This window comes from Amblyomma americanum, chromosome 8 (genome assembly GCF_052857255.1).
Source record: "Amblyomma americanum isolate KBUSLIRL-KWMA chromosome 8, ASM5285725v1, whole genome shotgun sequence".
Lineage (NCBI taxonomy): Eukaryota > Metazoa > Arthropoda > Arachnida > Ixodida > Ixodidae > Amblyomma > Amblyomma americanum.
In genome coordinates this window covers 40,972,119-41,044,207 of record NC_135504.1, presented here as the reverse complement: position 1 = coordinate 41,044,207, position 72,089 = coordinate 40,972,119, and the positions used below count along the sequence as shown (strand labels likewise).

Genomic DNA, 72,089 nt, shown 5'->3' with positions numbered 1-72,089 from the left:
GAAAGGATGTTGGGTCCTAGTATCCTTGTATATAGTACTAGTTGAGCACGTGATGCGAAAGGGTGTTGGGTCCTAGTATCCTTGTATATAGTACTAGTTGAGCACGTGATGCGAAGGGGCGTTGGGTCCTAGTATCCTTGTATATAGTACTAGTTGAGCACGTGATGCGAAAGAGTGTTGGGTCCTAGTATCCTTGTATATAGTACTAGTTGAGCACGTGATGCGAAAGGGTGTTGGGTCCTAGTATCCTTGTATATAGTACTAGTTGAGCACGTGATGCGAAAGGGTGTTGGGTCCTAGTATCCTTGTATATAGTACTAGTTGAGCACGTAATGCGAAAGGGTGTTGGGTCCTAGTATCCTTGTATATAGTACTAGTTGAGCACGTGACGCGAAAGGATGTTGGGTACTAGTATCCTTGTATATAGTACTAGTTGAGCACGTGATGCGAAAGGGTGTTGGGTCCTAGTATCCTTGTATATAGTACTAGTTGAGCACGTGATGCGAAGGGGCGTTGGGTCCTAGTATCCTTGTATATAGTACTAGTTGAGCACGTGATGCGAAAGGGTGTTGGGTCCTAGTATCCTTGTATATAGTACTAGTTGAGCACGTGATGCGAAAGGGTGTTGGGTCCTAGTATCCTTGTATATAGTACTAGTTGAGCACGTGATGCGAAAGGGTGTTGGGTCCTAGTATCCTTGTATATAGTACTAGTTGAGCACGTAATGCGAAAGGGTGTTGGGTCCTACTATCCTTGTATATAGTACTAGTTGAGCACGTAATGGGAAAGGGTGTTGGGTCCTAGTAACCTTGTATATGGTACTAGTTGAGCACGTAATGCGAAAGGGTGTTGGGTCCTAGTATCCTTGTATATAGTACTAGTTGAGCATGTAATGCGAAAGGGTGTTGGGTCCTAGTATCCTTGTATATAGTACTAGTTGAGCACGTAATGCGAAAGGGTGTTGGGTCCTAGTATCCTTGTATATAGTACTAGTTGAGCACGTAATGCGAAAGGGTGTTGGGTCCTAGTATCATTGTATATAGTACTAGTTGAGCACGTAATGCGAAAGGGTGTTGGGTCCTAGTATCCTTGTATATAGTACTAGTTGAGCACGTAATGCGAAAGGGTGTTGGGTCCTAGTATCCTTGTATATAGTACTAGTTGAGCACGTAATGCGAAAGGGTGTTGGGTCCTAGTATCCTTGTACGTAGTTTTAGTGCGTGTGTCATTTCGATGTAACAAATACGACCCCAATTACTACGGCAACGATAGAGTGGTTAAAGCACCGGCAGAAGAAGCTACTCTTTTTGCGCCGGCACCCGTTCGGATTCCGCTTGGGGCTGTAAGTATGGTAAAATATTTTTATTTTTGTTGTTATCATTCATACCAGAAATGTTGCGAATGCTCCTCATAGTCTCGGCCTCACCTTCATCCTTCGTCTTCAGGTTCGCATGGTGTGCGCTCGAGTATCACGAGAATGGAAGCCCAGACCAATCCGCCTTTTTCACGACGCGACTGCGCATGCGCGTATCCCCTGGCGGCGGTGTCGCGAAACATATTGGTAGTGTAAACAAACCGCTTCCTGCGCAGAGTCAGCGTTGGCGGGGTGCGTTGCTGCAGCTGTCGGGCGTTCAGCGCGACGCATTTGGCGATGCCTACGACATGTGTTGCATACGGCTGCAATGCCCAATATGAAAAGGGAAGCAAACTTGGATTTTTTCGCTTTCCGAACGCTTCCCGGGACCACAGTCGACGCGAAGCGTGGATAAAAGCAGTTCGCCGGCTCGACGATCATGGCCGCCCTTGGGCACCGTCAAGCGGTTCAAGACTGTGGTAATCACTTTGAGACAGGTACGGACGAGGTACTGTGTTTAAATGCGTGTGCAGTCATCACGAATTGTTTTGTTCATGGACAGGGAGGCCTCGGATGTCACCGCGGCACCCAGACTTCGTTCCGACGCTTTTTTCTTTCTTATGCAAGAAGGTAAAACGGGCAAGTGCTGTGATCCGCTTTCAACGCGCGATGGAGCGGACAAAGAAAAAGAAGCTACGAGAGCAAGGTGCGTTTCGTGTGTTCGCATCCATGAGGAGCTGTGCGTGGTATCACCCGCATGACTTTATGTGCGCCTCTCGCCCTCGTCTTTATGGACGCGCATGCTTGTTTAACCTATGTAGCGGTGTGCTGTGAGAAAATACAGTGAAATGATAGCAGAGCTTCTTTGTTGCGAGTACGCTTGTGCTTTTATAGCTCGTGTAGCTATTCGGCAGCGCTTGAACACAACGATTGCTTGTGAAAACTGTGGCCGTTTGCATGAAAATTTCGCATCGCTAGCTGAGCCGGCCACAGCTCGGGCACGCCTGCACATATCGCAAGCATGACAGCCAATGCACCTATTCGTGCAGCCCGTTGTGCTTGCCTGCCCTTTTGTTTTCATGGCATGCGCACCCGTGCCTCAGCAGGCGCGGCGGCCACGCATTGAGCCGTGCCATCGATTAAGCGTTCAGCAGAATCGTTATGCTATAAACCTGTCCAGATATGACACGCATATCCGCGTAATGCAGTCGAGATAGTATTAAAAAAAACTGTTAGGATAGTGCTGTTACCGTGGTCTCACTCAAAGCTTATTTCTTCAGTTAAGTACTAAGATTGTCACATTAAAGCTGCCGTGAGCAGTTTACTACTGCGTAAACATGTCCCAAATATTGCATGACGCGTTGTGTGCCGACTGTCTTCCACGCTCAGTTGATTAGACTTGTGCCTGGGTTTTGTGCTGTCGCATTCACTACTTGGTATCACAGCACTAGTGCCGCGGTAGGATGCATCTGCTGCATGGGTTTCTTGGTACACGCTTCTTCCGTGACATCTTTATTCTTTCGCTGTTGTGTCCCCTCATAGCACCTTCATTATTATCAATCCAGGCCTTCATTTTTTTAGGTAGCACACCATCTGGCACTCTTGCTTCTGCAGTACAGGGCGGTGGAGGTAGGTTTAGTTGTATTAGCTTTGCAGCTGTGTTAAGCTCAGTATTGTTCATGACTTGTTATTTCTCCAGATGCCGACATGGACATCGATGGTGACAGTGAAGGAGACTTGCATGGTTTGTGCTCTGTAACCAAAGTGACATTGCCTAGTTGGCAGCTTTATTAACACGTTGGGCTTTTCTTTTTTAGGTACTCAGAGCCAACAGTCTTCTGATTATGCGGCAGCTGGCGCTTCTTCAAACAGAAGTTAGTGGTTTCTAATTTGTAAAGGGTGCAGTGGTGTGCTTTGTGTAGTTCATATAAGCTGCATTTGGTAAACTATTGCTTGCAGGCCAAAACGAGTGTGATGCTGTGCATGGCCTGCTGCTTTTGCAGACGACAGCAACAGAGACAAGCGACATCAATGACATACAGGCGTCAGAAGAAAGGTGCCCTCAAAGTAGCGCAACACTACTTCAAGAAAACCTAGCTCTTAAAAAGGAAGTACAAAAATGGAAAGTTAAATATAAAAAACTGGAAAGGCGGACACTCTCTGTTGACAACATTGACCCAACTTCATTCAAGTTCTATACTGGTCTTGCAAATAGAGGACTGTTTGATGCCTTGTACAATCATGTTCTGAATAATGCAAACATAATGCAGTACTGGGACTGTGCAGGAAAAAAAAAATGGAAGGAAATAGAAGTGAACATGGAGACAAACAGCTGACAAAAAAGAGGAGCTTTTTATGGTGCTATACCGACTGCGCACGGGAACATGTACAAAAGAAATAGCCAGAAACTTTGGAGTTTCCGAGTCCACAGTGAGTAGGACATTTTGCACACGGGTGAACTTTCTAGACAAGGAACTGACCTCACTGAACAGCTTTCCCACACTGGAGCAGATAAAACGAAATATGCCAGAGGCATTCAGGCCGTTTCCTGAGACCAGGATTGTGCTGGATTGCACTGAAGTCAGAATTCAGAAGCCGTCTCGCCTCGGTGCCCAAAAGCAGACGTTTTCTTCTTACAAGCACTACAACACATTTAAAGCACTAACAGGAGTTACGCCAGACGGCTATGTATCATTCATCCCTGACCTCAGGGGAGGTCACGTAAGCGACACAGAAATTGTTGTTACAAGCGGTTTGCTTGAACTCTTGCAGCCAGGAGATGGAGTGATGGCTGACAAGGGCTTTCGCTTAGAAAGCAGCCTTCCTGCAGGTGTAACACTTTACATGCCTCCCTTCAAAAGAGCACCTCAGTTTTCTGTTGAAGAGGTGAGAACAAGAAAGGTTGCGAGTGCCCGCATTCATGTAGAAAGAGTTATAAGGCGAATCAAGGAGTTTCATTTCTTTGATAAGCCCATCCCGATAAACATGCTGGACATAGCAAGTAGTCTGTTTAGGGTTTGTGCATTGCTGTGTAACTTCCAGCCGCCTATTATGGAAGTGCGCCAATAACTACTACTTCTTTCAAGTCACATTTGGCTCGTGGGCACCTCCACTATATACATAGGGCCCTTAAATCTATGGTAAAACCTACTTTGCACCTGAAAATGCCTTTTAGGGAATGCTAGTTTCCCAGTGCGCAAAGCTGAAGACAGCAGAAAATATTTGATATGTTAATATGCTTATTGTAAAGGAAAGTTTTAGTTTGGTAGTTAAAAAATCTCTCTTGAACACTTATTGTTTTTGACACAGATTAATTTGAGGATAAACTAAGCCAAGGTTTAATGTTCCAAAGCAACACATCGATGATGAGTGACACTGGTGGGGGTCCTTTAAGGAGGGCTGGCATTGCACGCACAGCATGAGTGTTTTAATACGTAGTGTCCATCGATATAGACCCGCCATTTTTTACAAATTAGCCCGAAAAGTGCTCTGCTTGCTATTCATCCTTTGCAGGTCTTTTGTGGTAAACGCTTTGTGACATCTTGCCTTGTGCAGTGGCTGCATAACTGAGTGTTTTTTTCACTTTTGTAATCTGTGAAATCCATGTAATGTGTTGGGAATCTGATTCTAAGAGGCCGGATTTGAAACAATGTGAGCTATTCAGCAATGTCTCAACCATGACACTGCTTGCTTTCTCTACAGAACTGCCCGGTTACTCTATGTTCCACAGCCATTTCTACCATTGTATTATACCATTTTTGCTGTATAATGCTCTACTACAATTGTTGTACCTAGTTGTTTTGAACAGGCTTTTTATTTTCTCGTTTTGCATGGTAGTAGCCACTCTCAAGAGTTCATCAAGCCTTCTGTTAATAATAGTAGACTATGAATTGCACTGTGTATTATTTTTTTCCTTGTTAAGTGCTTTCGCTCGTCCCTGCAATAGGAATATCCAGAACAGTGCACCTGACAAATGTTTCCTGTTAATATTGCTGTCATATGTTGTGTGAACTGTATTATGTGCTACACCTATAGATGTTGCGTATTATGCTGTCATTCCTTGCGCATTTTCATTCTAACCTACAACGTAAGAGTATCTGTGATAATTTTGCACGTAAGGAACATTCTCTGTTAATATTGCATATTGTGTGCGCATTGCAGTATGTGCTGCACCTGCATTGTGTTGTATATTACGGGGTGGAATCGAAAAGTTATGCTACTCGCATATAAAGAAAACAACAGGATTTTGAAAAGACATTTATTTCCCAACAGAATGTGCCCATACACTAATTCACTGTACCGATTTGCCTAAAGAAAGCTTGCAAAAAAAGCGTGTTGCTGCTCATCAACCCACCAAGGTTTGAAATGTGTTCAAGTCATCGAACCTTGTCTTCTGGAAGGAATTATTCAGGTTCGAAAATAAAAAAAAACGACTGGTGGCCAGATCGGGGCTGTAAGGTGGGTGGCCGGGCTCTTGGAAAGCACACTTTCACGGGAGGGCCCTTGAAATTCTAATGGCGATTCGCTGCCACCACTGAGTTGATCCCCATCAAGTTGAGCATTCATTTAAAAGTGCCGAGGGACACTGGACGATCTACCATTGGCTCCAAGGGCATTGAAGCTGCCCAGGTGATGGGTGTTGTTGCATTATATAAAGGACATTCACTGTCATATACTCATTGTTATACTGTTAATTTGTGTTGCAGAAAAGCTTTATCACATTCCAGTATTCAAGTTCAGAATTGTGAGAGGGCGCCATGTTTAACTAACTGATGCAGACTAAGAGAGGATCCAGAAGGCTTGATACTGAAACCATGCTTTGCTAGAGAGATGACCACAACAAAGGGCATTAAGAGATTACTGTCAGATGTTTCCTCATCTGTGCCTGTATGTTGCTATTGTGCATATTCACACCTGCGTCAAGCAGTAGTCATAACAGTGCCTCTGAGAGATGTCAAGTGCTTGTTTAATACAACAAAAGTGCGGAATGGTTCAGTCGCTTTAACCCTTTCACACGCTATGTACACAATTGTGTACAAACACAAGTTTTTCTGGCAGTGTGCTGCACCTAGCATTGATGTCCTCGTTTCGGGTGAATTGCGCTTCTTTCTTGACTAAAATAAGGTGATTTATTGTGCGAAAAAGAAAATGGAGTTAGTAACATTTCGTGCAACAGTTAGGGGGTAACATGTCGCCCGCCATTTTTATGCACACTCATTATGCCCCGAGTAGAAGAATCAGTTTTTTTAGCACATTTTCAAATGTAATGTACATTTTTGAAGTAGAAGTTGATTTCACGCTGCTTCAGGTGTTTTCCAGATAGGCCACGAAGTTTGGATGTCACGATTTCGGAATTATGACACTTCACACAAAATATTGCACGTCCCTATAAAAAATTAACTGCTAATATTTGGCACCGCAAAACCAACCAGCAGTCTTTCTTATCACCTGTAAATGCTATTTACGTGGAAAAATATGTTTTTGAGGGAAACAGAATGGCGTGTGAAAGGGTTATACTCCAATAAAGCAAGCAGTTAATTCATATTCAATTAAGTGCATTCACTTTGCAGTGCAGGGTACAGATACTCGATAAACAATTTTTGTGCTGCCTGAAGGAACTCATTAAATCCTGCGGCATCATATTCTATGGTTACTGTTGCTACTTCGTCTTTGTTGCAGTAGACAATGAAGTCGCACTCGGGAATATTCAGAATACCCATTGTGACGTTCATCTGAGTTTGGTATATCAGCTTTGGCTTCTTTTCATTCAAGTCTTTAAATGAATTTTTCAATTGCAATGGGCACTTCACTTCAAGTACTCGAACAGTACCCATACAACATTCACAGTTAAATGTGACTATACCATCAGGTGATGCCCCAACTATAGGCACTTCCCTGAATATGGTGAGTCCCACATCTGCAATAGATGCAGTATGGCCACTTTTCTCAAGGTTAGATATATAAAAAGCCTTGGCCTCCGCTTCTTTGCGAAGTCCCTCGTTCATGGCAGAGCTCTTGAATGTTGCTGACTGTAGGACTAGGTTGACAATCCCACGTAGGTTGTGAGGCCGTGGTTCTTTGTCCAAGCTTCGTGTACGCGTTAGGCATGCACGGGCTCTACTCGCAGTGACCATGCCTCGCCTGTAGACCATCCACTGTGATGAGAGGGACTGCAGTTTTGTTTTCTCCTCGATTTGAGAAATGTCCTCTCCTGTGTAGGCTTGCTTAATGTAAGCCAGAAATTCGGGCCCTGTAAGTTGGCAGTGCTCCTTAATTAGGTCCATGAGGGCTGGGACACCCTGGTGTGCTGCAGGAAAAAGAAACAAACAAGAGATGATGCAAAATGTGCACTGTACAGCAACAGAAAAATATGGATATTCTATGCGTACACACTGCTGTTTTACGCAGAGCTCATGTGCAGCCATTCTTAAATGTAAAGACCCTCAGGAGTTTTCTTTTAAGTCATGTAATCGGATGGTTAAACCTTCGCAAGAACTCCAATGTATTGGAGGTGCAAGGACACAAGTCTTCTCGGCTTCAAGAGATTTGAACCCTTGGCAAAACACGACGAGCCATACAGAGTGGCTCACAAGCAATTCCCTAGGGCCGCTTCCTTCTGACAAAGGCTTCCCATATAGGCATTGCTAGCAAAATGGTGCGTTACTACAGATAACGTTATCTGCTACTTGCTGCCCCAGTGGTTTTAAAATTTTGCATGAACAAGTAATGAGACTAGCATCTGCAGCAGGCTATTCACTTCAGTTGCTTACTCAATGCTATATGTGATACTGCAACCAGACCTTGCTCTCACTGAAAAGCAAAAGGCAGAAAAGTGCATGTCTGTCATGCTATCGATTCCTGGAATCTAGACAGCTGCATTTACCATGTTCACCTTACTTTTGGGAGGTGGAGATCGAGGTAGTGCTGCATACAAAAAAATGTACGGAAAACTTCTCTCTCACATAGGTAATATATTGCAAGAAGTTTAATGAGCAGACAAAGGAAGGGAAACAAGGGGCTCTTCATGGTAGCTATATGAAAGAAGCCATCAGTCACTGAAGCAAAGGAGTGCATACCAAAATTTTTCTATGTATATTTTAATTTCTGTTGTCACAAGAAGTTATACTGAAGTGGCATATTTGTGTATAACTGTGCATAGAATAAAAGTCTCAACTTGTCTGGTTGTCACATTTTTGCTTCCATGGCGTGTAACCACGCGTGCCTGAATGCTGGGCTACAGGTCACCACATATGAATATAAACGTACCTGATGTGACCTCTGCTGTGGGCTGCTCGTTTTCATTTGCTTCGAGGGAAACTGAAGGCTGAAACAAATATCACCATAAATAAGGAACCCTGCTTTCTTAAAAGAAAAAAGCTAATAAGTCATGTAAATAATGGATGTTCCACTCTGCCAACCATGAAAATGATTTTCACTGCAGATTCAATCATCAACTACATCAGACTGTTAAAAGCTGGTCATGAAATAATTCACCACATGACACGTTGCAGCTTTAAGTGATGATCTGCACGAATATTTGCAAAACCATAGGAAAGAAAACCTGTTCGGTTGCTTCTTTGTTGTATCGGAGCCACAGTGCACGAGGAAAGGCATTTTGCAGCTTCCGTCTGAAGCAGCCAGCATCAGATGGCATTCCATTGGGGCAAGGGTCGTATGACTTCTTGCGCTTGAAGCCTTGCCTTCCATTAGGATCAGTTGTCTTGAAAGTGATGTCACTGAGGGGCTTGGCCACTTCCACCTTTTTGGCTACAAGAAAATGGCGTGATCAGCACGTTTTTGTTGCACTCTGGTGACTTCTATGACTGATTACCTGAAGACGGCACAATCCAAGCACAGGGCAAATCTGTACATGTCGGCTCTGGTTCAGCAGCAGCACCAACTACAGCCAGCAGCAAACCTACTACGTGCTGGCAAGTTCCGCTTAAGCTGCAAATACATTAAGGCAGCACATTAGTCTTGAAAATACTGCTTCAGCACAAATATAATTTATAGCCTACATCAAGCACTGTTTATGGATACCATTCCTGACCGCACAAGTATACTAATGCAACAACTTATACGTTTGGTTTATAAGGTGCAAGTGTAACTGTGAGGGCGTTAATATGCTGTTTGAGGTATCCACGAAACCGCAGACACTAGCATGAGTGACAGAAATTTCATTTTAAGGTTGAACACTATAGTCGATGAATGTAACAAGCTTCTGCAAACGTTTGGCCTTCGAGCATTTTTGCTCGGTAGTGAACTCCAAATGCCTCGGGACATGCTCAGATCTCTACCAGAAACCGTCTTTTGTTGCATGCATACAAACCACGCACTCATTAAACATAACTAGCCACATAACTTATTTAGCCACAGCTATGAATCAAGCGAAAATGCAGTAGATGCAGCTGCCACTTGTGGCGGTCAGCGGGAGTGGCCTGTCAGCTACTGTAATGTCGGGAAGTTCACTTATGAACCCTTGTAGTAACCACAGCGTTTGGTTGGCATCGAGGTCAAAGCTCTTGAAAATGATGAGCACGTGGTGAACAGTACAGCTCCGGTGTACTGAACACTGGCATGAACTTGAAACCTTTGATATTTGAGCTGATGACCCAATTTTCCGCATTAACTGCTATCACCCTCTTTCCTTTCGTTTTAGTTCTCCCTCTGTCATCAATGAAGAAGACTTTTTTTTCATAGTTTACTCTCGCCCCTTCTGGTTCCTCTTTCAGCGATGTGGCAAAAAAAAAGTTTTTTCGTGGTTCATGCATCATCCATCGTGCCTATCGGTGTGTCATTCTGTTCTTTGTTTGTGCGCAATGCTTTCCTGCTGTGAAGACATCGCTTACCTACGCTCACTCGCCGTGGTGGCTTTGGCGTCCGGTCGCTGATCTCAAGATCGCGGTTTCGATGCAGACCACGACAGCCGCATTTCAGTGGAGGCAAAATACAAAAGCACTCGTGTGCTGTGTATGTCAGTGCACGTGAAGTAATTCCAGCTCGCATATATTAATACGGAGCCCTCCACTGCAGCGTCCCGCACAGCCCTTGTGTCAGACGTTTAAGTCCACGTATCAATATCGTGGCGTGCGCTCATCGCAGGCAACTGTTTTTGCAGAAATAAGCAAAGGTGCACTGCGGCGGTAGCCGAGCTGTATACTGCGCCTCACGCTTCCATTTCGTTACCAAAAATGGGTTTAGGTCTGTATCCCAGTAGGGCAAAAACTGCATGAATCGGGCATATTTAAGTTATCTCCAAAAGTTTTGCAGCGCGCACATCCGTACGGACGGGCGGACTGTTGAAAGGAAGAAAAATAGCGGACACTCGAGGGAAAAATGTGGCCATTTCATCAGTTCCTATATTAAAACACTGCAATCTGGAATCGCACAGCAGCAAGCACATACGGGGCTGCACATTCAGTATCGCGACGACTGTATGCAGATCGGCCTCCATGCAACTAGGCTCGGCACGATTTGATAAAGCTAAACAGCACTACCGCCAACAAATGCGAAATGATGCAAATTATGTAGATTGCAAATTAAGCAGAAGCAAATTCCTAGTCGGCAATAACCATACGATACCAGGAAAATTCACTTACCCGGCCGGACAATGGCAGTGAGCCTCGGTGATGTCCCCAGTCGTTTTCTCTGCTGCGGCGTGCACGATGTAGTATCCACCTTTCATGGACGGCAGGCATATACAGCGAAAAACACCAACCTCACTGACCGGGGATATTTCATTGAACATTATGTTCCGAATGTAGCCTTCATCTCTGAAGCGGCGGCCCTTGCTCAGCTGGCGATCGCATCGCATGCCGCATGATCGGATATACTGAAGAATTTGCTCTTCGATGGGCACAGCAGCCTGCCTCGGACTTCGCACCCAGCCATCAGTCAACCCTAGAAATCCTCCAGGTACCAGGTGCTGGCCAGGACACGCCATCATCGACTGATTCAAACAAAACGTGCTCCAGAACGGCACTCAGTCCGGCAGTGATGGGCGCGCAGTACCCTACCAATGAGCTTTCAGCTTTCTACGCGATGTGGCAGCACAGGAAAATGAAAAAGGCGGATTCATACCTAAACTTGCTGCTATTGCTTTCCATACGTTATATCAGCTCAAATGTATCATAGGATCTGTACCTGTGTTAGCGCCGAAACGAAAACAAAACTAGACAAGAATTTGAATAATGAATTTATAAGTGTCTAGCGGAAATCCGACATGTGACAGCAACCTTCTATTTTTGAATAAAAAGGTAGCGAAAAAGGTTTTATTGAACCTTCTATTCTATTATTTGTCTTATTGAACCTTCTATGACGAAATCACGCTGAGATAAAGGCTGTAAGCGGCCTGGTCAGCATCTTGAAGGCGTGCAAAATAACAGCGGCCGCATCAAAAGAAGCTGGCCTCAAGAGCTACGGCGACAGAGTGCTGCAGCAGCCCGGAAGCATCAACAAACAAAAGTGGCCCGATCAGAAATTCCGAAAGCTGGATTGAATTTGGAGCTCGCTGAGTTCCAACCAGAACACAACAGTGCTGCCACGACTTGGAGGAAACCTTCCAGTCTTCGTGACTCTCCTTCGTGCTGGCCGCTGATTTCGGAAGTACGTTTCTGATAAGCCGCCAACACTTTTGCGGAGAGGTTGGGTTTCCCATTCCTGAAAATGAAAGAAACAGAAGAAATCACGCTCCGCGCGCATTATAATGGCATTTTCGGGCGCAACTCTTAGCTCCCTCACTGAAAAGCTCCTGTAATGAAGTCCGCGAGAAGACACTGATCGCTCCTGCAAGCTTTGACTAACAAGCTAGCAATTAAGTAGGCAAAGCCACATTATTATTTTGGTTATTGTCCTGCTTTTCCTACATCAAGTACAACGCTGCGAAAGGCACGGAAGTAGTCAGCATGACAAAATAAAGGGATACGTGTTATGTATAGCTTGTTTTGTGGGCGAGTTATGTAAGGCACAAGAAAGAGACAGCGCGTTGTCAGCAAAAAGCGTGGATGTAATCAAGCTCATTATGAAGCTATCATTCGGCAAGCCTGCAAGCAAAGCATTTATCTTCTTTCGCTCAGCATAAAGAAAAAACTAGAAATCGGCTTTTAGGAAAAGTAATGGCGCACTGATTGTCTCACACATCTCGGTGGACACCAGAACCTTGCTGTAAGTAATAATAATAATAATAATAATAATTGGTTTTGGGGGAAAGGAAATGGCGCAGTATCTGTCTCATATATCGTTGGACACCTGAACCGCGCCGTAAGGGAAGGGATAAAGGAGGGAGTGAAAGAAGAAAGGAAGAAGAGGTGCCGTAGTGGAGGGCTCCGGAATAATTTCGACCACCTGGGGATCTTTAACGTGCACTGACATCGCACAGCACACGGGCGCCTTAGCGTTTTTCCTTCATAAAAACGCAGCCGCCGCGGTCGGGTTCGAACCCGTGAACTCCGGATCAGTAGTCGAGCGCCCTAACCACTGAGCCACCGCGGCGGGGCCCTTGCTGTAAGGGAATGCATAAAGGAGGGAGTGAAAGAAGCAAGTAAGGAAGAGGTGCCGTAGTGGAGGTCTCGGGAATAGTTTCGACCACCTGGGGATCTTCATAGCCTGCACTGACATCGCACAGCACACGGGCGCCTCAGTGTTTTGCTTCCTTCGAAACCCGGCCTCTGTGTTCGGGTTCGAACCCGGGTACTCCGGATCAGTAGCCGAGCGCCCTAGACACTGAGCCACCGCAGCGGGCAACCATAACGACTGCATCAGGCCTCTTCTCACTCCCACGCATTAAACTTTAAGCATAAATATTGCATTACTTTTTTATCACAGATGTAGGCGGCGAAAGCAATCAATTTGGTTTTTGAGGAGTGGAAATGTGCGGTCTCTCACTTCTCGGTGGACACCTCAACCGCGCCGTGGGGATGGAGAGGAAGATGGTGTTGAAAGAAGGAAAAGAAGACTAGGTTTGACAGTGTTGGGCCTGATGTATGAAACGGCATAGATGCATCCACACTTTCTCTTCTTGATCCAGTTCGTTGCTTCGGAGTTGTGACTGTTTGACGGTGGTTAGGTATTAATCATCTGTGAAAAGTTTGCACTCTTATATTTAACGGTTAACCGGAGATTGGGTAGGCGACGACTTTTTCACGGAAAATTAGAAAATTGGTAATTGGTTTTGGGGGAAAGGAAATGGCGCAGTATATGTCTCACATCTCGGCGGACACTTGAACCGCGCCGCGAGGGAAAGGATAAAGGTTGAAGTGCAAAAAGAAAGGAACAAAGACGTGCCGTAGTGGAGGGCTCCGGAATAATTTCGACCACTTGGGGATTTTTAACGTGCACTGACATCGCACTGCACACAGGCTCCTTTGCGTTTCGCCTAAATCGAAGCGCTGCCGCCGCGGTCGGATGCGAACCCGGGAACTCCGGATCAGCAGCCAAGCGCCCTAGCCACTGAGCCACCATGGCGGGTCTTTCACGGAGTTTGCAAGGCTCTGAACGGGGGCTGATTAGAGAATAATTTGGCAGAGGACAGAAGCAGAAAAAAAGCTAACGCATCAGCTCCGCTCTCACGGTGCTACTCCAACGTCTTCATTCCCAGCTACCTGATGTCTTCGTTGGTAGATGTAAGGTGGGTAGAGGCGCGGGGGGGGGGGGGGTAGTTGGGTGTAAAGGGCTATAAAAATGTAGCAAGATTTGGCGGTATGTACTGGAAAAACTTGTCAGATGCGAGCGCCTTAAGGAGTTACCGAGAAACGAACAATTTGGGTAAGAGGTGAGCTAGGAGCCTCTTATAGGCTATGCGCATGCCCTAGAATTCTTTCGATTGTCATTGGTCATTTACTGTTCAGCGGAGTCTCGGCCCCGTTGATATTTATTTCACCTTCATGTAAATGTACTGGACGCGGCCGCAATCAAACCAGCACACCGTTGTTCAGCAGCGAGACGCGATTGCGGAAGGAAAACAAGTGGCCCGGTGCCTCGCAAAGTGCATAGAGCTTAATCGGGGGGCCACCAGAAGGCGCCAGCAAACAACCGGCTATAGGGTGCCTCGATGCCAGCCCCGGGTGGAGACAACTTAAGCGACGCCGCCATATTGAATCACAACTGGCCTCTCCCATGTACCGAGAAATGCTCGACTGGTAGCCCAGTGTAGCTCTTGCTGCAAAAGGCCGTTCAAGTTAAAGCACTTTGAAGCGTGCCGAGAGCATGAACGGCGACGTTACAAACGCTAGCGCCGCTGATCCCGTGTGATTCAATATGGCGGTGCCGTTGAAGTTGCCTCCACCTTGGCGGCGCTGGCATCGAGGCACCCTAACCGGCTAGAAGAGGATGCGACTCTAAATTGTGCCACCTTGCAGGGTGGAGCTTCGAGTATGGTCCATTCATACTCCTGCAGCCAGCTCGCTGAGAACTTCGGACTCTAACGAGCGTCAGTCAAATCGTGTGGCGTACTTCACCGCGCCGAGTTCCATGGTCTCACGCAGGGTATCCGGCAGGGCGACCCGGAATGTCTCGGGCAGGAATAGCACTAGGAGGGCGGCCAGTGTGTAAATCGCTGCCAGCAAGCCCATGGCCACCGACTTGTGTGTGTAGCGTTTCTGGTGTTGGGAGCAGGAAAAAGCATAGTGAATATCAGCGTCACACCATTATCAGCCCTGTTGGCCCGAAAGACGCGGGTTTGATCTCGGCCGCTGCGGACGAATTTCGATGGAGGTGAAATTCTAGAGGCCCGTGTGCTGTGCGATGTCAGTGCACGTTAAAGAACCCCAAGTGGTCGAAATTTCCGGAGCCCTCCACTACGACGTCCCACATAGCCTGAGACGCTTTGGGACGTTAAGCCCCCATAAACCAAACCAAACCATTATCAGCCATCCATTCTATATCAGCAAAAGAATTACCGCGATAATCGGTTCTCTCAGGAAGAAAGGTCGTTATAGAGCTTTGTTACCGCACCTCCCACCTGCAGCTTCGAGCGCCCTACAGCGGCAAATTAGTCCACTTCTTTGTCATACTTCAGTGTTTTTTCTTACACGGTGACTGTCATCTCCCTTTAGGCATTCAAGAGAGGGCCAGGCGATTGCCTCCGCTGACTCCATCCCACTTGTTTACTTGTTTATTCGCTTGTGCCTAAATATTAGCATTTAAGCAATGCAGACATAAAAAGCTCATGAACGCATAAATGACTATCGCGCTGAAAAGAACGAAATAAAGTAAACCATGCTTGAAATGCTTTGTTTGAAGCGACTATGACCAATGTGATGGCGTCTCCAAATTAGACCCGGGTCGTTTCCGAAATGTTGCCCATCCCACCACTGAAATATGACCTTCAATGATTTGAACCAAAATTTATTTTCAGGATAATTTCAATGTCCTCGAACGATGGCAGTCTCTAAACTTGACCCGGGCCAGCCCCGAAATTTGACCTCGGCCGATTTGGACCAACCATAACAGAGCGTCGAACCATATTGAGCGTGCAACCATAAGTTAGCGTGCCCGACACGATGACGACCTCCAAATCTGGTCCGGGCCATTGCCAAAATGCTTTCGCTCGACCTTTGGTATAACCGTGATTAAACCCTGCCTAACTTTCTTTTTCGCACTGCACAGTCGATTAATTAGTTTAGACTGACAAGCTAGCTTTTTAAATATTAACTTCTTGTTCGCAGCAAGGTACCGTCCGAGCAATTTTTTATTCAAGCTCTAAAAGATAGCGCGACAAATCCAAATCCACAACAGTGGTGCTACTTGAGCGCAACCGATGCAAATTCGCTTATCGTATATTCCGCGCCCAATGCAAACACAAAACTCATCGGAGACTCGTTTACCTGGAACGCCTCGTATATTTCCAAATGAAATAAAACCGTCATCCGCTCTCTGTTCCTTGGCAGCGGGCGCTTTTCGGGGCGCAAGACGCGTGCATCTCCCGACGGAGAAAAGAAAAAAAAAGGGGGGGGGGGGTATTTTTTTTGCGCCCGCGCACCGGCGCATCGCCGCCGCCGAAGCCGCGACGCTCGCCAGCGCCATCTCTCGCTCGCAGCAAGCAAGCCGTGGGTCACGTGAGGCGAGCTCGCGCTGTGACTGGCACGTTTTTTGTGGGGCGGGGCTCCGTCGCCGCCGCTCGACGGAAACGTAGAGCAGAGCCGGCCGCCCGATTTGGGGGGGGGGGGGGACCGGTCCAGAATCATCCCCCTCCGTCGGCTCTGGCGGCGACAGAGCAAGCGAAAAACCGGCTGTGAGAATGTGACCTAATTGGCTAATTGGTTGGTTTTTGGTGGAAAGGAAATGGCGCAGTATCTGTCTCATATATCGTTGGACACCTGAACCGCGCCGTAAGGGAAGGGATAAAGGAGGGAGTGAAAGAAGAGGGGAACAAATAGGTCCGTAGTGGAGGGCTCCGGAATAATTTCGACCACCTGGGGATCTTTAACGTGCACTGACATCGCACAGCACACGGGCGCCTTTGCGTTTTTTCTCCATAAAAGCGCAGCCGCCGCGGTCGGGTTCGAACCCGGGAACTCCGGATCAGTAGTCGAGCGCCCTAACCACTGAGCCACCGCGGCGGGGCGTGACCTAACGCGGACTAAGTAGAAATGTCGAAATGCTTCCCAATGCTGTTTCTTACAGCGGCGTCAGCGACACTGCGTTTGTATCTACAGGCCTTAGTGGGACCAAAGACAAAGCGTTTTCTCTCTCTCTCTCTCTCTCTCTCTCTCTCTCTCGTCATTTCTTCGTTCTGAAAGTCAGCGCGCCTTCGAACACAGAGGCAAGCTTGCGAGGGAAACGTGCCTCTAGCATTGTGTTTTTTGTAATACCGGCGTACACTTCGCTGCTATGCACGAGCGCTCCGTATGGCCACTCTCGCTGAGCCCTCTCATTGGATACCGCGAGCGCTGCCGTAACCCATGAACGGGGAGAGGAGGCACACCTGAGAGTTGGGAAGCCGCTCGAGACCACAATCATTTCTGCACTCTCCCCCCTCAACGGCGCCGTTGCCTGAAGCGAGGCTTTTCGAAGACTCTTTCGAACTGTCGAACCCGACCGCTGCGCGGCTTTTTGATGCAGGCGAAACGCAAAAAAAATGCCCTTGTGCTGTGCGATGTCAGTGCATGTTCCCGGGTTCGAACTCGACCGCGGCGGCTGCGTTTTTATGGAGGAAAAACGCTAAGGCGCCCGTGTGCTGTGCGATGTCAGTGCACGTTAAAGATCCCCAGGTGGTCGAAGTTATTCCGGAGCCCTCCACTACGGCACCTCTCTCTTCCTTTGTTCTTTCACTCCCTCCTTTACCCTTCCCTTACGGCGTGGTTCAGGTGTCCAACGATATATGAGACAGATACTGCGCCATTTCCTTTCCCCCCCAAAAACCAATTATTATTATTATGTTAAAAACCACCGGTGGTCAAAATTATTCCGGAGCCCTCCACTGCGGCACCTCTTTCTTCCTTTCTTATTTCACTCCCACGTTCATCCATTCCCTCAAAGCGCGGTTCAGGTGTCCACAGAGATGGGAGAGAGTTACTGCATTTCCTTTCCTCATAAAAAAATCTAACTCTATTCCTGGGTTTGGAAGACGATTAAAATGTCTTGCTGCGTTTGTTGGTCATAGTGATGGTGGTGGTGGTAGTGGTTTTATTAAAAATAATAGTAAAAAGGAAGGAAAAAATTTTTGTTAGCCCGGCAACTGCCATCGATACTGAAGCACCTGAGCTGGGGCAGCGGAAATAAAGGATAGCAGGCAGAATGGAGAAATGAAATGAAAGAGGTGAGGGGACAGGAAGAGAGGATAGGGGGAGAAGTAGTATATACAATAAAATTGTTTTTAGTGTTATGAGACGACACTATTGAGGCGAGAGAATGAAGCTTCCACCAATAGTTTTTTTTTCGTAAAGTGAACAAAATGTAAAAATGCTTGCTGTGAAATATTCTAACATTGAGCAATGCTTCGTCGGCGGCAAGAACGCAATGTAAACGACTTATTTTACGCCAACTAAACAAATTTGCGAATGAAACTTCAGTCGCTCTTGGTGAATATTTCTCAAGCACAAATTTCTAGAAGCAGAACTGGCAGACCCATCAATGCTATCGGCTTTCACATAAGACATTCACAATGGTGTTCTGTACTTAGAGAAAAGGCATTAGAGAACGGACAGCCCGCATTGGACTTAATGTTCGATTTAGAGTCGACCTGACAAAGCCCATTCATAAGGATCGCTTAATTCAAGTGCATAGTGAACTGGAAGGGTGGAAAGACAGTGTAGACACGATACCGCAAGCCAGGATTGTGAACTACGTTTTCATTTTCACTAAGCGTTGATTCGCCTGTCAGCAGCAGTCTGCACCAAAATATAATAAAGATACTCTTTTCAAATACTATCTTATGGGGCGCAGGTTGGCGGGAATGTATGTCAACATTTTTCTCAAATAATTCGCGGTTAAAATTTTTTGCCAAAACTACGGCAATTAAGTCATTCCGGTTATTTTGCGCTCTTTATCACACTACGCTAGTCCTGAAAGTCGGCGCCGTTCTGTCATTTCAAACTCGTCCTGTAGAGTTCAAAGGTCGTTTTAAATCCGAAGACGTTTTATATCCGAAATAGCGAAATCAACCTCATTTCTGTTCTGAATTCTTTTCTTTTTTCACAAGGTACCGACGCAGGAACGCTGTGCCCAAAAAACTACCGGAACCTCTCTTTACATACAGGATAAACCTGAACCATAGAATTTTCTCGTTGTGTGACGTCAGCACATTTCCCAGAACCCGCAGCGCCGAGTTGCAGCTGTTCAGCTTGCAGCTTCAACGTCTCTCTACAGCTGTGCGACTTTTTTAAAAATTCGTTTGTTAGCTTACTTCTTAAAACAATTGTGCAGTTTTCTGGCGTCCGCCAACACTGGTAATGCTATGCCGGAAAAGCCATAATTTGGCGCCAAAGAGGCGATTTTTGAAAATTTTTTAAAATGTTCGCTAACACACCTGATATATTTCACATCGGGGGAAGGAGGTGAGTGGAACTGCTCCAGTAGCATGACTTTGAAAAAGTGATCAAAAAATTGACGGACGATTTAGCGTTGTTAGACCATATACGAATCAGATGCGCTGGCACTTGGGCTTTCATTTTGGTTTCCTTTGCGGCTCGAGGGTCGGTTTTCAAGGTCAAGCAGGCTTCAGACAAAGGCGAAATTTGGGAGTTGGGACCTTTATAATAGCGCACTAAAACAGGAGGCGGCTCTTAAGCTCCGCCTTAAAGGCATGACGCCATAGTGTTAATGGGTTAACGCCCATATATGCGGAGTTGGTAATTCTCTACTTTACATTTGTAGATCGCTGGGAGTCATCATACCACTCCTGGTGAAGTGGTGCTGATATTAAGCGATGCGTCACTGCCCTGCTTTGGCAGGTGCTGCCACCGATGTGGCTTGAGAGACACATGTCCCGAGCAACCTCTCGCGACAAATTATTAATTCAATTGCCGACTTCCACGGTGGGCAGTCTGGCGACAAATCTGGGGGGCAGGTTGTGATGTCGTCACAAAGTCACGTGACCTAGGTGGCCCACCTGCCACATAGGAGACCCACCAAGATGGGCCATTTACGTCCCTTCAGGGTGAAGCAGGTTACAAAGATCAGCGAAATAGCTGAATGCGGATTCCAGTGCTTAACGCAACTAAACAGAAAGGAAATATCCGGTTTTTATTGTTTAGTTTCTCGCATTGCTTTACTAGAATCAGGAACTTTAAATATAGGGTCGCCTCTCCTTCACACCCCCCTGCCCCCAACCACTAAAGCTGAAGGATTAGAAATGACTAGTTTGCTTGTTTCTGTCGCATGGTCTGTAAAGTAAATACAGTTATCTTCTTTTTGTTTCACTCACACGTGACACATCACAGCAGCGACAGCCACGTGTTTGGCCTGTCTGGTATCCAAATATAGGAAGTCGCATTTGCCAGGTCTTCCGACGTGGTTGGCTCCCAGGCGCTCGCACATTCAGACTGCTGCCCCTCATAGCGGAATTTATTTAGGGTGCAACTGCGCCTCACCCGAGAATGCGCCTGTTCACAGCAAGGAGCAGTCATGTCCATCATTCTTGGGCAAAATTTTTTAATATTGTAAAACTTTAAGGTAGTGTTGTGAAAATATTGAAGGTAATGGTCAATTCCAGTTAATCAATAAAATGGGTTAAAGTGCCACTGAAGAACGGTCTGCACCTGAGCCACTTCATTGCAATCTATGAAGCGGAGTCGACGGACAGCCAGACTGCGCATATAGATAGCAGGAAACTTACAGCTCTATTTTGTGTGCATGATAAGAACTGCAAGCAACAGCTCTGGTGCGCCAAACATGTAAAGGTTAGAGTCGAGAAAAACAGGATGTGGGAGGTAGAAAACAACTCTGTTTTCTTTCCGGCAACATAAAGGAGGGCGGAGCAAAGAGAGGCGGTATCCTGATGTAGTCGTTTTCACTGTCGTACATTCCGTGCAGCCGTGGAGGTAATCCCATATATATGCATACAATTTCGATTTCCTACAGGCTGCCGTTTTCGACCATGCCGTGTTTTTCAACGCGACGTATAGCATCTTTCTAGCATATTCTAAAATCTAAAAACATAGTTTTCAGCAGCCATATGCTGTTTATTCTCATGGTATAAATTTCCTAGTTTGGATGATCAATTCCACCGAGATTACCACGTAATCTATCGATGCACTCCAAGAATCCCAACTAAATGTGCGCCAATGGAAAACGCCCTTGTCGTTAAAAAATGCATGGTTCACAACGCGTTCACAGGCTACGACTTGCAGGCATTGCTCACAGACTCCCACGAAAGCTCAGAAACACAGATAATTTAGTATAAGCCCACTGCGGCACAGAAAGCATTGACATACAAAAAGAGACTTCTGAAAGTGCGCAATGCCTATACGCTGTTCTTGCTGGCGAGTCGCGTTTCGTGTGCAATGCTCATGCAGTTGTGTTCCTGGGAAGCTGCTTCCACTCTGATTTCGCAGAACGAAACCCCAACTATTTTACACTGCCACAGAAAGCCAACGGGGAACGCTTTTGACGATAGCAAAAACATAATAACAAGAAAATGCAAGCCTGTCGACGGGATATCTGCGGATGTAGTGACTGGGATAGAGATGTGTTGCAATCTATTTAAACAACTGCGTTCATAAACTGTTTCCCGTTCAAGAATGGTTTTGTAAAGAATTGCTGGGCACGGTTTTGGCCGACGCAAACACGATCGTCAAGTTTCTCAGTGACCAGTGAGCTACGGATGTCCACTCAAAGTTCCACTGTATAGACAATCCTTCCTGCCTTAAAAGATGTGTGCACAATAGGGCTCAACCCGTGTCAACATCTGCATTATCTGCTCTTTGCAGTTTCTTCGAAAGATACCTGAATTTTTTTTTTAATTGACTCCACTTATCATCCAAACTTCGCCTCCTATCTTATCGCCACTAGGCCATCACCGTGAAGTGGCAGCAACAACTGCACTTGAATGTTCCTCAGCCTCCACTTCTTATCTCGCACTTCTGCTGCTCTTCACACAAGAGCCCTCTAATCTAGGCTCTCATGGTCTGAGACAAGAAGCGTGCCGAAGGCCCTACACAGCCAATGTTTGCATTGCAGCGCAGTACAGCTTGCATTCCCTGCACGCACACATGTAGTTGAAAATTTTGCGTTCTCATTAGTGCACCTATTTTCAAATTATGCTTCGTATACATTCCCGTGTTCTCCTCTGGCTTTGTCTGAAGCGGTGAGATCCAATGAAGGCCTTCGACGAATCCTGATAAATTCTGTCGTCTCCATTGTGCAACACGTCTTTTCTCTGATATACGGAAGATAGTTTCGCCGCTTGTGAAGCGCGCAAAAGATGGAAAAAGCAAAAAAAAGTGAGATGTTACCGCACAGACTCCACAATAAACACAAAAACGTCCGTCATCGGAACACCGGATGTATAAAGCTCAACGTGGAGTTCTCAGAAATAAAGTTCCTCATATTACTTATGCCCTGGTAGCTGTCAAATGTAAACGAAGTTATCCTAAAGCCCCTAAAGGTTGTTCTTGTTATATTTTTTTTTTCATTTTTCTTCCTTTGCAAGAGCCATTCACCTAATCTACCCCGTACGAACCATAAGGCTCGGCGTTTTCTTGTTATTTTCAGTATATGGCTGTGTGTGCGCGGGTTGCACAGTACCCATAACATTCGTTTTGATTTTTATGTATGCGCGCCGCTTTGTCTAGCCCGTTTACATTAACCGATGCGAACATCATAGGATCCCCGCTGCCGAGTGCACCTCTGAACGCGGCAAAGGTTTTAGGCGCCTCCGGACAGGCGGCGCGCATCCGGCCCACTTAGCAAAGCATCACTTTCAGATCGCCGTTCTGTGGTCACACGTTCATGCAGGGGATCACGCAATCCTGCCACAAAGTGCATGAGCGAGGGCAAAAAAACATGCAGTGTTCTTGACGAATAAAAAAGCTCCAATGTTACGTCAATGCGAAGTCAGGGAAGTCAGTTTATGTACTTTAGTTAGTTTAGTTGGCTTATTTCCCGGTCCATCACGCACGTGGTCGTTGGCCGTTTTCATTTAATGCACGTTAAAGATCCCCAGGTGGTCGACATTATTCCGGAGCCCTCCACTAGGGCACATCTTTCTTATTTCGCTCTCTCCTTTATCCCTTCCCTTACGGCGCGGTTCAGGTGTCCAACGATATATGAGACAGATACTGCGCCATTTCCTTCCCCCAAAACCAATTATTATTATTATTATTATTATTATTATTATTATTATTATTATTATTATTATTATTATTATTATTATTATTATTATTATTATTATTATTATTATTATTATTATTTCTTTATTTATTTCATGCACAGGCTGTGTAGCCTTGGCGATGAGCCAGCGGAGTGCGTTGTGGTGTCGCTGACCGAGCGGCTGTTCAGCAAGGCGGAAATTTGGGCGAGTTAGTAAGTATTCGTCATTCTTGCTCGCAGCGCAATAAGAACGGAACACGAGACGAAAGCCTAACACAAACAAGCGCTTCTTCGTGTTAGTCTTTCGTCTCGTGTCCCGTTCTTGTTGAGCTGTGAGCAAAAATGATGAAAAAAAGGCTGCAGTTGTTGTGTGGTGTTAGTGCTCGCACTTCAATCTTGTACTTTTTTTGGTGACGGTGCATGCGCCCTGCTCAACACGTAGTTGCAGACGCCTGAGAGGACGGCCAGTGGTCTGAACGAGCCATGCCAACCATGCCTTAGCATGCCCAAAAACCAAACCGAAACAGATGGAACGTCCACGTGCCAGGCTGTTTACGGAGATTGCACTGTTGTCACTAAAAGCAGATGTAAACTCCACAAATTATCGAAACAAATGAAAGACCAGTTAGGTACTTCCTACATGTCAAAGACATCGATTGCTTCGACTCACATGGAGCTATCGTACCTTCATCATCACTTGAATATCCTGCCTGCTGCGCATGCGTGATGATGGCCATGTTCTTCTTATATAGTCCGTCCTGAGCTTCGAAATCAACTGCTGTAGGTCAGCGTTCGTGAGTCCTATGTGTCTTTCTTTCCTGTGTCCTCGTCCCTTAGTACGCTGTACGCTTCCGTCAACCGCGAATGGAAACAGAGTTGCAGGGCGTTCTTTGAGCCCAGCTGTTCGCACCTCACTGTTGGGGCGAATAGCATTTTAGCACATCACGGGCCAACTTGAAGGCCTTCTGACTACTCGATGATTCTCACTGGTTGAACTACGAGCGCCCCCATTCAATTTGGCGGCATTAATGAAAGAAGTATAACTGGCGAAAACAGGTTCGTGGGGCACACCCATTATCATAACAACGCAGTAGCGGGTTTTTGCAAAGGCGAAGTGGCTCCAGGACCTCCAGGACCCAAGAAGCGAGAAACAGCTTATAAAGTGAAGTCTCCAGCTTGTAGTCAGCCAAAGCTTTACGATGCCATTGCACACTAGGTCAAGGAGGGAGCTTGATCGATTAAGAGATTTCGCTTGAATTTTACGTTTACCAGTTGGCTGCTGTCCTGGGTATCAGCAAAAAGGAGAAGCGCAGAGAAACGAAAGCTCTAGAGGAGTGTGACTGTCAACGCTCAGTGGGTACGAATAACAACAGAGCACAGCGCAGCACGCATCAATTACTGCGGCGATGTAGTCCAGGTGTAGAACGGATCAGACCGCGAATTTCCTGGCGTGGGCACACCAGACATTACAATGCATTACAATTTTTTTTTGTCGCATAGAGGATCGCAAAGAGGATACTTTCACCGAGAATGGAGCTTTGACAAGCTATAGTAGGGAGAAAAATGAAGTACTGTACATGTAAACTTAAGCTTCTGTGGTTCATATATAACGGGCACATATTAAGTACATATATCATCACGACCGTTTGTTTTAACAAGCAAACTACGAAGGCGTCAGTATTTTTGTGTTCAATGTCTCTCATCGCCATTCGCTTCCAAACGGTAATCAAGGAGACTTTTTTTTTCTTTTATTTGACGTCACGAATTTGTATCGAGTGGCCAGAATCATCCCAGCAATGAATTCGTCTTTTACACGCTAACAAACGTCAAAGCAGCCACGAAGAACTAAATGATTGATTTTTACCAGCGTCAAAAACTGCTTGAAGTTGTCTTTCGTTTCCTTTCATGACCTTCATGGGGTATGTAAAGGTATGTAAAGAATGAGAGCATTCTTCATGATCAGGTATTATCCTGGCACACTGTGATAAACCGCAAGCCGAGCGCTGGTGTCTTCAGCCACACTCGGCCTACATGTTTTATTGCGGCACAAAAAGCACCGGTCTGTGCTCTCAGCTCACACTGAAGAGTCCCAGTAAGAAAGCCTGACTGAAGGATTGAGATCACAGTTCGCTAAATTCGGACAAGAGCACAGGCAGTGCACCCACGAGAACACCCATCGGTCTTCGTCACTGGCCGCCTTGTTGCTTGCCATCCTCGACAGTAGCTTTATCGCAGACCATCAACTTCTTTGCGGATGGGTCGGACCTCGCATTCCTGTGCATGAAAGGAGAAACAGAGAAAATGTCAGGCAGCTCCTGCACATTGTTCCTATTCATATGGTGGCCACTTGTTGCTCTCACATTCATACACTACTTGAACACAGTGGGCCGAAAGAGCGGCGTACAGCTCATGCGAGCTTTCGAGGAGGTTAGGAACGTGAACATGAGATTTTTTTTTATTTACCGCTGGTTATTACGCGATGATGTCTCGAGCGACTTTCTTCATCAAAATTCGCTACTTTAGAGGTGTTTTGTCTTTGTCTGCGGTTGAGTGTTCATCATCTCTGGAAAGCTTGCGTTGTTAGATGACCGGGCTTGCCTAAAATTTTTAATATGGTGAGGGATTAGAGGGGGGGGGGGGGGGGGGGGTTGTAGCGAAGTTTTAAAGGCTATGTTCGAAGACGAGGCTGCTGCGTACGTAAGTGAAGCTACAAGACGGAACGAAAGGCGACTGAGGAAAATTGTGGCTGAAGTCAGGGAGGAAACATCGTTAGTCATATCCAATATGTTCGAGTTATCTAGATTATCTCAAACGTATGATAGCCTCGTTCATTGGTAAGCGGGTTAGTGAATAGCTCATGGAATATGTTCACGCAGAAAACTTGTAGCACGTCTTTTATTCCTTTAAACCGACCTCTAACAGAGTTCTTCCCTACTGAAAATTGTATATATGTTTGAACGGGTCAGCAAATAGGATTATGGCACATTTGGTTTGGGTTTATAGGATGGATGTCCCAAAGCGGCTCAGTCTATGAGGGACGCCGTAGTGGAGGGCTCCGCATAATTTCGACCTCCTGGGGTTCTTAACGGGCACTAACAATGCCCTCCACTAAGGAGTCACTCAAAGGCTGAATCGCTTTGGAAGCTTCATCCTATAATGTTAAACGAAATGTGTCATAATCCTATTTGTCTCCTATTCAAACCTGTACACATTTTTCAATAGGGTTCGCAAGCAAGGTCTCAGCTAAGAATACACAATATACCAACAATGGGAGTTAGATAGGCAGGCCTAGGAAGACAACCCAAGCCGAGTAACGCGCACCCTAGAATGTTTTCGCCTTTCTTTGGTCGTTTAAGGTTTCCTGAAGTCTCAGACCGCGGCAGTGTTACTGTTTAGCCACCATCAACATGCATAAAAATGTGTAGTCATTTAAATCGGTTCAGCAGCCAGGCGCCGCAGTGCAAAGCTACCAAGCTGCAGAGAACATCCGGTACAACGCAGACGCGGGAGGATACGCCTGTAGTGGCGCCACCTGTTGGACGAAAAAGCAAGCTTCCCGTGCTCCACCTCGCTAATAGCTCCTGAGGCCCCGACATGGTGCCAGGAGAGGGCGGCAGCATCCAACTGGCTAGAAGCATGTGTACTATTGTGGCCCCTCGTAGAAAGCGCCAACTCATTACTTTCTCCCTGCTAGACCTGGCTGAAAGAAAGATGCAGCCTTCATTGACCGTGACATAATTGGTGCTGCGTACTTGCTCTTGCTGAGCTCCATGGTCTCACGCAAAGTGTCCGGCAAGGCGACCCGAAACGTCTCCGGCAGTAGCAGTACCAAGATGGCGGCCAGCATGTAGATTGCCGCCAACACGACCATGGGCACCGACTCATGAGTGTACCGCTTCTGGTATTGGAAGCAGACAGATGAGACAGCAAATGTTAACGTCATCATCATTATCCCCTCTGTTCTTTAGGGGCAAAGCATAACACGATAATAGATTATGAGCATAAATAAAAGCTCTCTGATAGCATTCTCACCTTGTCTTGCGCCTGAAAATTTTTAATCGCGCTTGATTTGCCCTAAAGTGACGTATTAATTTATTTCTTTGCAGCACTTCAGCCCTGTTTTCTCTTTTTCTTGGCATGAGCTTTCTCGCGGCACTTAATCTTGAAGTTGGAACCAAGTAATTCACGCCGCTAACCCCGGCAAACTTTTTAATCACTTTATATTCACTGATCACTCAATTCTGGCCTGTAAGCAGTGTAGTCAGAAAAAGAAAAACGACAAACACTTTACAGTCTTTTGAGAATAAAGAAAGGAAATAGAAGAAATCAACATAGAAATGGTTTGCTTGCGGCTAAACCGGCAGTCAGCAACCAAGTCCAGTAGCTTTTAAGCTTGGATCAGGAAACAGAGTTGTAAGAGTCACCATCTGGGCAGTTAGTTTTCATATAGGTCATGGTGCTAGCGCTTGTGGGCGCTGGCAGTGACGAAGACGAATGATGACGACGCAGAAAGCTAGTCCACGTCCGTTTGCGCCATGCCCATCAGGAAACGCACTTGCGCGTGGGTGCCTGAGACCATCCGTGGTTGCGGTTAGCTTTTTATCATGCAATTCGTATAGACTAATCTATAGGCAATTCAAATCTTATAGACAATCTATAGAGCATCTATAGATTTAGGTCACACACGTTTAGCAGATATTTATTATAGAATCTATAGGCTACGAGTGGACAAAAAGAAATAAGTATAGCAAGGCAATGTCCATAAGAAGTCCATCGACAATCTGTATGGCATCCTATAATTGCACTGACGCTGACGTCAACTATATCCAAACCTTGCATGCTCTTTGTAATAATAGATTATTTGGCACTTCATGCCCTTGTGCGTGTTTGCTACGCAGCAAAAAATGCCCCTATTACCTAGTTAATATGATTTTAAAATACAACATGCTTCTTCCCTCCACACTAATCACACTTGTAGCGTCGTGCCAACGGGACACTGTGATCACAGTGTGAAAATGAACTACTTTGTCCACAAGACTGTTTTGACGTTCCATAAGTTTGCTTGCGGAATGGCTGGTTGTGGAGACACCTGTGCTTAATATTTTGATCTTTCCTATCTTATAAAAGCTCCGTTTTAGTAAAGGCTTCCTATTTATCATTAGAGCGATGTAGTCTATCAATTAGGTCGAACTTAAGAGTGTCATCAGTATCCGTTCAACGCTCACTCGTCTCTCGTTGCGCTGCTGCTTTAGCATTACGTGTCCTCAACGTAATGCGGTGCTTTGGCAGAACACGAGAAGATCCTGGGGTGGAGGTGGTGGTGGTAGCAACTGTATTTTGAAGCAAACAATAAAAGTAGGTTCTTAAGGGTTCACTCCTCTTTGTCCCAGAGTACACAACCGTAGGGCTTCACGGAGAGCTATATATCCACTAGCCAAGTTTGGCCAGCTGGTTGAGCAACTCGCACAGCAGCCTCCCTTGAGTAGGTGGACGGGTTAGGGTATGGGAGTACAGCCATGGGTTGGAGGCCTTCCCACAGGTGGTGTATGTGGGGTTGCACTTGGCCGTCCCACACGCGGGGCATAGTGGGATGGTGAGGAGAAATTACGTAGGGCGCAGTACTCACCGTTTCCAGAAGGAAAGGCACCAACGCCGAGCCCAGCCGTATGGCCATAAGGCAGACGCCCACGCCCATGGTGCGAAGCACGGTTGGGAACACCTCCGCCGCGTATATCCAGCTCAGGGTGAACGCTGTGGTGGACAGCGCCTGGCCTACGAGGCCATCCGCCCGCCGCAGCCACACCTGGGCTGCACAGTTCAGTGGACGCGCAGGTGTGTTATGCAATCACCAACACCGGCTAACCTTTCTTTTTTTTTAAACATAGTACTTAGGAGCGCACACCACATCTTCGACATTTTTTTTTTCCTATTTCTGCTCTGTGGGTTTGTTTTGGTCATGATTATTCAGGCCATACTCCAATACTACACTTTCATGGGCATGATCAGTTAGGAAAGAAAACCGGGTTTAAATGCAGCAGGAAACGAAAACACAGTGGCTGAGAAGCAATTGAAGCTTATATACAGAGAAGACGGAGGAAACGTAAAACAGACGGAAGGAAGAGCGGGAGGAAGAAAAAATTAAAGGAAGGAAACGAAGGTATGAAGGAATAGAGTGACGATGGAAGAAAGTAGGAGGGGAAAAAAGGCTGGAGAGAGCAAAGAAGAAAATAAGGAATCGAGGGAAGAAAGGAATAGAGGGATGCAGAAAGGAAGTAGGAGAGGAAGAAAGGCTGGAAAGAGCAAAGCAGAAAGGAAGGAAACGAGGGAAAAAGGAATACAGGGGCGAAAAAGGAAGTAGGAGGGGTGGAACAAAGAAAAGAAGGCAGGAAGGAATGGATGATTTGAGAGCAGGAGAAAAGAAAAAGAAAGCTAGGGAAGAAAAGAGGAACATGAGAAGGCAAGGAATAAGAGAACCAAGGCAGGAAATAAGGAGGAAAGTGAATAATAGATAGGTGGAAGGATTGAGAAAGTATGTGAGGGAAAGAGGAAGAAAAGGACGGGGAGGAGGAAAACAGTGCAGTCAGGAATGGAAGGGAGGAAGGACAGAAGGAAGAATAGAACACGGAGGAAACAAAACAGTATGAATATAAAATGGCGCCGCCATCAGCTGGTTCTCACAGCGTGGGATGAAAGCCAGGCCCAGGCAGCAGAGCGCAACTCCGCCATACACAGCAGGGGTGGCCCTCCGTCTTCGGAACCAGCGCACAGTGCTGTAGCAGACCAGCACCCCGAGCAGGTCCCCTATGCCACCCAGTAGGAAGCTTATGTAGGGGTCACCCCCGATGCTGGTGAGGGAGAGCTGGATACCGTAGAACACGGCGCCACTAGATATACTGCGCATGGACAGAAAGGAGTACATCAGTTAGCACATACTGTGCCCATCGGAGTGAGGGAAGAGAAGGTGGAGTTTTTGATAACATTGGATAAACAAGGAGCGAGATGGAAGCCCCATTTTTCTAGGCCACGTTTCCACAAGAGTACTTGTCGTCTGGACGTGTGCACACGAAGGCAAGTCACACTTCGAAATGTTCGGTATAGCGTAGTCAGGCTTTTTTGCGCCTCCTATTAATTTACTGGTTATATCGAAGCCCGGAATCATTGGATGCTCTGTCAGGGGTTGGTTGGGAAGGTCGGGGAGGTGGAGTAGGGAAGTGTCCCATTTGCGCAAAAGGGGAGGGGGAGGGGTTCGCATGATTTCACCACAGAACATTTCGTGGCTCGGGAGAGAGGGGAGAATGGCATCCTTTCTTTCGTTCCTTTTCCTTAAAACCGCCATCATATCAACGTGTACAGTGAAAAGCACGACTTTGTCAACATCACGCAGTCGCGTATGGTTGGCGAAACGCGAAACTAAAAGAGATGAATTGAAGGCAGAGAGACAAATGGCGTGGAGCATTTGTTCATGCACCTGGCATGCTAACACGCTTTTAGCTTCTTTCTATTTACTCTAGTCGTAAAGCTAAGTCTTGCCAAGTTGTCACGCAAGCGATAGCTTCCTTCGCTTTTCACACGAAAACGCCCATTTCGGTTTCTCATGGAATCTTCTTGTAAAGGAAAACCTCCTGCAGCCTATCTTCAACCCAGGGTTGTCGATTCTTACTGCGCTACGCAGACCACCGTCCCCATTTTGTTCCACGCAAGGAACTTTCTTCGGCGACCTTTACAATTTCTATATCCAATCCGCGATGACACCTTGCGAGTCACGAGACCACGAGTTTTACGACTTTGGGAAACGGGACACTTTTCGAGGCACTGCACAAGACCGAAAACGGAGAGCACGGTCTGCGCGGAACAACGCTGAGCAGGAGCAAGAACCAACGACGAAGGCAACAGAGGAAAAATAAGCAGTCGAGAAATGCTTTCTTCCAATCGACCGGCGACGCTCTACCCATCGTGACCGCCCTAGTCAACGGCCGGCCAGTGGACATCTCCAGAAAAGATAGAAGTACTCGACCGCTGCAACAGGACGACGCATGTGGAGACTTTGGACGCGACTTTCGTCCCAGCGAGAGTCCGGCTCGAAGAAGTCGTGGTGGTGGTAGTGGTTTTTTATTAAAATGATAGTAAAAAGGAAGGAAAAGATTTTTGCTAGCCCGGGCATCTGCCATCGATACTGAAGCACCTGAGCTGGGGCAGCGGAAATAAAGGATAGCAGCCAGAATGGAGAAATGAAATGAAAGAGGTCGTGAAAGCACCCTTTCCAGGCGCCCTGGACGTGATCCTTGCTGCGGATTGGCAAAGCGCTGCAAACGTAGCGGTCACGTTTCCGCCGACAAACGAAGTCACCATCGTCCCGATACACTCGGCTGCGAGTCAGCCATTGTATCAGCTGTCAACCGCACGCAGTACAGATCGGGTTGAAGAAATATCAACAGCCGTGTTCAGTCAACGCGAGGTTGAAGACAAACGGCAAGCCTACACCCACGGCTTCGTAAGACTGAGCTCTGAGGACCTGAGCGTGAAGATTCCCTTGATCAAAGAGTTGTGCGAAGAAAGAAAAAAGAAGAGACATGCGTCACAACAATCCCCTCCGCTAAAGTGGCGACGACGGTTTCAGAAACAGACACCCGCTGTGGCATGCGGCCTTCGCCGCAGTTGTCATGAGCCCCTGGATCCAAGCCCCGAAAGGCTAGGAAGCCAACTCCCCTAAGCCCCCTACGCATCAAAGTAAGAATCGTTTTGACCGAGAAAACCGTCGTAATCTGCACAGGTTGTACTGTCTCGCTCGACTGGAGCTACATCGTTTTCGAACGAGCGATCAGCACGCCACCAGGTACGTGGCGAAGAACGCCGACCACCCCAGAGAACACACGCCGGCGGGTGCGTGCGCTTGGGGACAGGCGCGAATTTTAAGGAGAGTCCGGTCAGCTAGGCCTATATGCTTTCGACCACTATACGCTATCTCTTAGCACCAACCTCTTTCCCAGGAATAAAATTTTTTGAAATCAATATCCATTGCTTTACTTGGCTTGGAAGCATTGACGGCGGCTTCACCACAATCGAGTTAGCATGCAATGGGCAACAACTGCTTTTTTGGTCACTTTGGGCAGGGGCGCGGCTGGCGAGGAAGCCAATCGGACGAATCAGATGATACGTCACGAGATGGAGCGGGGCTGCGCCGAAGGGGCGGGCGAAAAAGGGCGAGCTGACAGCGGCCGCTGTTGAGAAGGGTACGGCAGAGCGCAGATCGCAGACCCACTAGTCGAGGACGGGTATCAAAACTCTGAGAGAAGCCTCGACAGCATTGAACTGTTGGGCAATGCGCGCAGCTCGAGCAAAAATTACACAAGGAGTTCTCGCATCGGGCTCCCAGCCAGGCACCGGCTAAAGAACCACAGAAGGTCGTCACCCAATAGGGCCACGTACGAGGAGCCGTACTGGACGACCTGTCAACTAGTGGGCCACGATCTTGATCCGGCAGCGAGACACAGCCAGGTGGCCACGAATCGCCGGTGCCTCAACGAAACGGGCCATGAACGACGCCCCGTGGGTCACCAGTCATTATGTGCGCCGCCATCTTCGTCAAACTGGCGGTCTCTCCAGCATCATCATCATCATGATCATCATCGTACTCACTACGCCCACTGCAGGGCAAAGACCACTCCCATGTCTCTCCAATTAACTCCGTCCTTTTGCCACCTGCGGCCGCCGTATCCCCGCAAATTTCTTAATCTCATCCTCCCACCTAACCTTCTGCCGCCCCCTGCTACGCTTGCCTTCTCTTGGAATCCACACCGTTACCCATATTAGAACCAGCGATTGTCTTGCCTTCGCATAACTTGCCCTGTCCTAGCCCATTTCTTCCTTTTGATTTCGGCTAGGATGTCATTAACTCGAGTTTGTTTTCTCATCCACTCTGCCCGCTTCCGGTCTCTTAACGTTACACCAATCATTTTTCCTTCCATAGCTCGCTGCGTTGTCCTTAACTTAAGCTGAATCCTTTTCGTTAGCCTCCACGTTTCTGCCCGGTAGGTGAGTACCGGCAAGATACAGCGTTGTATACTGCTCTCTTGAACAACCAGGCAGACCTCTCCTGTTTCATTTAAGTCTCTCTCTATCTCTGTTCTCTTGAGGGGTATAGGTAAACTGTCATGCATGATATGAGAGAACCTGCGATATGCGCTCCACCCCATTGTTATTTTTGTAGCTCGTTCCCTCTCTCCATGCCGAAGCTTAAACCACATGTGACGCTTTGCAAGTGCCTTCAAAACTCAAGCAGGCTTCAACAAACGAACTTTCCCCTACGTTTCTAGAACCTCACTTTCAGGACTATCGCGTCACTTACAACGCTATTTTGGTGCCAAGCACCGGTGAAATAATGCAGAAATAGGGAAGCAGAGACAGTGCTATTGAGAAAAAAGAATGCAAAGCTTCACTCGCTTCGCATTCCGCTCGACGTGAAGCAATCACGCGCACCAACTTCAGATGTCCAAGCTAAGGACAAGCTGGCAAGGGATGTCGTGCCTTCTTCAAACGGTGTGGTCACAGTCAGGATGAAGGTTGGTAAATTTGGCTTCATTGCAAACGATATTCTGTGGCCATCTCTTGACAAATAATGTAAAAAGGCCATTTTGCCTGAAGTAAGTGCTGTTTTGTTTTGGATAGCGATTTTTTTTATTTACACGAGGGTTCGACGTCATTTAATCTATACTTAACGCAGTCGGAATTCGGAGGGGGCTCGGGGAATAACTGCGGGAAGAAATCATTCGATATTTTCTCAGCGTCTCAATAATCTTGCGCCATTAAAAAATCTAGTATGCTCGAAGTATCAGCTGTGAGTCAAACGTTGCTTTGTCTTTCCGCTGATATTCCCTTTTCGTAAAACGCAAGAACTACACTGCTAAGAAATACATATAGGACCGCTAATCTTCACTACATGGCTTTTTGCGTGACGCCGTTTACGCCCAAGACTTTCTTCCCTGTCTGAGACTGAGAGGCCCTTTATGTGAACATCGCAAGCTTAGGCCACGTGCCTATGATCACATTGCATCAAAGTTGGCGGAGCACTGCTGACGCACTTACCAGCTGAAGATGAGGATGAAACTGTAGCCCCGAACTTTAGGAAATCTCACGAGGTCTGTGTAGCGCACTTTCACAGCTTCTTCCTTCTCCTGGGCACATTTATGAAGGAGACATCGCAAGAAGGAAACATTTTGTTAAGCGAAATAAGTTTTGGGTGTTACTCCTATTTAACTTCAGGCAGAGTCACATCATCGTCGCTTTCACCTTAAATCGACCTTTAGTCGTTACTTACGTTTGTGAGCGACCGCTAGATGGTACAGCGGCATTCCAACCGTTAAACTATAGTAATTGTATTTACTATGTAAGTGCTTTTCTGTTGTCTTCCATTTATGTAAATATTTATTTCCACTTACCTTTGCAAGGAATTGGACACGTACTCAAGAGCGCTTGAATTCGATAAGTTCCAGCGTATTCCACGCTGTACCATTATCGTTTTAAAAATGCACTGGCTAGCATTATATAATTAAGAGCCCAACAACTTGTATTTTTTATTTCTTGTTGCGTTGCTTGCTTTTGTTTAATGTGTTATCTTTTTAATCACTCCCCTCTGTAATGCCAAATGGCCCTGAGGGTATCAATAAATGAAATGAAATACACGAAATAACGCGAGTACGATAAAAAAATGAAAACCAAGTTACTCGCTGCGTTAACAAGGAAAGGCAAGGTCAGTGTCACCTTTGGGCATCACTTTCTTCTATGCACCTGACAGAAATAACATTAAAACAATTTTTTTTTCTCATTGCGGATCCTCCTTTGCCTCAATAAAATGTGAAGCAAAGTTGTGGCATGCGAGACTAAGTTTACTCTTAGACCTATACACTATAAATCTACAAAAATTTGGCATTAAAGTCACTGAGCTCACGTCACGTGAATACGTACAATTTACGTTACACCACACCCAGCACAATTTACGAGAGAATGTAGCTCAAACACTGCAATTATGAAACATGTCATCTGCATTTGCTTTGACGTATTCATTTTCATGAAAGCTTCTGAACCATAATGAAATTACACTTGGCGTGTATTCCTTTACGCTAAATCTCTGCGTTAAAGAAGACAAACGCATTCCTTCATGAACAACACAGAGCTCTAATGCGAGAGTAATTTTTTATATGCTTTATTTCAGCTAGATGCGGAAAATTGCAGGGAACAATAAACAATTCTTGTTTTCTTCGCAGTACGGAGCCGGTTTCTGCTGTGTTCCCAGAAACAAAAGTCTGTATCTCTCCGGTGAAAAAAAAAAAGTGCGCTTTTTTTAGAATTTTGTCGGATTAGTCGCCATATGCTCACTTCCGATTTAGCCTGTGTATCCTGTCGAAAGTAGATTGTGGTCGATTAACTTTACACTCCAGCTACGGTGTAGTAGCGGAAGTCGCAATAATTTTTATTCTTTAAAAAGACGGCAAATATTTGAGACTGTGTAAGGTTTCTCGGATTTGGGAACATCGTCAGTAGAAAACTGTAAAGAAGCACGAGATGTCGAAATAGATGCTTTTAGTTCTTTATCCCCTTTCAAATTAACTATTGAAATATTGTCTCGTTCTAGAAGTGTAAAAAGAGTTTCTGTCTCCATTAAGAAGCAATTTTATGCGCAATAACGAAAAATTTGTGTGGCTTAATTAAGCTACATTCCCGTGACTTCACATGAACGTAGCCGGCCACTTGTGGTATAAATCATCGCTGCACTTGAGTTACAATTTTTGCTGCTTTCCAATCAATATCTAAGCAATTAAATGCCATTATTTCCAACGGACGAACACCACAAATTGAAAATTAGAAAAATCTTGAACTTCCGAGATTGGGCTGTGGCGGCGATACCTGTATTGTAGTTCTTGCTCTTTTCTACCTCACAACAGCTTCGTTTTCGCTAAGAGTGGTCTTTTTATGGTTAGGAGCTGGTATTCTATCCATCCAAGCCAACTTTAATTTCTTCTCCTCACTGTCTCGTAAACACCAAGTGATTCGGTCTTGATATTTTTAAAAAATAAATGTTTCGCCCAAATTCTTTTCACAAATTTTGCAAGACGATGGTATGGACCATATATATACAGGGTGTTTCCCCTAAAGTTTTACATATTTTCTGAAAAAAAAAATAGGCTTTTTGAGTTAGAAGAGCGCTTTTTCAGCATAGCATTGTCAAAGGTTTAGTACATCAGAATACAGCTGAGAGTGCTAACTAGCAGGCTGGTTGACTAATATTCAAAAGTTAACTTTTTAACTACTGCAATTATGCTGCTTAATTATTGAGAGACGTGTAGCCCAGTGTACTTAATATCCATATCAGTTTTTAGAATTTCGAAAACGCGGTTAACCTCGGCGCTGTAGCCCAACAAATTTTGGGTACATCGCGCCAAAACACGCGCGCTTTACAGAAGCTTGCAGTCAAAGCAACATCTCTAGTGCACGTAACTCATCGACATAACCAGGATACTTACTTTGAGTATCTTCAACCTCAGTTGGCTGAGCACCGAGTCCAGGTCTTCGATGTGAGTGCCGTTTGCGGAAGCCGCTCGCAGGATGGTGCTGGCGGCCTCCTTCATTCGTCCTGTAGCCACCAGCCACCGAGGAGACTCCGGCAGGAACCTGGAAGGTCCTCACAGTTGAATGTGCGGTGTCGGTGATTCTCACTTAGTGAAGATGAGAGTGCCGAATGAGGGCGACACGGTCGGAAAATGTGCAGCATAATGGGGAATGCAATTTCAATCATCGCATTACAGCACTTCTAATAGACCTCTCCCACTATGACATAATTATTTCATTATTAACGAAACATTATTGTTATGTTATTAGTATAGCACTATGAGTACACATTACAAGCTATAGTGATCGTTGGCCTTAGGCACGGAGGAAGACTATATAGGAGTGGAAACTTCGCTGTCTGCAGCGACCAGAAAAGGTCACAAGTCCGCGGTGCCACTATCCTGCTGGCGACGCCTGGCGGCCTGGAAAGAAACTGCTGAAATACAACGTCACGGCGTGCCCGTTGAAGCAAACACCCGTGTCGTCTGCTTGTCGTCTGCTTTGAACGCGCGTCGGAGCCGCCTGCCCGGGCGCTGCATTTTTTTTTTTTTTTTTTGCTGCTGCTGCTGCTGCTGCTTCCACGATGCGCCGCATAGCGCCGCCACTGCATGCGACCCCGTAGGCGCATACAATTGTGACTATCTGGTCGCCTGCGCTCGCTCGCGCTGACGGGAGTTTCACCTCCTATATAGTCTTGCTCCGTGGCCTTAGGTGAGAATCATTTGTCCGCCCACACACGTATCCACACACTGCTAATTTGTCCGCCCTGACAGCACCTGTCCTCGGCAACTTTCTGTGGCCACGTAGTAGAACGCCAGCGCGCTATAACCGCAAACTTTAGAAAAACTTTTTCTCGTTTTCTAAGCTTTTGCTACATTGGAAGAGAAATTTCTGCGCGACAAATTTTATAAAGAACCAGCATGAAAACAGATCTATTGCCACACTGCCTACGTCTTGGCTACAAAGCATCATCCTCTTTCGTTTGGCGGATTCGCCTCTCGGCTGCCGCTTCGCCGTTAATACCCTCCTACTTCTACATTTATTACATGCGCCGTGCTTCGTAAATGCGATGCGAGACAGGTAGGAGCTCACCAGGACCAGATGAGTATGGCTATGAAGGGAAGTGTGATGGCGACCTGGACGTGTCGCCAGTTCTGGAGGACCCACACAATTCCCGGCAAGATGAGGAGGCTGACGGTGAAGCCCAGAGTGAAGGCCACTGCAGCGCTGGTGCGATGCTTCGGGCCCGTCACCTCCACCACTGCATACGCAGGGATTATATTGTAAAGCTGGCTGGAAGTAAGGGTGTTTAATGTTTAATCTGTGCTTTTTAAACAGCAAAGCTAGCAGGAAAATATGGTATTTAATTCGTGCCTCCTTAAATTCTGTTGCTTTTGGACTGGAATGAAGACTAGAAAGGATTAAGAGGCGATGCACAGATAAAGTGTCTATCAGCTTTGTTATTAGAACCACAGATGGTCAAAATTCATCCGGAAACCATTAGCTCGGCACCCCTCACAATCTCGCACATACGAGTAACAAAGTGGCGCAAGTTTTATTTCCAGTTCGAGAGCCTTGGCAGTTTTAAATATATTTAAACCAATCAGAAATATGTTTTTAAAGATGTTTCATAACATTCCATTTTTGAAGGATGCTATAATTAAAGATTTCTTTGAGTGTGTAAGCTGGTAACCAATGCCCATCAGTTCTCTGCTTTTAGCTGCGACGTGTCAAATCATTTGCTCTAGAGTGTCAGTGATGCACGATGAGAAACAGAGCAACCGCATGATGTTCATCCGGTAATTTGCATATTGCTCGTGAAGCAGTCGAGTGCGACTGGTGACCCGATCATTAATTCGCGGTTAATTTGCCGCAGGATGAATAAGGCGCATGCGCAAAGCCTCAGCTATACCATCACTAGGTTGTCTGAACTAGCAAGTTCTTTGCCGCCGACCCATTACTAACCTTTGCTCAACCCGCTGCTCACCGTTTCTTGCATTAGCTATCCAATACATCGTCATTAGCCACGTTGCTTACATCATGCAAATAAGGTCTGTCACAATCATCGAAACTTAATCATCTCGCATGACAGCCGCCATCACCCAATAGAAGTACATTTCCTATTTTTGTAACTGCGTCAAATTTCTTGCCACCTTCCGCAATTATATGCTTTCCTTGCTGCCCAGTATATCGCCTTGAACGACCACTGGCCAGATTACGCAATGCATGCTGTGTCCAAATCCTGTCCACACCCTTAATTTCATCTGCAGTATTAGTCTGCGTTTCTTCCTTAACCAACGCTCATCTTTTCCAACGATACGCTCGCAGTTTCCCCCTCTATTGCTTCCGGCGCTTGCTTTCTCAGATGAGTAGGGTGGCTTCCTGCCACTATTTCCATTTAGACTGGCGACAGCCATTATTTGCTTGGCAGACGCCAATTCGCATCTCAAATATTGCGTTGTCCTCTTGTTATGACAATGGAGGCAAACATTTCTGCCTGAAATAAGTGTTCTGTTCCTGTAAGCCTTACTGGACGATCTCGTGAGCGAAAATGCCGAAAATACGGCATTTCGGAATAACACTGAAGCGCTGAAAAAATGATCCAGTCAAATAAAATAGCGCAGTTGCCACCACACGACACTGAAGCCGAAAATCGTGACTCTCTGAAGATAAGTTAGCATTAACTCTGCAGCTGCACTGATGGTCAAAAAGCTCCAAAAAAGTATATGAGGTACGTATCCTAAGAGCACAAGACGATATAATTACATAAGGTCGATTCCTCTATTAGAATGAGAATTCACTGCTTTTTGTTTTTCGTTTTTCTTTTCATTTTTTATGCAAATTCTATTCTAAGACACAAAATTATCCAAATAATCCTCTCTTTGTCCATGAGTGCGTTCGTATCCCTTGTGCTACCCGGCTAATCCCCAGCAGTGACGACATCATCATCATCACAAGCGCTTGTGTGGTCTCCATGGAGGAGTCGTCTTTGCCTTTTGGTCGTCTTCGTGTTTTTATCATTTCTAGGCCATGACTACGCACCAGCGCTCCTAACTTCTTCCATTGCGGCAATCATACTGCACGGTTTTAGTGAGACGGATTATACAAGATGCGCCGGTTCACAGTTCGCCGGAAGCAAAAGCCGAGCCCTTCTTACGCAGGCAGAAGGCGGCGGTCTGAGTTACGGCCAGCGAGATGCCCAGAATGAAGCGGGCGCCCAGGAAGACGCCAAACGAAGGCGCCAGGGCTGCCACCAGGCCGGCCACGGTGGTCATGGCGCATGAACCGACCAGCAGGGGACGACGGCCTATCCTGGAAAGGGAACAGTCAAGAAGCGCAATTCATGAGGTCTATACATGGTGAACAAGCTATGTAGAACCGTATTTTGTATCGTTTCATTGCATTTTCATTTCATTTTGTTGTATTCTATTAGTATCTGCTCCTAGTGGAGTAGCCCGTGTGAAATAGTGTCCCGCTGGCCATTGTTGTAGAAACACTCCCATCATGACACTTACTTAAACCAAAATTCCCCACTCCCATGTAGTACTACAATAGACCGGCGCCTACGTCGACGAATGGTAGAGCACGGCGATGCGTTTGACATGCCTGACAATGTTTATGGGCCCTATAATCCCCTCGTAGAAAAGAAACTGCGCTGCTGCTGTGCGACCGAAATGGCGCAGCATAGTTTCACGGGCTGGGTCGGACTCGATGCGGCGGAGGTACTGCGGCTAGCGGCGGCGAAGCGACCTGACCGGCCGTGCCTATAGTCAGCCATTTGTTTCATCATATCCTGTGGCTTTCGTCATGATTTATACATCACGACCGATTGAAATAAAAACGAAACTCAGCATTACAAAGTACGGCCCCTGATCAGATAGAATCCAAACCGGCACAACTACAACTATTGAATACATGGGTGACTACTGAATGTTCACTATTTAACAACGCATTAGAAGAGCATGCAAGCAAAGCAACCCCTTCAGTGCACGCAAATTGTCGAAATAGCCAAAAATTTGTTGTGCCACAGCGCCAGTGTTTTCGAAATTCTAGAAACTGATATGAAACTCATTAACGGCCGGCTACAAATTTGCAATTGCAAACAGGGACCTAACTCTAAGAGTGAAAAAGTTTATCATTAGAAATCAGCTAACCAGCTTAGTAGTTAAGATAATTCGCAAGTTTTCTGGTGTCCGCCAACCATGGTAAAACCATGCCACAAAATTCGTATATTTATCTCAGAAATCCTGTTTTTGATATTACTGAAAGTCTTTCCTGAAACACCCGGTAGATAAATAAAAGGACTGCTGAAGAGCAAAGCACAAGTGTAGACTTGTTTTGTTTCTTGTTTTTTAAATACGGAGGCCACTTTGCGAGTGACGTGACCAGGCGGTCGTGGTGTGTAGTAGTGCGGCTGTGACTCATCCGGCTCTTTAACGATTTATTTTCCCCTCGCATGACGCTTTCCGCGTGCATTTAAAGTAAAGGTGCCTTTTTTCACAAAAGAAGTAAAAGCTGAAAGGAGTATCTATAGAAGTACACGGTGTAGCTCAAAGGTGAAACAGTTATTGAACTTTAGCTGCCATGACTATGCCTAAGAAAAAGGAAGTAAAACTTTTAAAATTGAAGTGGAGTATTTGATACATTCGTTGAGCTTGCAGTTTTATTCCACCTTACTTCCTGCTTAAAAAGAACTGCTGACTACTTCTCATACGTATTCTTTATCACTCCACATAGACACCCGCTGTTACTGCTGCACTTTTATTGACCTGATATCTGGCCATAAAATTCTAACATCCGTCCAAAAAGTAAAACCAACAAACTTTTTTTTACTTTTACGAGATTGTTTCAGGTTTTTTTTACGTTTACAGCTTCGACATGCATTAAAACAAGCGCATGCACTAGTTTAAAAATTCTCGGTAAAAATTGTATACAGTGTTTCCGACAAGACTTTTGCGGAAACAAGCACCTTAGGCAACTTGCTTTTTGTTGTGCTGAAAAAAATTGGGCGCATAAATTCAGTATTCAGTCCCCTTAACGAGGACTAGTGTTCCCGGTTTCAAAACACCTGTCAACCATTTTAATGAAACCAATTCGTCATCATAATCACAAACATGAGCCCTAATAAACTGAAAAATATTGTGAAAGAAAGGCTCTTAACTAGCCCCACTGACCAACAAGTTAACGGTGTACAGGCTGGTGTGAAAACGGTTAAAGGGTCGCTGAAGCGGTACAAAATATCTGGCCAGGCTGCTTGCATTGTGTTCTAAAACTGTTTAAAAGAGCGAGAGTTATATTTTACACAAGCGACCGGGCCCCACACTGACTCAGCATATTTTGTGCCGGGAAATGGACGCCGAAAAGTCATTTCTGGCGTTTCTGAACTCGGTGCTTTTTAAAACGGACCAAACCCTGTGGTCATTTATTGTGGGGAGTTAGACAGGGGGCTTCTGACATCGGAAACTTCCGTGCACCACCCTTTTATGCACAGTCACCGTCTCCCCCGAGAAATTTGAGACATTTAGCACAGTGCGTACCGCTACTGCTTACCGCGCTCCGCTAGTGCGCAGGCGCTGATTGGTCCTGACGTGGCAGGCGTGCTCGCAGCTTGCTGGCACGCGCCGCCAGATGGCGCCCTCAGGGCGAACTGCGCATGCGCAGTGAAAGCGCGCGCTAAACAGTAAGCGGCAGCGGCACGCGATCCACTAAGTATCTATAATGACACATAAAAGCGAAGGATATGCCAGTTACCATCTCTGCACGTAAATTTGATGCTACGGAAGCGAGTCCCCGGGTCTCTTACCTCTTCCTCTCTTGGCAATTTTTTTTCCGGATAGAGGTCAAATAACGCTAGCAGTCACTTTGTACTTACGGTAATGCACCAACCTTAAGAAGGTTGCCTCTAATTGAGTGATTAGTCATTGCTGTCCACCTGAATGTCATCACATGGTTACAAAAGAAATCTGCAGTGTTAATTCCCCAAACCTCATCCACTGCGCGGAATTGAACGGGCATCGTTCTCTCTTCGAGTATTTGAATTCGTGAACATCTTCCTCAACTGAACATAAAATAAAGTGACTTAGAACAGCACTTCACTGTGGTGCTTTATGTAAATGAAACCAGCTGAACCGGCGTTGTGGACAAGGAAATGAAAAAAAAATAACAAAAGGATATTTTTCTGTTGCCCACAGCACCTATTCGGCTGTTCTGTCCTTTTGGAAGCTATATCTACATGGAATAGCAATTCTGTTTGGCCGCTAGTGATCATTTGTCGACTTTTTTTAGATTACGCTCACGTGGTCAACTATCCTCGTTGATTTCATAGGTGCCCAAATTTTCTGGTTCAGTAAGTTTGAACTCAAGCCAGCCACTGTCACTTCGCTGCGAAACATGTTCCTCATTGCTTGTATGTTAATAAAGAATAACCTAGTTATGCGCCTAATTGCAAAGTCACTTAATTCATATTTGACATCCTAACTAATTATCAATATACCCGTAACTTTTCTTCGACAATTTGAACTTATCAGTATAAATTATTTACCTGACAAAGATAGTAAATCAGGGGGCTTCTGAAACACTGGTGTTATTTGTTGGTTCGTTTCTTACTATACTACCCAATAGCAGGAGCTGATTTGAACCTTTGATGAGGTTTATTAATTGAAGTAATAGGTGAAATGAAGTATCGGCGCGATAGTGAACCTGTCAGACAAAAGCATGAAACCACTGCAGGTTATCTCACGCTCACGATTGCTATCTATCCTGTCCAAACGCGCATTGATTCTTATGATACCTACCTGTCACCGAGAGCAGAACACACCAAGCAACCCAACAGCATCCCTGTCATGACGCTGCTCTGAACCAGGGACCGCATCCAAGTACGCTCGCACACCAGGTCCCACTGCGAATCGAGGATGCGACGCTGTGAATGAGATTCTTTGTCTTTACACCTGCGGACATGCCACGTTCTTTTCCTTTCGTCGCAGGTATCTCCAGTAAAGCTCCACGTAACACTGCGGTCTCATTTCCGAAGCAACAACTCGTCAGAACGCTTTTAACGTAGCTCCAAAACTATTACCCCAACTCCACATAGGGCTATAAGAGACGCCGTAGTGGCGATCTCCGTATCAATTCCGGCTTCGTACACGCCAAAGTGAAAAGCACCTTATTGGGTGTTTTGGCATGTCTATAACTAACACCATCACATCTTTGTAAAATGTGGCTTCCAAGTGCCATAACGCCCTTTCAGGAAGTGTTCATGCTGCCAAAACACCCTTCCATAGCGCAAATCCAATAGGGTGTTTTCATCGCTATTACACCCTATCATACGGTGAAAGAAATGGATTTGAACCCTTGCATCATTCGGAAAAGCTGTCCATGCTACATGCGCAAATAAATTCTCACTGACATCGCACACCATACGGCATTTCATTTCATTTCACCTCCATCGAAATGTTGCTGCCGCGACTTGGAGTCGATCCCGCTACTTCATGCTCGGAGGGCGTGGGTTTGTATCCCACAGGTCGCATGGGTGTCTGTTCTACTTTCAGTGCAATTATCTCGTAAATTAAAACGCAGGTTATTTCCCACTCGAATCAGCGCCACTATTAAATACTGAAAAAAAGAAGTTAGACACTCAGTGAGTTTTATAGATAAAATGACTGCTGCCTCATTTCGTTTATTAAATAAATCAGGGTATATAGCGTGAATTGCGAAGCAAGTCATGCTTAACTGGGTCAAGGATATAGTATGAAGCAGCAATGCGAGTGCGAAAATTCTTGGAATATATGGTCTCCGCGTCTTGTGCAGGATACAGCGAGCTGGAAACCGGTGGGAAAGATATTTCTCCTTGAATAAATGTAGCCTTACTGATGATGACGATAATTGTGATATCATTATCACACTATCGATTACATCGAGAACAAACGCTGTCGATTGCAGTGCAAGTGTCAGTTATTTCATGATTGAATGAACATTACTGCACTGCAACACAGACAAGGAATAACCACATAAGGAACAAAGGACATGTACACTCACAACTAATTTTATTAGGACTAGCAGAACCAATATTAAACCAGAAAAAGCTAACAACGCCAGAAACCATTCATCGCTTACCTAATTAAATGATAAGTTACCCCACCCCTCATGTTGTGCCATTTGTGGGCCTTTGATTTATTAATAAATAAATAAAAAACTAGAGCTTCTACGGGATCTGAAAGCAAGTCATTGACACTGACATTAAATTTCATGTATCTTCAAAGACATGAAAATTCAGAACCTGCCAGTTAGAAAGCAGGCTGATGAAATTATGACCTCTTTTTTTATAAAATAAGCCTTTTTATTTCTCGTGTTACATTAACCTGATGGCGGAAAAGTATGTTAGTATGTTGTTGTTGAGCTCAGGTGGAGTGGCACATACTCACAGTGTGGTATGTGAAAATAGGAGGCAGCAGCCTTCTTTTTTATCTTTCTTTTTTCCTACTTCGCAGTTCCTGCAATGTGTCGCCACGTGCGAATGTTGGTCTGATGACGGGGGCCCCAAATGCTCATTTAGACTTACAATGGTACCACTTCCCTTCTGTACAACATAAACCTTCCCACACAATACACAATACTCAATACACAATACACAATACTCATACACAACCGCTCACACGCAGGATACGTACTGTGATTTGTGATTAGTATTACATATAAAAGGGCTATTATTGGTTGATAAATAAATTCTTCGCTGGACACGGAAACACAATCTGGGCAATTTCAGAGACAGAAAAAAAAACAGCAACTCTAATCTCATAACCTAAAGAACGTGGCCCATCGTCATGCAACTCCTCACAACTGTAAAGGAAGGGCTAAGAAGCTGTTTTAATCTGCTTAGTTTATCAGCAGGCTGCTGCTATGCAAAAGGGGCCAGAGGCAGGTGCTTTTTCTGGCATCTGAAATAGAGCGAACTCATTGCTGCTTAGCGCTAAGCAACCACTGACTGCCATAGTAAATTGTTCACCAACACAGCAGCCATATTAGCCTGTGCTACGCCACTGTGCTGCATTTTCAATCTTTAGACATGTACAGCTCTGGCTACAGGGCTACAGGAGAGCAATAACCGCAATTACTGTCTCGGTGCTGTGCAACCCAAGGGACGTGTCAGGTACCGCGATTAACACAGGATCTGTCTCTAACATATAAAACACGATAAACTTGACAACCGACAAGTCTACGCGAAGGACTACAGGGCAAAATTTTGTCCTCATTTATTTTTTTACACGCTGCATCGGCAAGGTCTAGCCCGAGACATGCGTCATACGTGTGACTAGACAGATACGGTCTCTTCAATCTGAAATAGAATCGACTCGACACACATGTGGCGTGCCTGTGCCAGAGATTCACAAATCTTCTGCATTACCATTCTTAAACATACAACTTTGCACAATTCTAGAGGCTCAGATATATTTGTGTTGCAACGAGGAGCAACGTCCTTTCACTGAAGTGCTGCTATGTACAGAGCTTGTGTGTTTGTCACTGCTAGTTACGAGAACTGTGCTACGATTTCAGAGCGTGATGAGTAAAAATTTTTGGTATGACAGCTATAGTTCACTTACTGTGCTTGCATGCAACATGCAGCTGTAGGCTAGCAACGATGCGTGCCTCATAGACCATTTGTCGCTTCGGGACGCTAAACCCCACAATTTCAATTCCAATGAAAATAGTAGTCGTGCATTGTTCCTATAAAGAAGCAGGCTCCTGTGCAGTATATAAGAGTAAATTTTGAAGCATCGCACATAAAAGTTCTTATATACGACATTCATTTTTTTAAGACAATAAATGTACAATCAGGCCGGGATAAAACGCGAGCCGCGCTAGTAAGTAAAAAAAAATGTTTACCTACGTATTTTAAGTTGCAATGTAAAAATAGCCTGATTCATATTTGTGGGGAAGGTTCTACCGAAAGGCACATTCATGAACCGGTTATAAAGGAATATCTCGCTGCAGAGTACAAAAGTACGGCACATGTGTGCTCGCGTTTCATTCCGGCCTCACAGTACGTCGTTCATGTTGGCACAGTACATATGCCGTCGCGTTAAACGTTGTGAATGCTAAATTAAGAAGGCCAGTTCATGCTACTAATTTTGCAGATCAAAGCTAGATGATAGAACTGAGGCCATTTGCAGCGCGTTTTCATTTTCCACTAAAGGCTAATCTCGGCGTTGTCATGAGTGGCTTTCTCAACTGCAGTAACTGCCAACAAACGCAGACGGCTGGGAAGAGGCACCAACGCCAAGCGAGTTCGCCCAGGCCTATGTGCGGAAGTTGTCCCGTAAATGTAAAGCAAAGAAATTCACGCAATCGATGGTTCTGTTTTAAAATAAAAAATAACGGCTGTAATCTGTGTACCTTTTGTTAAACAATGCTCCACAAACTTGTACAGCACGATGTACTGCTAAAGGCACTGCACCGGGGCAAGGTTGATTGGAGAGACATGGGAGATGCCTTTGCCCTGCAGTGGGCGTAGTCAGGCTGATGATGATGATGATGACGACGACCGGTACACGATTCCCTCCGTTCGTCGTCAACAAAATGCAGCGAGTGTACGTGCACGATTTCGCTATCTGTTAGGACAAAGTAGTTCCTATTAAGTGCGCTAATGCAGCGTTGTTTCAAATAGTAGTCCTCTGAAAAACTCAGAAATAAGCACACATCGCCGCCGCATTCCTTATGTGGAACACTTTGAAATCCGAGCAGACGTTTTCCTGCGATTTTTCTATTTTTATTTTTTGTTAATTTGTATGCAGCGCAGCTCTCCCCCTTTAAAGACATCCTCAATCCCGCAATAGCGCGAAAAGTAGCCACAGAAACAGGACACACAAGCATTACGCACAGCACGCTTCGCACCAGCAGCAACCCAGCGGTGATAGGCAACATTGAGGTGCCTTCTGCTCTCAACGCTGGGTGGTAAAATCCGGCTATCTGCTCCCTGGTTCGGGTTATCCGTTAGAAAGGTCTATTGCAGCTGGACGGACAGAATGTGCTGTCCAACACACGAGAAAAATATTTAAAAATGACATTTCAGGGGACTTGACGCCTAGTAAGTGGCCTCTTTGGGCTGCTGGTTTTGCCAGCACCTCTGCCGGTGGCCATCTCCTTAGCATAGCGTCCCACTTGCATTTGAAGACTTAGCTGGGGCTCGTTTTGAAAAGCAATAAATAGATGGAGTTAGATGAAGTACACAGGCAAGATCCGACTAGCCCTGTGTTCTTCTTTTGAGTTTCCCTTTCTTGCCAGTTCTCTGTCTAACGCTGTCCCGTCCTTGTGCACCACATATCCCTGCAGACAAAACTGAGCTGTGTAGCCTTTAAATTGAGCTTTATAGTGCGCTAGCACTTAAATCCCCATTCACCTACCCTTGCCTATTTCGTGTGTGTGTGTGTGTGTGTGTGTGTGTGTGTGTGTGTGTGTGTGTGTGTGTGTGTGTGTGTGTGTGTGTGTGTGTGTGTGTGTGTGTGTGTGTGTGTGTGTGTGTGTGTGTGTGTGTGTGTGTGTGTGTGTGTGTGTGTGTGTGTGTGTGTGTGTGTGTGTGTGTGTGTGTGTGTGTGTGTGTGTGTGTGTGTGTGTGTGTGTGTGTGTGTGTGTGTGTGTGTGTGTGTGTGTGTGTGTGTGTGTGTGTGTGTGTGTGTGTGTGTGTGTGTGTGTGTGTGTGTGTGTGTGTGTGTGTGTGTGTGTGTGTGTGTGTGTGTGTGTGTGTGTGTGTGTGTGTGTGTGTGTGTGTGTGTGTGTGTGTGTGTGTGTGTGTGTGTGTGTGTGTGTGTGTGTGTGTGTGTGTGTGTGTGTGTGTGTGTGTGTGTGTGTGTGTGTGTGTGTGTGTGTGTGTGTGTGTGTGTGTGTGTGTGTGTGTGTGTGTGTGTGTGTGTGTGTGTGTGTGTGTGTGTGTGTGTGTGTGTGTGTGTGTGTGTGTGTGTGTGTGTGTTTGCGTGCGTGCGTGTTTGCGTGCGTTTGTGTGTGCGTGCGTTTGTGTGTGCGTGCGTGCGTGCGTGCGTGTGTGCGTGCGTGCGTGCGTGCGTGCGTGCCAGGCTTCTGATCGAGGTTAAGCCGATCTGATCTGTTCGCGCCGCACATGGAAGTTGATGAAGGCGACCATATGCGGTGCGCACGGTGGTTGTATGTTGCAGTTTAACGTGAGGCGTGATCGGCTGAGGCGATAGCATAGTGTGCCCCAGGATACAAAAACTCATTCCAAACCCAGCCATTTCTTCACACCTAAGGTCCCACTGTGCCGCTTAAAAAGAAAGTTTTTAACCCTTGCTGGAACAGATGAAACAGTTCAAGATGTTTTTCTGTACTGCAGGGATGCTATATATTACGGGACGTCTTCAGCAGTCGCTTTAAAGAGAACTGCCCCTGAATGCACGTGGCATCCGGTTCCTGCCGGTAGAGACTGATGATAAAACTCCTTTCGACCTCATAATACTTCGTCCCCTCCAATGCGTACAGAGAAGCAGAATGGCTGTAGAGCACGCTGTTTTCGATGCACGTTCAACAATACAGCCCTTTAGAGAGAGTATAAGGGCCTATGGCTCTAAAATTTCGTCTTGAAAATCTAGCGGGTGTTGAAGAGCTTATTCATGTGAGAGAATTATAATCCTGCGCCTTCAACCAAACACAGACTGAAGCTTTTATTTCAAACCGAATTTTAGTTCTCGTCACAGTGCTGATGGTGTGCCCACTGTGCTGTGTATGTGGTTAATCAGGCAATAAAGAAAAAAGAGACGATAGCATAGTGCTCTCGTTCAGTGACCAGGGAAGGTGATCTTCGAAACAGTCACGGCAATGTTTATTTCTTTTCTGGACCCTCAATATCATGCAAGCCGCAAGATTCTTGTCTGGGTTCGACCCCGTGAAGTTGGGCTCTCGCACCAAATCCCCGGAGAGATAACAGGGAAAGGCGGGCTAGTTGATGGTATGCATACTGTCACCGCGTGAACAAGGGACGAAGGAAAAAAGAGACAGGACGAAGCGAGGAACCTCAACTTAGCTTTACTTCACAGACGTCACACTTGTGGTTTATGGTTTTACGGTGTTTCAACGTCCCAAGGCGACTCAGGCTATGAGGGACTTCACGTTTATACATTACCTGGAAACTAACAAACAACCTAACAAGGTGATGGTTCGGGCTAGTGGGTATGCGTTATGATCCATAGCGCAGCAACAAACTTGCGTTTGTCCCTGGAGGAAAAACGCTAAGGCGCCCGTGTGCTGTGCGATGTCAGTGCACGTTAAAGATCCCCAGGTGGTCGAAATTATTCCGGAGCCCTCCACTACGGCACCTCCTTCTTCCTTTCTTCTTTCACTCCCTCCCTTATCCCTTCCCTTACGGCGCGGTAGAAAAAACGCTAAGGCGCCCGTGTGCTGTGCGATGTCAGTGCACGTTAAAGGTCCCCAGGCGGTCGAAATTATTCCGGAGCCCTCCACTACGGCACCTATTCTTCCTTTCTTCTTTCACTCCCTCCTTTATCCCTTCCCTTACGGCGCGGTTCAGGTGTCCAAAAATATATGAAACAGATACTGCGCCATTTCCTTTCCCCAAAAAACCAATTATTATTATTTATTAATTATTATTTTTTGACCCTGTTTTGTTGCTAGGCTATGGATCATAACAAACAACCATCAAAAAACGCAGTCATGCCGGCGTGTGTGGCACAGATTTAGATATGAGAACTCTTTTTTATTGAGCGAAACCGATGTTTTTCAGACGCATGGGCCAAATTCTTTCTTAGTAATAATAATTGGTTTTGGGGGAAAGAAAATGGCACAGTATCTGTCTCATATATCGTTGGACACCTGAACCGCGCCGTAAGGGAAGGGATAAAGGAGGGAGTGAAAGAAGAAAGGAAGAAGAGGTGCCGTAGTGGAGGGCTCCGGAATAATTTCGGCCACCTGGGGATCTTTAACGTGCACTGACATCGCACAGCACACGGGCGCCTTAGCGTTTTTTCTCCATAAAAACGCAGCCGCCGCGGTCGGGTTCGAACCTGGGAACTCCGGATCAGTAGTCGAGCGCCCTAACCACTGAGCCACCGCGGCGGGTTTCTTAGTACAGTAAGATTCCAAAATTTCATGGCTAATTTGGGACCGGAACATTATCAAGATTCTAGTTTCGCGCAGCCGAGGCGGACAGTCATGACACTGGCCAGTAGTCGGCCTGTTGCCGTGCCGCCGCCGATGGGCCTACTCTTGCATGGTGCTCCTGTAGTGTGACGTTAATGCGACGGCCAGTTTGCGATATGTAGTGTTCGTCCCTTCAACTTCGCGCTGTTGCATTATGCATACAAATCCTTGGTTTGGTTTTTGTTTGGTTTGGTTTGGTTTAGGGGGGTTTAACGTGCCAAAGCAACTCAGGCTATGAGGGACGCCGTAGTGAAGGGCTCCGGAAATTTCGACCACCTGGGGTTCTTTAACGTGCACTGACATCGCACAGCACACGGGCCTCTAGAATTTCGCCTCCATCGAAATTCGACCATCACGGCCGGGATCGAACCCGCGTCTTTCGGGCCAGCAGCCGAGCGCCATAACCACTCAGCCACCGCGGCGGCTACAAATCCTTGGAGAGCCAACATAGGTAGGCCACCTATAGCTCACGTGACCTTGTGGCGTCGTCACAACCTGTCCACCGAACTGTGAGCAAACTGGCCACCGTGACAGGTGGCAGTGAAATGAATGACAGGTAACGTCACAGGTTCCATGGGAAGAGCAACATTGGTCTCACAAGCTACACCGGTGGCAACACCTGCCATTACAGAGCAGTGGCGCATCGCTTAACCGCTGCACCACTGCAGGCTGAGATTGTCACGTGGCACGTGTGTTACGGAGTGTCGCGATTTGATGGGCGTCGGTTTGCGCCCTCCCGCAAGCGCGCTGTTTTCGATTGGCGCAAGAAATGGGCCGAGTTTGTTGAGCCACAGCGCCGAGGGTAATAATCGAGCTTTCGAAATTCTTAAAAATGATATGACTATTACTAACGGTCGGCTGCAAATCTCTGATTACATTCAGGGGCCTATCGATAATAGCTAGAAAGCTTATTATTAGAATTTAATTAGTAACTTACTGGTAAGCTGGATTCGCCTTTTTTTTAAGTCCGCCAACATTGCTATTACTGTGCCGCAAAAAGCTTCTCTTTAACTCAAAGACCTTTTTTTTTTATTTTTGACCTTCAAAAGAAAAAAAACACCGGGTATCCGGGCAGACGGCGTCGTTAGTATTGTCTAAGTAGTTCCTTCCACCAGTTCCTTCTTTGTTATTTATAAATCCTGGTAAACAAAGAACCACGCTAGTCATTTCTTTGCTCTTCTCATCGAGCTGTTCTGTTTTCCTCTGCACGCTCTGCGTCCGACGCGCTGTCCTCTTGGTGGGTCATATACCCGGGCAAGCAAAACTGTGGGCAAATAAAAATGTAACTGCGCTAGTCAAGTCTCTGTCCGTCCAGCGTTCCTGTTTGCTCGTGCACTGTGTTGGCTCAACTTGCTGCTGTCCGTCTTTCTTGCGTGTGCTACGAAATTAGCCCTAGAAAATATCCTTGTGTGCCACTAGCCAACTATTTCTTCATTCTTCGTTATCTAACTTGCAGCTGTTCCTCTGTTTTCCTAGGCAGTTTTATCTTCAGCCTCAATCTTAGCCTCTTTCTGATTCACACTGTTCTGCAGATGCGGAGGACATCGTTTTACTAGCGTTCTAGAAATTCCGCAACCGACGGTGGTTTTTTGTTTGCCTCTGCGCGTCGTCACTTGTGGGCGATCATAACAGGCAAAGTGACGTTATCTTTCTAAAGCGAGAGCTTTACTAGCCTACCGGCGCCGATTTCGCTGTGTCGGCACGAATGACCTTGAACGGCGCAGATATGACCTTGAATTGAACGGAATTAATATAAAAACGGAATAAGATTATGCTGTAGGTGTCCGATGCTCCGGTGCTGGCAGTTGTCCGGAACGCACTCAACTTTACAAACGCTAAGCCGCTTGTAGTTGGCCGATACACCACAGCTTTCGCTCTCTAACCAGTCTGAACAGTAGTTGAATCACAGCTACTTTTCTTCCCTCGACTTCTGATTATTAAGCCGTCAAGAGTTTTTTTTTTTCATGTGTTGCCAGAGCAGTGCGGCGCCGCGCACGATTCTTCGCTGATTAGGGCGTTACAACCCACATTTCCACCTGACAAACATCTCCACAAGACTCGCATTGATAAAGCATCGATCCACACGCAGGTAAACATAGTGCTCGGTTTTCATGCTTGGATAAATGCGCGTTATAAATGACCCGGTTCAAGACTGATAGTCTAGCCTCTCGTATTGTCACGCAGGTGTGAGAACTAACTCGCCGTCTTGGTTCTGGCTACGGCTACACTCTTCGAAATAGCGTCAAAGGCATCTAAAGATTGCTCGCACTAGGTATTCATGAATATCTCGTGCGAACAATACCTCGTACCTCGTACGACACCACGGGTGCCACTTTCTGGTACAGAGGGCTATTTGAGCCGTTGTAGTTGGAACAGGTGGCGATAATCCTATTAAGCATGTCAACGGCCTTTCACGGTACTCCCTACTGTATCACACAATTGTTGCCGCTATCTGTAACGCCGGTACGCACTCCTTGCTGACGGTCTGTACGCATTTCTCAAAGTCTCTGCACAATTCCGAAGCGATAACTATTTCATTTTTGCCCATTGAAAGCTCCCCTCATGGTACTATTTCAAAGAGGTAATTGCGTCAAGAGACAGAGGAAGGGTAGTGGAGGTAACCAAAAAGGTGTTCTGGTTGGCTGCCTTGCATTGGTAAAAGGCAGGAGGGAAATTAAAAGGTAGAGATGAAAAAGAAGAATGTGGCCAGAACAAAGGACACCTGTTAAAGACGCACTTGCTGCAAAGTCATAATCCGCCTTTTTCATTTTCCTGTGCTGCCACCTCGCGTACAACGCTGGAAGCTTACTGGTAAGGTACTGCGCGCCCAACCCGGCCGGACTGAGTGACGCTCCGGAGCACGTTTTATTGGAATCTGTCGACGATGGCGTGTCCTGGGCAGCACCTGGTATCTGGAGGATTTCTAGGTTTGACTGATGGCTGGGTGCGAAGTCCGAGGCAGGCTGCAGTGCCCACCGAAGTGCAAATTCTTCAGTATCTCCGATCATCCGGCATGCGATACGAACACCAGCTGAGCAAGGGCTGCCGCTTCAGAGATGAAGGCTACATTCGGAACATAATGTTCAATGAAATATCTCCGATCAGTGAGGTTGGCGTTTTCCGCTGTATATGCTTGCCATTCATGAAATGTGGATACTACATCGTGCACGCCGTAGTACAGAAAACGACTGGGGACAACAGTTTTCACAAGCAATCGTTGTGCTCAAGCTCTGCAGAATAGCTACACGAGCTATAAAAGCACAAACGTACTCGCAACAAAGCAGCTCTGCTAGCAGTTCACTGTATTTTCCCACAGCACACCGCTGCATAGGTTAAACAAGCATGCGCGTCCAGAAAGACGAGCGCGAGAGGCGCACATTGATCCACTCCGGTGATACCACGCAGAGCTCTTCATCATGGATATGATTCAAACACACGCATAACGCACCTTCTTCTTCTTCTGCCTCTTAATACATGGCACATACCCACACCGGGGGATTGGTCACGGTGTAGTGGCATAAACAAGAAAATATCCATAGGAGATTATGACAAAATTTTAGCACCATGCGTGAATGCTCTCGTAGCTTCTTTTTCGTTGCCCGCTCCATCGCGCGTGAAAGCGGCTCACAGCACTTGCCCATTTGGCCTTCTTGCTTGAGGAAGCAAAAACGTTGGAACGAACTGTGGGTGTTTGCGGTGACATTCGTTGCCTTCCTGCCCATCAATAAAACACTTCGTGATAGACTGCACACGCATTTAAACACTGCACCTCGTCCGTATCTGTCACAAAGTGATTCCCGCACAGTCTTGACGTGCTTGACGGTGCCCAAGGGCAGCCACGATCGTCGAGCCGGCGAACTGCTTTTATCCACGCTTCGCGTCGAAGGCTGTGCCGGGAAGGGAAAAAATCGGAGTGAGTTTGCTTCCCTTTACATATTGGGCATTACAGCCGTATGTAACACATGTCCTATGCATCGCCAAATGCGTCGCGCTGAACGCCCGACGGCTGCAGCAACGCGCCCCGCGTAAGAAGCCGGTTTGTTTACACTTCCACGGCCGGTCTCGAGTGGAGCGCGCGACCCTTCCAATACGTTTCGCGACACCGCCGCCAGGGGATGGGCACATGCGCAGTCGCGTCGTGAAAAAGGCGGATTCCACTTGCAAGTCCGACTTCCTCAAGAGCGGGTACTGTGCTTAAGAAGCGTTCGGGCCTGACTAACTATTTGGCAACAAATTTATCTTACGCAGATGGGTGGTGATCGAGGTGCCCTGGAGCTCTGCGCAGAGCTTGTCATTAAAGGAGCCATGACATGGTTGTTGTCCGTATTGCAGTTTTGCTCTTCAATAACTAACTCTATAACCTTGGATTCCAATTCTCAAGCCTGGGTGCCCTGGACGCACTGTAATTCCAGAAAACGCGATGGAAACTCAGACCGGAAAACCCACCGCCGGGGCTCAGTGGGTACGGCGCTCGGCTACCGATCCGGAGCTCCCGGGTTCGAACCCGACCGCGGCGGCCGCGTTTCAATGGAGGCAAAACGCTAAGGCGCCCGTGTGCTGTGCGATGTCAGTGCACGTTAAAGAACACCAGGTGGTCAAAATTATCCCGGAGCCCTCCACTACGGCACCTCTTTCTTCCTTTCTTCTTTCATTCCCTCCTTTATCCCTTCCCTTACGGCGCGGCTCAGGTGTCTGCCGATATATGAGACAGTACGCAGGTACTGTGCCATTTCCTTTCCCCAAAAACCAATAATTATTATTATTAAACTCTTCCTCTCGATAGCGACCTCCTGATTGAAATTCTCACGTGACGCCTCAAGGGCATGCACGCCTCAGAGTCGTTTCCTGTGCGGGTTTCTAGGTCAAAACAAGTCTTCGTCCCCTATGGTGGACGATTGAAATAGCGTTCAGTCTGTTCATATACGAGTGACTGATGAACATGTTAGAGCGCAAAAGCTATAGCAGTAACATCTGGCAGATGCCATGCGGATGGTCGGTGTGCTGGTCGGCAGATGCTGTCACTGACACACAGGTCTGTCGCACAAGAACGATGACGACGCCAGTGCGACTAAGGACCGCGTGTTGTCATAGTGTGACGGTTTTTCTAAGCGACAAAGCCCGTCGGCGAACGGACGCCCCATCTGTCTCGGGCAAATCGACGGCAGAGCGAAAACTGCACGCCCGATAAGCAGACGGCCTGAATAGTTGGGGTGATCGCTATCTTATCTGATATAGAAAAAAAAACGAGCTGCTGCATTTCATGTGTCCGCACTTTAATACCCACCAGCAACGGGAAATTTTAATCCACGCCAGCCTGCCGCCCACTTCCGCAACGAGCGGGCCTATAGCTAGTCCGCAGGATTCGTGTGTTGGATTTCGGCGATTTCGGAGAGGGAATTCACAAGTTTGTGCTAATGCGAATTCCTATCGGGTGCCGTTCTTGCAGTAGTGACCTAAAGATCAATGATTGTTACTTCGCAGCACGCAAGTGCAATAGCTGGGAAGTCGCGGTGTCTCCTGTCCTTACAAAAATTTCTTCAGTCTATAGACTGACTGTTCATAGCCTTCTGTCTATAAGGTCTATAGGCTCTCTATAGACAAACCCTAGAGAACAGCTTACAGGCAGTACAAATCCTATAGACAGTTTATAGACAATCTATAGATATATGGCCATACATTTTAGTAACCTTTTGTCTATAGACAGTCTGTAGACAGAAGTCTACTAAAAATGTGCGGCCATAAATCTACAGATTGTCTATGGACTGTCATAGGATTTGAGCTGCGTATAGACTGTTCTCAGGGGTTTGTCTATAGAGAGTATATGGACCTTATAGACAGAAGTCTAAGGAGAGTCTATAGACTGTCTAAAGACAGTTTATAGACTGTTTAAAGATAGTCTATAGACTATGAACAGACAAACACAAATATTGATAGGAAGGCAATAGAGTCTGTAAGAACTCTGTAGACTGTCTGTAGACCATTTTTGTAAGAGATATATGGCCTGACGAGCAATGCTAAAGGCAGCCGGCAGCACCTGTCGGCGCCGCATGTGAACAACAAATCTGGCTGCTTTAATTCATGAAAACGGCCGCCGAACACACTTATGGATAAAATTGTTTAAATTTAAGCATTTCTAGCATCGGACAAAGCAGATACAATAATCAGGAAGCGCAGATTCTAAGTGGTCCACCCGACTGTTAAACGTTTCCCTGGCAGTCGATCCCAAAATCGACGCTTCTTGCAGTTACCGTACTGTGCAAACAAGTATAGCTACGACTGGTGCTCAAAGGGCCTTAGACATCTAATTTTTATTGCGAGTTTTCTTCTTTCAAATGGTGTGTTCCATATTGGAATACATTATCACCGCGGGGTGTTCGGCACGCTGTGATTTTTTTTCTATCATGCTGTTTCGGTTTCATTAATCGAACGGCGTCTATGACGTGTTGTTGAGGTTGAAGTCACGTGAGGCACGCAAAAACTCAAGTAAAAACGCTGGCACGCAGTTTTAACTCACTACAGCACCTAAACCAGTCGGCTTCATGAGCTATAATTACAACAAACGACGTACCAGCAGTTATATTGCCTTTTTCTCGTGCCTCACCTCACCTAAAGTTCAACTACACGTCAGTGCCATCGTTCGTTTGATGCAACCAAAACCGAAATGACGTCAAGAAGAAATTCAATTATTATCAGGGGCCGTATGCGATTGCCACAGGATGCTCAATGTATACCAATGTCCAACGCATTGTTTGAAAGACGTAAACCCGCAAGCAAAAATTTGGTGTCTTTAGTCATAAGGGAGGATATTTAAGATTAGGAGACCTCAGCGTGCGTTTTATGGGAAACGAGCAACCGCAGTTTGTACGTGCGTACACAGCAACAATAGCGCGCTCTGCATTGGACGGAGCCGTCGTATAAACCGCGTATTCCTGGAGTAATCTGGCCCGCGTGCCATTAATGCTAAATGTTGTGCTATTATCTTCAAGCCCTTTTTCGGGGACTACGCGGGATAATTCCTCGCCAGCAGCCGAAGAAAAAAATAGCAGGCGTACCCAACAATTCTGAACAAAATTATTTGTCAACGAGAAAGAGTACATGAACGCAGCTTTATAATGTATGTTAAGATTTCACTATAAAAAATCAATACCTCCGCAGATCTCTCATCGGCAGGCTTCCAGTTTTCTGCTATTAACGTTTCTGCTATCGTCAGAAACGTTCTACATTGGTTTTCTATGCCAGTCTTAACTGCTAGATGCGAGCGAAGGAAAACCTTTGAAAGAAAGATTTCGCTCCGAATTGGAATAATGGATGATTAACATCAATATTTACGTAACAGTACACTTACAATATTTAAATATTAAAAATTTTTGTGCGAGAATGCTGCAGGTCCCATTGCCTCGGGAGGCGACGGCTGTGGGCGGGGCGAAATTAAAACGGTGGAGGCTGTTGGTCGGTGCCAGGGCGTAAGTACTCGAGTCCCGTTCGGTTGCGCAAAAAGGATTCGACCAGCCGAATGGGCCCCGCCGCGGTGGCTCAGTGGTTAGGGCGCTCGACTACTGATCCGGAGTTCCCGGGTTCGAACCCGACCGCGGCGGCTGCGTTTTTATGGAGGAAAAACGCTAAGGCGCCCGTGTGCTGTGCGATGTCAGTGCACGTTAAAGATCCCCAGGTGGTCGAAATTATTCCGGAGCCCTCGACTACGGCACCTCTTCTTCCTTTCTTCTTTCACTCCCTCCTTTATCCCTTCCCTTACGGCGCGGTTCAGGTGTCCAACGATATATGAGACACATACTGCGCCATTTCCTTTCCCCCAAAAACCAATTATTATTATTATTAGCCGAATGGGATGTTCAACTAACACGCACACACGCCGCTTCTCAAGCACGCATGAAGCCAGGAAGCCGTCGTATTCTACCGTTTTTCTCTGCTCCTTTCGTTCCCAAAATTTTATTCTAGGGACACCTTGTGCTAATTTTAGTTTTTAATTAGCGAACTGATTGGCTAGCGGACAAGAAATTGGCAGTAGGCAACGCCGCCGCCGCCGCCGCTGCCTTCGCAACACACGTCAGCAAAGGCAGGCGCGGGATGTGTCCCTTTTCACAAGCTTACGTAATTTGCTGAAGGCTCCCGGGTAGAAGAAAAAGAAAATGAGTTAAATTTCTCAAAATAAAAATAATTTTCTAGCCGCCGCCGTCCACAGCGCCGGTGCAAGCGCCTGAACACAGCGAACGCACAAGTGCTGCAGATGACTTGGAATCAGTACGCCCTCCACACATCAGCTGTCAAAGGTTGCCAAATCAGCAAGCTGTTCACAAAAGATGTGAAAATATTTTATTTAAAAAAGTGCCCCACCGAACGAACTCACATTTTGAGGAACTGTCACTCGACGTATTTGGAATAAAGTGCAATAAGAAATTTGTGTTCAAAAACTTGGTGTCATGGCCCCTTTAAGCGCCGTGCACCGAACACTCGCAAAGCAGATGTTATAATGGTTCGTCACAGTGACAAGTGCCACAGCAGGGCTGTCGGCCGTGAAAAATTAGGGTTATAAACCGGTTTGTGGACGCGACTCTGATCCACAGATGACAAAGCAAAGTGAACACACGTCAAATTAAACGAGCCGTATGAAAGGGCTCAAGTCGAGCGTCCAGAGAATGAATGCACTGGCTGAAACAGCTGTGCGAACAGATTTCCAGTGTCACAGCAGTCTGTTCATGGCGTCGTGTTAGGCACGTAGACCTTCGCCTTTAGAGCGAACGGAATTAATTGCCTCAATCCCGCCACCACTAGAGGGTTTACTCCGATGTCCTTTATTCTCCTGCCCACCTGAATCACGTGGCCAGAAATGATTAATTCCCTCGCGCTATACAGCATTAAAATAGCAACGCCCCTGCTCATTCGTCACTAGATTGTCACAAGTTCCTGAAGAGCTGGCTTCATCAAGATTTTGGTTTCCACGGACATGCTATAATCGCACAAGGAGATTGTTAGCTGGCTAAACCTAAAGACGGTGCTTGCCAGTCCTGGAAGAAGGCAGCGAAACAGAGGAAGGTTTTTCAAAGTTTATGTAATATGCAAGTAACCGAGGGAAGGGACTTATACTGCAAAACCACGCCCGCGTTCTACTTCATCATCGGCTACGCCGAAATTATCGAACTGTGGTCTTGGCCTCAGCGGCCGGATGTCACTTCCACGCAAAGCCTTCCGCGTAGGTCTCCTGTCCTAAATATGTAGAGATTTGTTCTCTGCTGGAGAATAATATCTGATTTGCGGGATCCTCGATATTGGGTCATGACTTCAACGTCGCTTTTCAACGTCTATGAGCCATAAGAGGAGGCAAGCGTACAATGTTTGCTTTCTAGGGTTCCCAATGTCCACTGAAATGAAGTGCTTTCCTACTCCACATCTATGCTGGGGCACGTTACCTAATCTCGTTTGTTCATAATATTTAAAACAAAAACACGTTTGATCCAATGTCTCACAAAGGACCAGTAGTCAGTTTCTTTGGACTTTTTTTCTTGCCTTGAGCCAATGTTGCTTCTCTGCACGAGAGTGAGCAGCAACGTCTACTCGTTATTCTTAACCTTAAACTATGCCTTCCTCAGCTGTGCTGTGCTCGTAAAAGCAACTGTACTAACATCGTCGATGACTGAACGGGTGGAGTACTTGCTGCCGTAATCCTAATCCTCGCATCAGGATTAAGATTACTCAGAGCATATTGTAAGAAAAAGCTTATCTCACACTGTCCCAAAAATTAACCGGTTAGCCAGACAGCAAAACGACCACTGATTATGACGATGATTTTTCTTTTGTGGCGCAGGGCAGCTTTGGCCAAAGAGCTCCATGGCACAAGGTATTTTCGTCTGAACAAGTCAAAGACCAATTTTTCAAGCAATTCACCCCAGGTAGACCGAGCACTAGGCCAGGAGAAAGCTTCTTCCTCTTGTATCACCGGTGGGTACCTGGCAAAACTAGGTATCGAACCCCGTACCTCCCGCATGCGAGGCGGGTGCTCAAAACACAAGGCCATCTCCGCGGTAAAGAAACAACTCCCCCAATGGTAGTATGTATATTTCCCATCTTCTTAGCTTTAATAAGGAGGTTAAACTTCCCTGTATAAGTGAAATAGATCATGTGTGTTATTCCTTGCACAAAGCCTCATATTCGCTTTACGTCGCTGTGGAGCAAACATAAAAGCAACCGTACTCACCTCCTGGACAAGAGAGTGTCCAGAGAAACTGCTCCCATAGTCCCACTCGGCGCACGAGACAGGAGCGCCTTCGGTTAGCACCGCATCCTCGCCAATGACCTTCGACGGATGTACGAAGCAGTCGCTGCGTCCGATACCATCACTCTCCAAGAGCGAATCATTGTGCGCCAGGGTCAGGGCCTTCCAGGAGTCCAGCGTCCTGTTGCTAGCCAAGACCTCGGATGGGGGCGAACACCAGTAGCTGATCTCGGGCAGGAAGAAACTAGCCACTATGAGGTGGAGGCCCATGGGCGTACCTCTAATCAAGCCGAACCAGAAGACGCCCCTCTGGAACTTGCCGTACTCTCCAATGACGGCACACACATCCATGCTGTCAGACTACCGAGTGTTGCGCCGTACTTTGCTTGAGGGCAGCTGTTCTCCTAGAATCTGTATGTGAGAGAAGTCCTAATTCAACTGCTCCATTCTCAGCCTTTCAGTCGACGTCCTCGCTTCCTCTAACAGTTGGCTTTCGAAAACAGCTCAGTGTTCTTCAGCGGATGACCACCTGGTGAATCTTTTTGACAGCTGCAGTACTCGCCTTTCAATGTCACTGGTACACAAATCTGGCCACCCTGCTGACTGAGTAGAAGACTTCACTTTATCAGGGTGCAGATTACCGGGATCAGGAGGAGTCTTTCGGGGCCAAAGATCTCCTGGCTAAGCTTCGTGAAAACCGTTTTATGGCTTTAAGTCCCTCTGAGTAAGCGTAGCGGACGAGGGTGGCCACTTAACCGTCTTTGTTTCCAGTGATTTGTTTCAAAAAAGTGCCGAAAAACGTCTCGGCAGCACAGCACTTACGAAACGAGTAACGGCTCACACTTCGCCTTGGATCCTGTTTTGTAAACGAAGTCGAAGCCCTTCAGTCCTTAAGCCAGCCAGTTGAAGACAAAATTCACCTTTTCACGAAATCAGCATTAAAAAACAACACGGGGTGGATTCTTGGGTGACGTACCTTCCCTCCTGAGTCCTAGTTCTGAAATATTCTACTCAAGAGCGTTGAGCGTGCAAAAACTACAACTGCATTTGCAGGACTGCTCTGTTTCCTGTTGTCTCAGATGATGCACGCAGCGTCCCGAAAGCAGAAACCGTGTGGAGGCTTGCAATCACCCTGTTGCACTGAGTCTGACGTCGGGGCAAAAACGCTAATATATTGCGTTCGGGAAAGATGACGCGCACGCTGGACGATGTCGATGAGCGGACACTGCGAAAAGAAATATACTGCATGGAACCCGATCAAGGTTGAACTAAGGAAAACGCTTCTCACCCTGTCCCCTCTCTCCAATGTCAGCGCGTCTGTCTCCAAGGTTTAGTTCGACCTAAAATAAAGCATTTTCTCTCTCTTTTTCGCTCTCTCTCTCTCCTCACTCACTCTGAAAGTGAGCATGCCTTCGAGAAGAAGAGATGGAGGCCGTACCAATTTTGGTAGTAACACAGGTGTTCAGGTCGCTTCGACTCACAGGCGCATCGCAATTCTCATTGGCTAACGCGAGCGCTGACGACACCCATAGAGAGGGAAAGGGATCTCACAACCGCAGTGACTTTGACAAAAGTGCACCTGGAAGTTTCAAAGCGGTCGAGGGCACAACCTACTTGATCCCCTCTCCCTATAATTGCGCCCTGCTCGCTTTGTGGGGCCTAAGTGCGGTTTTTACTCCTCTTATCTGCATTTTTTTGTGCGTATGTGTGCGTCTGCGTGCGTGCGCTCGTGTGTGCGCGTGCGTGCGTGCGCTCGTGTGTGCGTGCGTGCGTGTGTGCGTGAGTGCGTCTGCAAACGATGGCAATGTAAAGCATCTGGCGTGGCTTTGGTTCATACTTCCAGAAAAGCATAGCGCTACGATGCAACGCAGAGCACGTCGACATGAAGGCGCTAGCTCTCCACAATTTCATATTCCTGCAAGGCTCTCAAAATGTGTTTCCTGTGAAAAGAAATCTCTATAAGAAAATACTGCGTCCACCGAGAGCATATAATTTTATCTCTTTACTAAAATAATACACCGAGTGAAATTTAGCACCGTCCTATGGTGTCTCTCCGTGCCGTACCACCGCGCTAAAAAATTATGTTATGTCAGATGTTGTCACAGTCGGCTGGATCAGCTCTATCCAGTCACTACCGCTTTTCTCGGGGCATGAACGTTGACGATGTGCGTGAAAAGGAACTACCCCTACATCGATTTACGTACAGGATAGGTAAGAATAAAGAAATGTTCTCCATTTGTGACGCTACCACGGAAAGCGCCTAACCCAAAGCCTTGAAATGCAGCTGTTTAGGTTTCATCCCCTGAGTCAGTGCGCAGCTCTGCAGCTGTTTTATGACTGCGAACACACACGCCGTATGCGGCCCGCAAGTTTGCTCTCAAACTGCGTGATGCGATCGCCGAGGTGTCGGCGTAATTGCCAATGTATTTAGAGGTTTCGTATGAGGGAGACCTTCCGATATCAGAATATGCGCACATTCTGTTTTGATGTTTCTCAGCGGGTTCGACGTATTATCTCTCTTCATTAAATCTAGGTGACTCCTGCCTCCTTTACTATCTTTATTTCTTCCCTAGGTCGTTCTACCTCTCCATCCATGTTCTGTCCTTCCATTTGCCATAGTGCCGGCAGCTCTTCAGGTTCTCGCCTTTTCTGCTTTTCTTTTCTGGATTTGTTTAAATGAATATACAGTATAACCGCCATCGTTGTTTGGAGGGAGGTTTTGACACTAATCTCACACAAACTCCAGCACAGAAAATGAAAATCGTTTAACGTGGGAAAAGGAGCTGCTCGAGTGGTTTGAGCTCTAAAAACACAGTTCGAAACAGGAAAGAACAATCGGGTCGTTTCGTGTTTCTTTCTACATTTAATTCACAGCCGAGACTCGCTGTAGCGCCACGCTTTCGTTCCATCCTTGTAGCTGCCCGGAAGCTGCTAGATGAGAAAAGTGGGGAAAAATGAAGATTGGTTTGTTGGGGAAAAGAAATGGCGCAGTATCTGTCTCATATATCGTTGGACACCTGAACCGGGCCGTAAGGGAAGGGATAAAAGAGGGACTGAAAGAAGAAAGGAAGAAAGAGGTGCCGTAGTGGAGGACTCCGGAATAATTTCGACCACCTGGGGATCTTTAACGTGCACCGACATTGCACATCACACGGGAACCTTTGCGTTTCGCCTCCGTCGAAACGCAGCCGCCGCGGTCGGGGTCGAACCCTGGAACTCCGAATCAGTAGCCGAGCGTCCAAACCACTGAGCCACCGCGTCGGGGTACTGGCGCACTCTGCGTAAACTCGCATTTGTTCACATTTTCTTGGAGCCCCGTTCGAAACTTATTTTGAAGCGGGAGTCGTTTCTGCATCATTAGCACTGGTCAGCGTCACCCACTTCCTTTAGTGACGTGAAATGTGACGTCATGCATAACGTCGCGGTTAGCAGAATAATATATCTACATGGCGACAGCACGCAGTCACGTGGCACTACGGTCACAGGGTGTCCTCTCATATTCTCACTGCCGTCACTCTTGTCGCGCAAAGAAACCAGTTACCAACAGTTCCCGCTGTTTTCTGAGTATTATTCAATAAGTGCAGGCACTGGTAAATTTTTGAAGCTCCAGGCTTGGGTCCATGGACTTCTAAACTAAGGACGTGACCCGTCTGGGGTGAAGACTAGACTGCTCATTTGTACAGCAAGGTTCACTGCTACTACTAGCGCCTAAACCCAAGCTTTCTGGCCTACACGTATCAGTCATCGGCCGCAACATCCAGCGTCCGTGAACACGTGACCACCCCGTGCACTCATCGCATGCGTCACCCTAACTTCATTGCTATCGGGTGGAGTGCGCGGTGACAAGAATACGGCGTAAAGGGCCTTGAAACGCCAATCAAGATAGCATCTTGAAATGACTGCATGTGGCCGCATCCTGCACGCCTGCGCAGAAGGCTCAGTAGTTATGACAAAGTCGCCAGCGGTGACGTGGCTCATCATTTGCGCTGCCCCGACTTGCCACGAGTGCCACGAATGAGGCCTAGCCAGCGATGTGTAATGTGAACGCTGCACGTGTGCGGAAGGTGAAAGGCACAAACGGGAGGCGGGTGGAACAGAGGATGAACGCTACCAGGAAGTAGAAGCTGCAATAGTTATGACGAAGTCGCCAGCGGTGACGCGGCTCATGACTTGCGCAACCACGACGTGCGAAAAAAAAAGAACCTTGAGATTCTGTTGAATTTTATTGGGGCTTTCATTACTCAATGACTTTTAATGAAACGCCTTTAGTCCTTGAATTTACTGAACGATGGAGTGCCTGAGATCTTTGGACTCCATTGACAATTCTATCAGCTAAGGCGGCCGTGCCGTATTACTGATCATTCAAGGTGCGTGCTGTCGCATTCCACAAAAGGAAAATGTTGGAATGTATGAGCGCATGGAGTTGTGTACAATCCTGAAGGTCGCCGATACGGCGATCGAATGTTCCCTCAGCGTCATGCGGTAGCACTTCGGCCTCTATTGAACTCCGAATATTGCCGCGTCGATGGAAATCTGAGGGTAGATTTCGCATTTCTTGTTGTTGCTCACAATAACCTCGTCACTATGCTGCTGCTACACCACGGGTCTTCCGGCGGCGTCAAGCAGCTGTTGCTTGCTTTCACAGAACTCCTGCTCCACACCTGCGTTAAGCTTTTCCACTTAATCCGCTCCATGACACAAGCCACTCGAGCTCGGGCAACGCTAATTTCTCGAATAGCACGCTCACGCAGCTGCCCGCGCACTATGGGGAACCTGCGCTGCCAAGGTGGCACTGCAATTGTTCCATTCGGTGACTCAAAACTGCTTTGGTCAGCCGCTTGGGCCGCTGGAAACGCTAGAACTCATTATGCGCGATCACATACCCGCGTTTGGCTGACAGCATTCATTGCGTAGCTTCTCTCGGCGCAGCCCGGACAGCTGACGCACGGCACGTGCGCCTTCGACAGAGCGCGGAGTGTCACGCCAATAGGCTCCTGAAGGTGGCGCGGAAACGAACTACGCAAAACTACCCAAAACTGCTTGCTCCTTTCGCTAGGCAGTATTATGGCGCTGCAATCGGCACCACAATCTTCAGCGCAAGTTCCCCATTACCCTGGGTCACCCAACATTCGCAAGAACATAACTACTCATTACCAATATTAAGCTTTAGGGATTTACTCCTACATTTCAGATTAACGAGTAAAGTATACGCTGAACCACGCAAAAGTCTAAGCAGGCAGTGAGCTGTGATTCTAAGGAAATAGCAATCGAATTACTTATATAAATCCCGTCAAATTCACCCATATGTTTCAAAATTCGTTCGATTTGCATTGCCCCTGTAAGGTGAAGTGGCTAACTTATACCATATGGTACCGGCATGCCAGAAAAAAAAAAGTTTTTCTGAGGCTTAGCTAAAGTGTTAAAGGGACACTGAGGAGAAATTGAAGTTGGCTTGCATCGATAGAATACCAGCTCCTTATCACAGAAACGCCGCTCTTACTGAAAACAAAGCTCTTGTAAGGTAGAAAATAGCAAGAACCAAAATACAGGTATCGCCACCACAGGCCAATCTCGCAAGTACAAGCGTGGTGACGCCATAGGACAAGAGACGCCACCTTGGAGGAATTTTCCATCCTACTTGGTTTCGCGAATCTCTGAGGCCGACAAAGGTAGGTTGCGCAGATCAATACTGAAGTAAGCTTTGTTTTAAAACCGATAGTGCACTTTTATCACACAAGGAAGGCAGGCAAAAGACAACCTGAATGTTGGAAGCAAAGAAAACGGATGCTTGGCGGCGCCAAAGGCGGCCAGGAGAGTTTCGATTTTTTATGGCGCTTCGCGTCTATGAGCTTTGCGTGCCCCGTGGTTTTGTTTTTGACGCGCTTCGATTTACAAGCGCCGAACAGCAGAGGAACTCCAAGTGCCGCTTCAAGTGCTAGTTAAGCTTTGAAGGAGCCTGTTAAGCCTTGTCAGATGATCGCCACGGTCGATGAAAAGCTATGATGGCACGATGGTCGGTGATCGTACAAGGCAGCACTTGTATATTCGCACGCTTGCCCGGCGAAACATTCCCGGCTGTGCCAGCCGACTTCAAACTACTTAACGGAAATCGTTTTTTAGGGACGGGAGACAAGGTACAAGGCAGTTCAGAAAAAATGCTGATGGCCTAGCTCTATTAGGCCAGGATATACCTAGCGAAAGCGCGGAGATTTCTGCATCACAAGAGTGCATTCACTAGATGCGCCTTTATTGATAGCTGCAACTTGAGCCGTCGTGGCGGTGCGGTAGCGTTCCCGCCTCAAACGCCGAAGGCCCTGGTTCGATTCCGAACCTCGGCACCGGACTTCTTTTCTTTTATTTAGTGAGTGTGCGGGGGGTTTCAGAGGCTCCCATGGACGCCGCCGCTGAATACCTTGTTTAGCGGTTAAGCGCAGGCTCTGTTAAGGCGCGTTTATGCTGCGGCGAAGCGCGCGCGCATCCTGCACGGCGAAGTCATGTCGGTGAAAGCGAGACCCTCTATACTCCAACTGCGCTTGACCGCCGACGCACTCGGTGGCTTCGGCGCACTCTGACCGCATTGGCGGGGAGATTGGAGCATGTATCTATTTCGCGCCGAGTGCGCCAGCCGCCGCCGGCCCGGCCAGACTTATTTGGCTCCGCGGCGAGGTGCGCGTTATATTCAATAGCTGCGGCAGTTCGGCGGAGCTGTTCTTTTCGAGCTCGGCTATTTTAATCCATTCACAGTACATATCTGAAGGTACGTGCAAGTTGGCGAGAGCCAGATCCAGTGGACCCGTTGGATAAAGCGGAAGCCATTGAAGCGTCGTGCGCCGGCTTTGGTTTCAAACCGCCGATTTTAAACGCGACCGCCCTCGAGCACCCATTTGTTTTTTGTGGCAAAAAATAAATAACTTGGCCCATCCAACCGTGGGAGACCTCGACGCTGCCTGCTGCGCCGTGCAACCGCTCCGTTCAAGGAACCACAATCCGTTGGCCCCAAAGCCCCGGCCAGCCTCCGATGGAAGCAACGCACCCCTCGCGACTCCCCGCACTGGGGTTATGATATTTAGTTTGCAACGGCTGCTCTCTGAGGAAGGGGGAAACCACCCGCCGGCGCCTAACCTAATACCCCTGTCACACGGACACTGTAAAGGTACTTTGAACTAATGCTCCATTACTCTAAGGACGAACGCGCGCTGCCACACGGACGCGCCAAAGGACACCTAGCTCAAAGGAGCTTCGAAACAAGGCAGCTCGAGTTCGTCCTTTGAGGCTTCAAGGGAGTACTCTCTCTCCCAGCGAGTTAACAGCATAAATAAATTGAGAAAAGAAACGTTAAATTTTCATTTTATAAATTCACTTCATAAGATTAGTGGTGTTTTAAAATATAAGATCATTTGTTTTGTGGCAGTCTCACCACGCCATACTCTCGTTCCAGATATACGAGCCATTTGGGCTCAGTGTGGTCAGCACTGTGATGTTATGCTCTGTACTTGGAAAATCATGTCATTATTGCAGTTAAAATTGCATTGCTTTAACTAGAGTCACTAAATAAAGACTTAGAGTACCGGCACTCTTTTCTCTTATTGTTCTGTGCCGCCGCCACGATCATTGGTCAGTTTGCATCACGTGATATTTGTTTACACTGCGACGGTTCATGGGGGCTGCCATTTTGTGGCTTATGCGTTTTCAGTCGGGCAACTGTGGTAGTCCTAGTGCTGCGAGTGCTGCCGGTGACCGACTCAGTGACCAGGGATTCCGCGCCTCGCAGCATTTCAGCTGCACAAGAGCATACGAGGATGCCGTTTTGCTGCGTTGTTGGCTGTTTCAACTCGCAGAATGATGGAAAACGCTTCATGCGCTTTCCGCTTTCCATGCCGTACGGCTACGATCCCCGCCGCAGCGCAGGGTGGCTAACAGCGTTGTTTACAAAATGGCCGGGCCAAAGTTAGCGGCGAGGTCGCCGAAGCGGCAATCTGGCAACAATGATAAACAACAAAATGGCCGCCCCTGCTTACCGCCGTGCTGCAGTGACGGTACTCTAAGTCTTTATTTAGTGACTCTAGCTTTAACATAATACGGTTATAAAACTAATTTACTAAAAAAATGTGACATTTATGTATTTATATGTGCAGTGAGGTTTGCAATTTAAATAACGCTTTTCGCCGATGAGGGCGCTAAAAAGTTCTTGCGAAGGTCGTTCCGCGACCGTGTAGCACGGACGAACTCCCTTGAAGTAGTGCTCCTTTGGGAGCGTAAAGGAGCATTAGTTCAAAGTGCCTTTAGAGTGCCCGTGTGACAGGGGTATAACCGTGCTCCCTCAAAAGCATCGCACGCTCTGTGGGGCTGACGTCGCTGAAATGCAGGCCAGAGTTCTTGCGAGAACTACGTCGTCGGGTTCGGGAACGGGATCCATCGTAACGCTGGCAAGACGCCGGTGCAAACGTAAACGAAGCGACGGTGGCGACCCCCGATAGATGCCTTCAACGTGCGGCGGCGGTAGCTTTCATTTCTGCAGCTGCTAGACCAAACCGCTATCCGCAGAAATCACGGAGTCTCCGTTTACGTCACGTTCACGTCACTCCGTTCTGTGTCGTCATAAGAGTTCTCCGTGTCGTCATAAGAGTTCTCGAGTTCGAATCGGAGCGGCGGGAAAAAATTTTTCAACTTCGAATCCAAATTTCTTTGCAATAAATGCATCTTTCGCTCCCGGACAATCGTCAACAAAGCCATGAAATGCCCAACTATCAGATATTGCTAACAAAACAATTTTGATAGGGTTCTCCTCAGTGTCCCTTTAAGCCTGGATATCTCGAAGCGACAAGCGTTTAGCAAGGCGTGCCTCTCGTGATTCTGGCGTTTCGGCCGCTTGTCTATCCTAGCAATTTTCATATCTTAGCTGCTTTTGCGCCAACTCCCACGCTACCACTTCTAGGTCTTCTTCTCCTCCTTCCATGGCGAAGGGTCAGACGACGGAGGGAGCGCGCGGTGGCTACGATGGCTGCGGCAGCAGCGACCACCTGCGCTCCGCGTGTCGTCACTCGGTTTCGCGCATGCGCAGCTGTAGCAAATCTGTAGTGTGGTTCACGCGAAGTCCGGTGTTGACCAGCCTAGAAGCTTTTCGCTTCAAAAACCCAGCTTTACCAAGAATCAATAGTCCAACAACTGAGGACTGGGAGGAGGCGCTGTCCAGCTCATATTTTAAAGACCAGCCTTTGCCGGTGAATCGGGCGAGAGAGCCAACAAAAGCTAATGGGCTCCGAATCAGGGCTTACAGAACCATTTTATGTGTTGAAAGTTTTCTGCCTCTCTCTTCTTCTTCTTCTCCTCAAGTAATATGGCACATACCCACGTGGGGGGGATTGGCCAAGGTATAGAGTAGAATGCCTCTCTCTCTGCTGTTTTCTTTTTCTTCTTTTGCGCTGATTCCAGAATGCTAACAGTACACGCGAGCAGCTATGCACCTTTATTTTTCAACGGCTTCGGGTAATACGACCGCGCGCCGAATGAACATTGAAAATGGGTGTTTGGTGGAAAGAAAATGGCGCAGTATCTGCCTCACATGTCGGCGGACACCTGAACCGCGCCGTAATGGAAGGCATAAAGGAGGGAGTGAAAAAAGAAAGGAAGAAAGAGGTGGTGTAGTGGTAGGCTCCGCAATAATTTCAACCACCTGGGGATCTTTAACGTGCACTGACATCGCACAGCACGCGGGCGCCTTAGCGTTTCGCCTCCATCGAAACGCAGCCGCCGCGGTCGGGTTCGAACCCGGGAACTCCGGCTCAGTAGCCTCAGTAGGATCAATAGGATCAGTGCTGTACGAAGTCTTCTCGCCATGTAAAACGGTGTGCATATTGAAGTAAGAACGCTTGTTTAATACCTGCTCCCCTGGCCCGCTAGCTGAATCAAACCCTAAGTCTGCAACCGTGTGCTCATAGTGCACTAGGACGCTAAGCATCCTAGAGCGCTTATGAGGGGAACAGGTGACACGTGCGCTAAAGCCGTTGTTTCTAGGAATTTCTGACCTGAAGTGTTGCCTCACATGCTTTGAAAAGGGTGGCATGCAGGGCTCTTTTCATAACCCTTCGTTTTTTTTTTTTTTTTGTTCCCAGCTTGAGTAGGCACTCGTCGCTGATACGGACCCACTGTTCTGCTTCCTGCTTTCTGCAACCTCTCCAGCTGCTACACAGATGTCTCTTTGCTGCTTTTTTCTATTTCTCTCTTTTTTCAAGGGCGAAGTTTTGTCATGAAGTGGAAACTGCCTGCACGAGCACGACCGCATGAGTACCGGGTTGGGCAAGGTTTTTTTAGAAATGGAGAGCGAGTCGCGGTCGGGTTCGGAATAGAGGTGAAAAAATATTTGAAAATTTTGGATGCTATAGAAAACTGTCCCTTTTTTGAGAAAAAAACTCACAGGACGGTTACTACTGCGTAACGCGATGCTCAGCGATAGCTGTTTAGTCATTTAGTATTTAGGATATATTCCTGGCGGACTGGTGTAGTGGTCAAATGATGCACCCCTGCACTGGCAGGCGGCTGTTCCAAACAGAGCCACCCTTAGGCTCATGCGACCCAAGTTGACAGTGACATACGGTCACGTGACATGACCGCGACATTAACGCACCCACTGGTTACGCCGACGGCAACGACGCCGGACTACTACGCGAAAGCCAGAGACGGGCGCCTAACAGCTTTCGCTGTAAAACGAAATTTTGGAACAAAGTGGAAACGCACTTAATTAGGTCATTCGCATTGCAACTCAGAAAAAAGTAAATAAATATATTTTTCCATCAATACAAGCGTGTTGTAGAGCGTTTTCAGGAAAAGATCGTGACCTACTGCATACAATACAATCCACACAAAGCATCGCATCAGTGTGGCTCGTCCCTCCTGCAAGTAGGGAAAGGTTTGGTTATGCGTCTTTTTACACATCGAGACTCGAGTGCACATACCCAAGTTTTTGCACACGCTCTCCCGGAAGCCTTTTGCGCAACTTCGTAT

General features: G+C 46.8%; 1 protein-coding gene across 1 annotated transcript; it reads right to left on the bottom strand.

The window, feature by feature from the left end:
- Positions 1 to 25,140: 25,140 nt before the first annotated feature.
- LOC144101457 (solute carrier family 22 member 3-like) lies at positions 25,141 to 62,416 on the bottom strand. Its single transcript, XM_077634637.1, has 10 exons — positions 61,071 to 62,416; positions 43,498 to 43,601; positions 39,861 to 40,015; positions 37,796 to 37,964; positions 36,619 to 36,766; positions 34,184 to 34,272; positions 29,780 to 29,994; positions 28,728 to 28,909; positions 26,854 to 26,999; positions 25,141 to 25,375 (listed from the first exon to the last, which is right to left on the bottom strand). Exons 1-10 carry the CDS (start codon positions 61,437 to 61,439, stop codon positions 25,288 to 25,290), a joined length of 1,665 nt encoding a protein of 554 aa, XP_077490763.1. The 5' UTR covers positions 61,440 to 62,416; the 3' UTR covers positions 25,141 to 25,287.
- Positions 62,417 to 72,089: the final 9,673 nt, after the last annotated feature.

Coding starts and splice junctions, on each gene's coding strand:
- LOC144101457 (XM_077634637.1), bottom strand. CDS start 61,439: ATGGATGTGTGTGCCGTCATTGGAGAGTACGGCAAGTTCCAGAGGGGC. Junction 29,995..34,183: donor TTCATCCTCATCTTCAGCTG/GTAAGTGCGTCA, acceptor GTCCATGCGCAG/TATATCTAGTGGCGCCGTGT. Junction 28,910..29,779: donor CCTGGCTTTCATCCCACGCT/GTGAGAACCAGC, acceptor TGAACTGTGCAG/CCCAGGTGTGGCTGCGGCGG.